This window comes from Spinacia oleracea, chromosome 5, assembly GCF_020520425.1.
Source record: "Spinacia oleracea cultivar Varoflay chromosome 5, BTI_SOV_V1, whole genome shotgun sequence".
Taxonomy (NCBI): domain Eukaryota; kingdom Viridiplantae; phylum Streptophyta; class Magnoliopsida; order Caryophyllales; family Amaranthaceae; genus Spinacia; species Spinacia oleracea.
This window is the reverse complement of record NC_079491.1, coordinates 43,745,537-43,817,625: the sequence shown is the minus strand read 5'-3', so window position 1 is coordinate 43,817,625 and position 72,089 is coordinate 43,745,537. Positions and strand designations below refer to the sequence as shown.

General features: G+C 36.4%; 2 protein-coding genes across 5 annotated transcripts; one reads left to right on the top strand and one right to left on the bottom strand.

The window, feature by feature from the left end:
* Positions 1-13,133: 13,133 nt before the first annotated feature.
* LOC110795939 (uncharacterized) lies at positions 13,134-22,630 on the bottom strand. 2 transcript variants are annotated; one of them, XM_022000976.2, is made up of 6 exons: positions 22,490-22,630; positions 21,678-21,756; positions 21,455-21,550; positions 15,504-15,607; positions 15,272-15,408; positions 13,134-13,453 (listed from the first exon to the last, which is right to left on the bottom strand). In XM_022000976.2, exons 2-6 carry the CDS (start codon positions 21,735-21,737, stop codon positions 13,371-13,373), a joined length of 480 nt encoding a protein of 159 aa, XP_021856668.1. In that variant the 5' UTR covers positions 21,738-21,756; positions 22,490-22,630; the 3' UTR covers positions 13,134-13,370. The 2 variants fall into 2 exon arrangements, with proteins under 2 accessions (XP_021856668.1, XP_021856670.1); XM_022000978.2 differs by having other exon boundaries at positions 22,434-22,573.
* A 21,044-nt stretch (positions 22,631-43,674) lies between these two features.
* On the top strand, positions 43,675-50,337 carry LOC110795938 (F-box protein At3g58530). Of its 3 annotated transcripts, none has more exons than XR_008921044.1 (12): positions 43,675-43,977; positions 44,076-44,135; positions 44,595-44,678; positions 45,366-45,496; positions 45,589-45,664; positions 46,190-46,260; positions 46,366-46,452; positions 46,544-46,616; positions 46,690-46,757; positions 46,846-46,914; positions 48,733-48,816; positions 49,393-49,498. XR_008921044.1 is itself a non-coding variant. In XM_022000974.2 (12 exons), the coding sequence occupies exons 1-12, from the start codon at positions 43,771-43,773 to the stop codon at positions 49,725-49,727; spliced, it is 1,098 nt and encodes a 365-aa protein (XP_021856666.2). In that variant the 5' UTR covers positions 43,685-43,770; the 3' UTR covers positions 49,728-50,337. The 3 variants fall into 3 exon arrangements, 2 of the variants coding, with proteins under 2 accessions (XP_056684509.1, XP_021856666.2); XM_022000974.2 differs by lacking the exon at positions 48,733-48,816 and adding an exon at positions 49,662-50,337 and having other exon boundaries at positions 43,685-43,977; XM_056828531.1 differs by lacking the exons at positions 48,733-48,816; positions 49,393-49,498 and adding an exon at positions 47,897-48,710.
* Positions 50,338-72,089: the final 21,752 nt, after the last annotated feature.

Sequence of the window (72,089 nt, the reverse complement as noted above, 5' to 3'; positions counted from 1 at the left end):
TACTTTATGATGAGCAACTCATCTAAAGTGGAGATTTTTAGAGAATAGAATCCGTGTCGGACACATTTATTATTAACTAGTTTCTTGGCGTTTGGATCTCAAGTACAATAATACAATTTCAATATCGTCATTTAAATGATATCATTTCAATATCGCACTTTCAATACCGCACTTTTAATACCGCATTTCAATACCACAATTTCAATATGCACTTTCAATATCGAAATTTAAATAACGCACTTTCAATATCGCACCTCTATTTTATATGCTTGCAATTTCAATTCCGCACTCTTTACTCACCTTTTTTAAGGTGATGTGGTTTTGTACGCATTTCAATAATTCCTACTATTTGTGATGATGATTTACATGTTTATTTCTTTCATCACCCACATGCTAAATACAACTATATACAAAGGTTACATCACGCTTAACAAAGATAATTTTTGGACAAACCGGCCTTAGGTTCCTTTAATTAACTTTAAAGCAAAGTGACCACGTACAAGTAACAAATATAATATTCTAAATGCATGATTCAACCCGCCTATGATTAGGATTCACGAAAATGATCCTTGTCTTGTGTTTCAAGTTTTCCAAAAATAAGCGGTTTGTTCCCGTACCCGAATCTCACCCGTCCGGTTTCAAGATTCAATGCCTTATCCAACAAGAGTCATACTAAGGTCTTTCCAAAGTAGACCCTTAAACATGTTTGGTGGCGACTCCTTCGAAATTTAAAATTTCAAAACCGTAGGGGCATCTACGGGAAAATACAAAAAGAAAACCCCCCTACAATCTTGCGACTCCACTGGGGATCTCAAATTTCAATTCGAGCATACGAGCATCTCATTAGAATTCTGCCACTGTTGCGCTCAAGTACTGAGTGCTAGCAGTAGCGCTGGGCGCAGCCCCTGCGTCTCGCGCTGCTGCCTGCAATCAGCACAGTGGCCTACAGTGGCTCACTACTCATTTTTCTCAAGTGCTTGAGTGGGAGTTTAAGCTCGGAAATTTTGAAATTCGAAGGGCACTTCCAAATTACGAGAACGAACGCCGAAGGGCTAACTTTTTAAGTACAATGTTCACATACGATTGTGTTTAGGCATATCATGCATATTTTCGTAAACATTTATCTGTGAAAAACGAATTTCTACCTTGCCCAACATGAATGTTCTACATTCGTCCTAGCCCCGGGGGTAACGAAATGGTCATTCTCCATACGGTTCCTAACCAAAGTGTTTGACCATTCCATCGCCTACCAAAACATGACATTTTCTTGACGTTCCTTACGTCAAGCATGGAGGTCGTCTGCCAACAAACACGTCCCTTAGGTGGATGTGAAACGGTTGTTGTCGGATCCGCCTCTTTGTAATCCCCCGTAAATTTAGAAACATTATTTATATATTTTAACGTATAGTTAATTATATTTAAATAAGAATTTATGAATTTTAGAAATAAATATATAATTAACGTATATTTATTTTATTACATTTTAAATATTTTTAATGATTTATGAAATCAAAAGTAATTTTAGAATTTTACGTTGAAAAGAAATCGAATTACGAAAACTGATTGAATTTAGAAAATGATCCTATTCGGTTTTGGATTCGAATCCTAAAACTAAATTCCTAAGTCTATCCCAATTGGGCAAAGACCAATATTATAAACCAATAACCCCAAACTACTCTACTCCCTTCTCTACCTCTATTTCACGTGAATCAAAAGAGTTCAAACAAACCCCCTTCACTATTCACGTAACAAGAAACAAGAACCCTCAAAACCTTGCCCCCCCTCACCCTTCGACGCTGCCCCTTGATGCTGCCCAGCCGCCGCCGCAACTCTACGTCGCCGGCCAGCTCTCCTCCCTTCTCCTCTACGTGGTTATTCTCGAACCCTAATTTAATTTAATTAAATGTTTTAATTACATATTATTAATATAAGTTATGTTTGATTTAATCAAATTTATGGTTTTTATAACTTATTCTTGAATTTTATATTTTAATATTGCATAATCGATTTATTAATTTTTCAGATTTTATAAATTGATTGAAACGAAAATTTGAATTAGTTAAAGCGAGAATTTTAAGTTTTAATAGTTAGAAAACCATAGTATGATGTTTATGAATTACTAAAGTTGTGATTTTTATGATTTTAAACATGTTAACTATGTTTTGGAGTAGTTTGAAATTAGTTATATTGCTGAAAATTTAAAGTACGATGTTTGCAAAGAGTTTTCAACGAATTTCAATCACTAATTCAATAATTATGATGCTAGGAAATCAAATATTCAAGTTTTGATATTGGGTAAGGTTCTAAATATGTTTATGATGTATTTAGAATGCTTTATTATGGTTGCGAATGATTAGAAATTGATTGGGAATATTTGTTGGTTGTTTTAGGCGGAGAATTCTCTTTAGGCGACTTTTGAAAATGTTAAAGTGGCCTATCAGTTTGTTTACACAAGGTACGTACATACCTGTGTGCTTGGAGATGTGTGTTATTTATTGAAACCATGTTGAAATTGTTGATGAACTTGGTTATGTTGAAAATTGCATGTTTAATGTTGTTGGATGAACATGTTGAACATATATTTCGTTATGAGAATTATAACATGTTAGTATGAATGATTGATGCAAGCATGTTGGTAGGAACACTAGATTATTCTATATATATTGATTCTGATCGATTGATCGTTGTTCCCTTTTAGCTTTTCACTACTTTATGAGGGCCGAGGACCTTGTTTAGTAAGTTGAAACCTTTTACCCATATAGAGGAGTTGATCAGTATTAAAGGAAAGGTTGAATTAATTGGAATAAGTCTTGATTGATACCTCTGTGATCACTTACTTAATTCCAAGATAAAAACAGTGGAGAATAATTGTTGATTATATGACTTATGTGATTTTTGAGTCATAACAGAGTTTTAATTTGTAAATCATGTAAAGTGAAACTGAGTAGCAATAGCTTTAGACTGTGCACGTCTAAAGTGACGGACAACCAGGAGTTGGGGTCAAGGGTCGCCTATGGCTTTCTCTGGGCCGGATTGATCACCGGTTCTATTTTAGTCAAAAGTTCCTCGATATTGCAGGTCATTGGGGTTACGGAGTCGCGCCCGTACCTCGTCTTCTTTAGTGAAGGCTTCCAGTAGACAACCCAGTCCATTGACTATTTTAATTAAGATAATGTTAATGATACAAGGGTCTAGTTCAGTCAAATATAGTCTTCAAGTCAATACGTTTTGTTTATCCTTACTTATGTTTTATTAGTATCATGTTAGGGTTGTTCGTTTAATAGAATCATGTTAGGAATATTATTGTTTTAGTATGTAGTACTCAGCTTTGCTGATTACGTGCTTTGTTTGTGTGTGTTGATCATGGCTATGCCTTATTGATCCTGTGATGACCCATTTTTGGTGAGCAGTCTTTAAGGATCAATAAGCGTTGCCCATCTACAGGTTTGAAGATGACGCATCATTGCGATCGGGATTAGAGAGCTTGTATTTATTTTGTTTTGCTAAGTAACTTGGGTTTGTTAATTTGAAATTTAAACTTGTCGTACTATTTATATTTCCTAAATTTCGTTTATTGGTTTTTGAGATTAAACCTGTAATCGATTATTTATAAACCTAAAGTTAGTTTTATGTTTTCCGCTGCAAAAATCTGAATAAGCCGTTATGTTTTCACACGGGCGATAATACTTTGATAATTCTCTATAGTTATATTTATAAAAAGGGTTGTTTTACAAAAAGGAGAATTGTCGGGTTGTTACACTCTTAGTCAAAAACCCTTTTGACACCCAAGCCGACCACTTGCATATACAAAACTTAGACCAACTTCAGGTTGAGAACTTTGCATGTCGCATTCATATCCATGTTAGTGTGACAACGTGCTTTTTGTGCATTGTGTGGGCGTCCTTGCACGCGTGAATTACTAACCTCGAGTTCTAGCTTTGCCAAAACCATTAGCCTCCAACTAGGAAACCTAACCCCTAGGAGCATCATCCAAACTTCATGTATCTAAAATCGCCGATATAGGGTCTTCTAGGAGTGCAACTCCATTTGATTCAAAACCCCTTAACACGCCTCACACACAAATGCTAAATTCAAGAATCCAATCCAACGACGTTATAATGCCGGATTTTCGAGTCAAAATTCCAAACTCAAATTCAAAAGTCCAATCCAACGGCGTTATAATGCCAGTTTTTCCAGTCAAAATTCCCAATTCAAGTTCAAAAGTCCAATCCAATGGCGTTACAATGCCGGATTTCCAAATCAAATCTCCAAACTCAAGCTTCAAAAATCCAATTCAATGGCGTCATGATTTTCACGTCAAACTTCCAAATCCAAGCCCTATGTGCAAGTTCCCAAGTTCAAATGTGGAAATAATTGTGGCGTAGCGTTCGATTTCTGCTATACGGCTTCCTCACCGACGCATTACTTGCACAGATTATTTCAATATTGTCCCCAATAGAGTCGCCACTGAGAGGGGGTCGAAAAACACGACGGGGCGCCTCTTAAGGAAGAGTGTACGGCCCGCACGACTTTTCCCCTCTGGATATGGCAAGCATATTAAGTAAACATGGACTAACTGTGGACGTTAGCCTCTTTTTACTAGTCTTTAGGAGTCGTCATTCAGTTTTAGAAAATTGACAAAACCCGGTTATCGTGATATGCCTGGAGTGCAAACATATGTGATTCACGACGGCCATAGATTCCCTTGTGATCTCTGGTGTGGAGATCCCTCAACATACGTCCAGCGGAGCAGAGATTGAGAATTCGGGGGACTTTACTAATACCGGGAGTGCCCAGCATTAGCCCACGCGGCGCGGTCCTTACTAGTTCAATTGTGACGATGATGGGACATGCGTTATGCTACATTACTACTCTTGATTGATTTTAATGCACAAACATTGATAAACAGATGTCAAAACGCTGATTTAGGTTGATTAAAGGAGCTTAATAATAAATCGGTTTGTCCAAGTATTATCTAATTTAGGCGTGAGATATATATCAGATTAAAGTTAGAAAATTTATATGGTGGGGAAAGCAATTAAAATATAGATTCACGTTACAACAAAGCGTAGGCTTTACTGTGTTTCTCGGGAACACCTACCAGTTGACTTTGCTAGCTTTCCGTTTGTTTTTAGAACTTTTCGATGACTGACTGACTATGGGACGGGATTCTTCCATAGTTTTGAGTATTTTAGGCTTAAGGACTGTGTTTAGGTTTCAGTTGCACTTCGACAGCATTCAGTGAGCAGGCGGTCGTGCGGGCAGGGTCTGCTTAACAGTTTGTTAAAACGGCAGACACACGAATACGGGACAGAGAAAAGCTTCGGTCAATACTCAAGCTTAAGGGTTTTGGGTTGGAATTGTGTGTTACTTTCCAGTTTTCAAAGGCCCTATTTATAGTAAAATAGACCAGAATAAGATGAATTTCGGAATGGGAATTTTCCAATTGAGATTTGCTGAGCGCTAGAAAATTCCGGCGCTTGGATCAGGAGCGCTGGTTATTTCTAACGCTTGACATTTGTGCGCCATAAATTATTCTGGTGATAGCTGGATCAATTGTATCTTTTGCGTGATTTTGTAAGACACAAACTGTAGCGCTGGATTGTAACACCGCACAGGTTTGGAGCGCGGGAAAATAGTAGCGCTTGGAATGCCAGCGCTAGAAAAGTTTTAGTCTACTTTTCCAGTCCTTGTCCGTTTTTTGCAGAGTCTTATCACGTTTTCTATCCTTTAGGAACACGAGTTGGAATGCAACTCTTAGTCCTTACCTAATGATGAATCGTGAGGAGATTCAAACACTTAGATATTTTATCTTACATGGTTGCTATTCTGGACAGCGCTCAAGCATAGCAGTTACTATAAATAGCAGTATATAAAAATGGAAATGTGGTTTACAGGATTATCAGTCAGTCATGGATCGTTCGTCGCATACTTAGGAAAGCTTAGTCAAGCGGTGTTTGGTTTCATCGTCGAACACACCGTGTCGAGCCTAGGGACAAACGTAGGCGTCTACACATGGCTCGTGGACTTGGGCGCCAAGTCTACTTGCGCGGCAAGTATCTTGGGCCACAAGCTATCCGTTTTCCCTATCCTACTTGGTTTAGAACTTTATGATAAATCCTAATAACTAAGTATATGGATGTTTCTAAAAGACTAAGTATTTGAGATTAACTTAAATCCTAATTCTAAGGGTTTTAGTAAATCTAATCCTAGTAGGATATAACTACTCTATTCCCCTATAAACAGATGATCCATGATCATAAATTTATATCATACGTCACAAGTTGAATTCAATAAATTCAATACTTTTGCCTATCACTTATTGTGAGTTCCCGAGTGCATAAAAACCTTAGATTATATCCTAGTTGGTTGAACCTAAGGCGGATCCGAACGTGTTGTGAACTATCTACGTAGGGGTGACATTTGGAGCTCTATACTTGTTCTTGTTCGGTTCGGGAGAAGCTAAGGAAGGCACACACCACATAGTATGTATCTAAATTATGCTGATTGATTATGTGGCAATTAATTTGGATTCTTGCATTATGGTTTTTCCTAATGAATTATATTATTCATAACCTAACATTACCATCTAGGAACTAAAATAGCACCTTGCTTTGGCCGAAACCTACTATCTTAGGCTCGAAGATTTCTGTAAGTGCTTGATTTGGAAGGCAATTATGAAACTCAATATTCTTTGGACCTAATTGTTTCTATGTTGGTTTGATTATTCAGTGAACTAAATCCTTAATCAAAACATACAAACAACATCCACATGCATAATATACATACACCAATATATAAAAGCATATGTAAATTTGGTGAACTAGTATGGCCCCAATTACTTGGTTTGAAGCATCCAATCTTCAATCTTCACCTTGTTAGCTTGGCACCGTCTTGAAAACCATTCAAAATGCTAACTTATAATTTTTAAATAAATAAACTACCTAGAATTACTTGAACTAATAATCTAATTATTACAACAAAAATTCATGGTAAGCAGACCACATTTAAAAACATTATATTCGAAGATAAAATAGTACGCATACCGTATTTAACTATCCTAGTTGGGACATACTAGTCACCTGCATAACCTACAATACATAATAATAAGCTATGCATTCACCCATTTGTATCCTAAAACGAATGGCCCAAGTAAGCTTACACATAATTACATGATTAATTAAAATCACGTTCATGTAAACGAGCTCTAAAAGATTAATCACCAAATTATTAATCCTTCATTATATTCCAATCAAATATTTATTAAACTAAAATGATTGTCCTACGAAAAATTAATTAAAATAATTAATCTCAATAATTTTATTAAAAAAGGTTCCCACTTAAACCAATACCGTATAAAATTTTAATTTTAAATATTTAAACTCGTGGCCCTGCCCAAGTTAAATAAAATAAACTATTGAAAAAATTCAATGTTAGCCTCTACGTGCAAAAATAAGCCGAAACCCCAAAAGTTGGGCCTTGAATTAAATCTGAAGCAAAAATTACAAAAATCAATGCAACGTGGGCTTTGCTTGCGCCCAACCCACCGCTGCCCAGTGCTATGGACTCTTCGCACAAGACGCAGGCCGCAAGGCCCTCACCTGCGCAACGCAGCAGCACACAGACACGCAACCACGCCCATGTGCACGAGCAGTGCTCGTCGCTGCCTCGCTGCTTCGTGCGCTTGGCCAGCGCGCGCTGGCACGCCAGCTCTCTCGCTGGTGTCGCGTCGCTGAGCCTTGCGTGCTGCGTGCACGAGGCTCGCCCGTAGGCTTAGCCCAGCCATTGCACACTGCCCCGCACATGCAGACGGCACGCCAAGCCCATGTTCATGCCAGTGCTGGCTCGCTGCCCCTGCCCTTGTCTCGCTGCATGCGCGCGCCACAACCATGGCACAAGGCCATGTTGTGCGCACCACACGCACATGGACAACAGCCATCGCCCTCGTGCGAGTGGCTTTCTCGTCCAATCGAACACCAAAATCCAATTCAATGTTACGAAACCTAATTTGGACGATTTAAACTTTTATAATTTTAACAATTCCAATTGTTTTTAATTACGAAAAATAATTAAAGTGGGTGATTATTCAAATTTTAAACAATCCAATTTATGAAATTTATAAATCTAGGTTAACATATTCAAATTTAACGAACGATTATCATCAACAAAAATTTAAATACATAAACCAATCCAAATATTTAAATCGTTCTGAACATTTAAATTTCATATTTTTATCAAATTTGGTTTAGGTGATAGATTAAAGATAATGAATCCAATCAAAATTTTAATCCTTGAATTTTTAAATGAATCATTTAAACATGAAATCATATTCCCCAATCCGCCTTAATAAATTTCCAGATCTAACCAACTGATAAAATTAATTTTCGATCTTAAAAATTATTAATTTAGGGTTTTCGGTATTAGTGTTTATATTAATATTTATGAACGAAATAAATACTGAAACCTAATAATAATCATAAAAAATCAGTAGGAAAAAATTCAATTAATTATAAGTCGAGTAGATATTATAATTAATTTTAAATTCGTTCAATTTCACGTTAATTCATTAAACACGAAAAACGCCGAAAAAATCATACTTCGGGGCTGAATTTCGTAGATCTGATCCCATGATTTCAACTTCAAACGTCGATTCCAATCGATTTACGCTCAGAAAATCAAAAATCCGATACTTTTTGAAAACAACAGTATTTTCATGTTTCACCACACAATCCGAAATTAAATATTCGAAAAGAAAAAAACATTAAAAAAAGAAAAGAAAATTCTACCAGATTCAAAACATGAAAAATTGCTAAAACAAATACTTAAAATACATGAAGCTCGTGATACCACTGTTAAGATTTACAGTCAATTTAATTAACATATTAGCGGAATAATCTTGAATCCAGGATCCATGTAAAAAGTATAGTTTAAGCAATACATACTTTTGTAGCGTGTACTCCCACTTGCCTCACGAACACGAACAAGAACTCCATGTATAGTTCCTCTGCAATGGTCCACTGACATGTTCAGATCCGCCTTGATTCCGATAGCTTAGATCTTTCACATGGTATTTTGGCTATTTGGGAAAAATCTCACTTTGGAGGCAAACTAAGAATTAGGGTTCTTAGTTTCCTCTTAGGGTTAGATAATGTGTTGTAGTATGGAAAACTGAATAGTGTTTCTTAATGAAATAACCTATTAGTTATATCACCAACCGGCCAAGGCACAAGGCCTATGATCGGCCAGCATGCATGCAGGCCCACCCAAGCAATCAAGCAAGCAAGCATACAAACCATGGGCCATGAGCCGCGCCCAGACCAGCGCGTTGCTGTTGTGTTGCTGCACAGCCCGCGCACACACAGCCGCAAGCCCGTGGGCCTACGCGTTGTTGTGCTGCCAGTGCTGCTGTGTTGTTGCGCCCATGGTCTTGGCACTTGCGCGCTTGAGCTCGTGTGCCAGCAACTTGCTCGTTTCCTTTTCGTCTTGCATCTAATGCATTAAGGATATTATTTATCGTATAGTACTTGACGATCCAATGTTGTACGATACGATTATTCGTTTCGCCTAGCTTACGAATATACGCAATACGATATACGATTCTGATCCAACGCCTTATCGCATATTTATGTTTTCCGAACTAAATTCCCGAATAGCCATTAAATGAATTTCCGATTCATTTAAATCGGCGACCTGTTTTATATCATTGGTGTGACCTCGTAGGTTCAGTCAAAAGTTAGCAGTGAACCTAATAAGGATTAGAACTCACTGATCGGAAGCAATGGTTCAGTCAAGAGTAAGCAGTGAGCCTAATAAGGATTAGAACTCACTAATAGGAAGCAATGTTCCAGCTACCTGTTCCGATCACTTGATCTCACTTAATTAATTATTTCGTAATTAATTTGAATCTTAGTATTGGACCAATACACCTTGGGTGAAGGACATATTTCCTACAGTCGGTTGGCCTATATTATTCCCAATAGGTTTATTCATTAAAATTAAGTTATTTTTCCATACTGCACACACAATCTAACCCTGAGAGGAAACTAAGAACCCTAAATCTTAGTTTGCCTCCAAAGTGAGATTTTTCCCAAATAGCCAAAATACCTTGTGGAAGATCTAAGCTATCGGAATCAAGGCGGATCTGAACATGTCGGTAGAGTATTGTAGAGGAACTACACATGGAGTTCTTGTTTGTGTTCGTGAAGCAAGTGGGAGTACACACATCAAACGTACGTATGATTAATCTATACTTTTACATGGATCCTGGTTTCATGATTGTTTCTGCTTTGTTAATTAGATTAACTGTAAATCCCAACATGAAATAGGTACCCAATCATATGCAACTTGTTGATCAACCACTACTCCCTTCTCATTGACAAAGTGGACCACAGATTGGAAGGTCTGGTCCAGGTTAACATCAACCAAAACCTTGGCAAACATCAGTTTGTCCCTTTTTAGTGTTACTTGGTCAACCTTGATAGGAACTCAAACCTGGCTAGCAATTATGAATAGACTCTTCTCTCCCAGTACTTGACATCAAGGCTAGGAGGCTTGATCCAGATTGGGAGGGTTTTGACCGGTTCTTTAGAAAAATTAATATCAAGGGACCATGGTTTCTGAATAAAGGGTTTTGAGTCAAAGAATTGAGCACCCCCTTGGAGAACCTTGCTGCAATTCTCCATAGTTAGGAAGCGTACCAGATAGATACATTTCCCAGTCATTGACAACTTATCCACCCCCATTTCCCCCAAATTCTGTGAGCAAACCCATCCATTACATGTTGAGGAGGACTGGCACCAATGACATAGCAAACAATGGCAGACTTCCAAAACACATTTTCATCCTCAATATCTTCTAAATCAATTTGAACTGTTGGTGGTGTTTCATTCAAATTACTGTCATTAATCACATCCGAGACTGATTTAGGAATAAGCATCATTCATAATCACATATGAACCCCCAACAACAGCATTCCCGCCAGAATTTTTAAAACAGGTACTAATATCTTTACCTTGGCTAAGACCATTGATCCAGGCATTAAAGTCATACCTCACGTTTGATCGGTGTTGCAATTCCCTCAATGAAGTTCTCGGAGTGAGAAACTGGTCCTCAGTTAGAAGATCATCATCTGGGTATGAACTCAATTTTTGAGATACGGTATCAATGGCTTCGTTTTCCACCATTGTTGAGGCGGTGAGGTCTTTAGCTTGTGCACGCGTATTAGGTTTCTTTTTAGGAACTTGTTTTGTGTTCTTTGTCTTCCCTTTAGCAGAATTCGAAGGTTGCTTTCGAGGCGTAGCCATGGTGTTGAGGAAGGGAGTTGATCGCCTCCTTGAACCCTCTCAGCAGGTCTTTTACGTTCGTACTGATATTTTTGTCCTTTAAACTTATCGACTCTTATCTTATCTCGTATGAAATTATCTTATAGAAGTATTATCTTACCTAAACTTACTGCCCCTTATTTTTCTAGGAAAAATTGTTTTTACCACTAAAAAAATCAAAACGTTGTTTTCTACCACTTTAAAATCTAAAAATTGTATTTTACCACCTAGAAAAAAAATTACACCCTTTGTCCCTTAATACTCGCACCGTTTTGACTTTTTGCGCTATTCACATAATTCACTTTGACCTATTTTATTTCTAGTATATGAAAACAAATGTTAGTATATAATATATTTTTGGCTTCATCTTAATATATATTTTCAGAATATTAATATTTTTATAAGTTTTTATTATATGTAGTTAAAGATTTTGATGGTCACAGTCGTGCATTGGCAAGCGTGTCCAATCAAAACAGTGCGAGTATTAAGGGACGGAGGGAGTAAAATTTATTTTTTAGCACCTGAAATGGAAAAATAGATGAAACTGCTATGTGGGGGGCACAATAACGATAATATTTCTGATAATTTCTCTTCTTCCACAATTTCACGTATTCAACTCCTTTTTCTCCCCCTGTTTCCTTCTCTTCCATGAATTCATTTAATTTTTCTTCTCATTATTCACAAAATTGACAAAGTTCAATTGCAATAAAAAGAGGAGGGTGAAGGAGTTAAAGAAAATAGCAGAGGCATATATAGACCGAAAATGAATAAGTGAACCCCACATAATAGTTTCATCCATTTTTCCATTTTCATGTGGTAAAAAACAAGTTTTAGTTTTTTGTAGGTGGTAAAACACAAATTTTAGTTTTGTAGGTAGTCAAAAACAAATTTTTGACTTTTGTAGGTGGTAAAAAATAATTTATAATGATACCTATCTTATCTTATCTTATCTGAAATAAGTGAAGAAAAGGTGAACATAACAGAGCCTTAGTTGAAGGACTTTATGATGAGTTTTTGAACTTGACTCATTGTCGGTTGTTAACGAAGTACTCCCTTTGTATTTAATTAAAATATACACTTCCCATAATCGGCCATATTTTATTGAAAAATACACTTCTCGTTTTTGGCATGTCATTGTCCATAATTTCAATTATATTAATTTTTATCTCCTTTTATGATCTCCACACTTACTCACATAATCGTTTTGTTACATTAAACAATTCACCCACTATTACTTAATACCCCACTTTATCTTATATTAATAAGTCCAACTCATCCCCCTAAAAATTATGTGGGTCAAACTGTATCTTATAGTTTTTGTTTTTATTTTGCTTTCAGGAATCATGGAAAACAACGATGTCGTGAATATATTATACTAATAAACAAATACTTCCTCTGATTTTTAATAGTCGCAACGTTTGAGATTTCTACACTATTCACATATTATACTTTGATCGTTGTTGGTGATTTATACATAAGATAAAACATAGTCGTGTGGAATCTTGTTAGATTCGTCTAAATGTGTATTTTCAAAATATTAACTTTTTATAATTTTTACTTAAAAAGAATTAAAGATATTAGTGATCAAAATTGTGCATAGACATGCATAAAAGTGACAAACGTTGCGAGTAAAAATGAACAGAGGAAGTATATTATACTGATAAACATGGTAATGATTCTGAGGTCAATAAGCCGGTTCCTTTAGGTTTCAGTTCACCACTTTCTCCGACAATACCATATAGGAGTAACAGAAAACAGAATAAAGCCTACACTAACATTTTTGTGAGAACTAAGCAAAACACACACAAGAGATCATTCTTCCAAAGAACAAATCACTCGCATGAACTTTTGAGTGTAAGCAAGATACCTTAGAATTATTAACCCAATTATCAATAAAAAAAATTTAAAAAAAAAGAATTATTAACCCAAAACATTCTAGAGAAACTACTGCATTAACATTATGAAAATAATGCCATGGAGCCAATCCCTTGGCCATCAGATACACCTAGCTGATCTAATAGTAGCATAAGTAAAAGATATTTGGCCCCCTTAAAGGTTCGGCATCCCCTCTCCGGTCTTAGAATTGTATGTCTTTTCCAGCACAAATTCCATCACGGTATCCTTAGGACCAGCTGCAGAAGAAAGAAATGGATAAGAGAACAAGTAGAGAAGCACAAGAAATGAGCTCCCCTAGAATTAGATATCACTAGTTCACAAGCACGAGGATAATGCTAAATTGTCTCAAGTATTACTTTTTATGACATTTCAGAAAAGTATGAAATACAACCCTTTAGTAGAGTAGACTCTAATACTCGATAAACACTAAATCAAGTAAGCACAACAACAAACCCAACGCAGAGACAAAAAGGAAAAACACATCCAAGTTTTAATATTTGAGGCTGACCCTTTATCAAGAACTCCCTTGGAGAAGGTTTTCTCATGCTTCTCAAGACTATCATAAGAACGTGCAAGCAAATAAACAAACCCTCCATATTAAGAGTTTAGGAAGTTATTTTCAATAATATCAGCCCGAGCACATGTTGATGTGAGGGCAGCATTAGAATGTTGCCAACATTGTTTTGCATCGCATTCCTCGTAACAGTTACATTTGAAGTTTTGGACAAGCTTGGCTAACTTGATATGTATCAAGTATTCTTTAACAAGGGAGTAGTGTGTTCTGTAGGTAACAATTGTTTGGACAAAATCACTCAAACTGATAGTAATTTGTGGACGCATGGGAATAGTGTTGTACTGTTATGTGCGGCTTTTATAGAACTTCCAATAATATTTGAAACCTTTCCAGAAATTTCTAGGGGAACACTTTTCTGATGAGCTTTTGTGTACCATTTCTCAGCTCATCAGAAAATTTTGAAAAATCTGCTTTAAATTTTTTATTTTTCATTTTTCCAGTCTTTGAAATAGCAAGAGTTATAAAAACAAACCTACTATATAGGATACAAGAGATAAAGGGCTGTTATAGTAGAACTGTAGAAGACAAATTGAAACTTGAGTTTTGAAGATTGCAAAACAAAAGGGAGACATTTTGGATACCGTCAAAAAAAAAAGTGAGACATTTTGGAAAAGGAAATGTCTAGTTTTCATAAATACAGAGATGTTTCGGCAAAGATTTTCTAGGGTCAAACAAATGTGCTGAGAACAGCATATACACAGAATTCTTCATCAGTTCTCTGTTGGAATTAGGTTTCATAAACAAAGAATTCACTACACAAATACCATATTGATGCTACTACAGGCGAAGTTGAGATTGGTCCTTTGCCTTAAAACTTAAGACTCGATATATTTGTTTCTGGCCCTTTTCACAAAATCTTCATCTCCCACATTTCCTATCATCTTTTGCAACTATAAACCCCAACAAGATCATCTTTAAAAACTATATGACCACGACTTGGCTCTAAGGCAGTGCTTTCTCCACCTGGAAGCCCTTGAAAATTCCAAAGTGAATCTACCTGAAATCACTAGTCCCAATCAGAGCGTACTAGCCCTTATATTTTATTTTTATTTTGTTTGTGTGTAAATTAAACTTATTAGTCCGAATTTGAACCTAATGGACCTGAAACTTTTTTTTAAAAAGAAGAAGAAAGAATACAGGCTAACTTGGCCAAACTATATGATACATTCTAAACAATCCCCGTATTAATCAAAGAAAAATCCAGCTTCACATGAAAACCCTTCTACTACCTATCTCATAATAATTGGCCACAATTGAGTTTTGTGGTCAACGTTGGTTAATTTTGGCTACTATTTATAAAGAGTTACATAGAATTTTAATGTGTGACGACCATTGCTGAACTTAAACAATAACTTTGCACATTTACAGCTTGTCTAGTGGTGTCAAAGCTAATTAAATTTGACCATAAAAGTCAAATGCTTCCTATGACTTAAAGATTCTGTGAATATCAAATGGAAGAAAGTAAGAATCAGATACATACGAGCAGCAGGCCTTGGTGTGGTCCTTATCTTCAAAATTTCAGGGCGAGGGATAATGGCCCCTGATGCTCCTATACCTCTCGCAACTCTGACCTTTCCGCCATCCTCTAGATATCGAATTCCTACCTTGCAAGGTTTTCTGCAGACAAGAACATGACCCGAACATTTCGTTGGAATCTATTATATACAGAATAACTAGTAAGTTAGTGGAGACAAATGAGAAGTTGACAATACCCAGTAACTGGATCAACAACTTGCACATTTGAGACATGTAGTGGCGCTTCAACTGTAAAAATGCCACCTTCGTGGCCTTGCCCTTGTTTAATATGTTTTTTGACCTGGTAAGTTACAAAAACAGAAGCCATGAGCAGTAGCCTATACCGGCTAGACTATCAAAGGAACCTGAATAAAACAGCAACCTACAACGTATACTTCAATTTCCATCACATACAATTGGTATGTTCAATCCTGCAATGCATTTGAGAAATTCAGGAATAGTTTAAATCCTACCAAATCAGCAACTGAATCAGTAAATCAATACATTCTACCAAAATGAAACCTGCTAACTGAAATGAATTCCATACTTCCTCCGTTTCTAAACACACGCAACGGTTGCTTGCCAATGCTTAACTTTGACCATCAACTATTAAGTGTGTATACTTCCTCTGTTCCACGAATATCGCACCATCTTGACTTTTACACTATTCACGTTGTGACTTTGACCATCTTTTGTAATGTATACGTAAGAAAATATTTAATCATGTAGGATCTTATTAGATTTGTATCAATATATAGTTATACTTTCTAAATATCAATTTTTTTAATTCTTACTTATGCATAATTCAAAAGATTAAGATTCAAAGTCATGTATTGGGAAGCGTAAAGTAAACATGGTGCAATATTAAGGAACTGGGGAAATAGTAAAAGTTAAAAAAAGTTGATAATTTGAAAATTATTATTGAGGCTAATCTAAACACAGTTTAAATATATCATTTATTCGATATACTCCTTCCGTTCCATAATGATGTTCCAATTCAGGTTTCTATTCGCAATTGAAGACAATCTTCTAAATTTTATCCAATATATTAGAAAAAACATAATCATGTGGGTCTTGTTTGATTCATCTCAATGAGTCCTTAAGAATATGAATTTTTTTAATTTTTATTATTGTGTAATTAGAGATAAAAATGATATAAAACGTGCATTGGAAAACGTGAAAAAGAAAATTGGAACATCATTATGGAACGGAGGGAGTAGTAGTTAAAATTTGAACTCAAACTTAGTATGTGAATATTGTAAAAGTCAAATTGTTGCATGTATTTAGAAACGAAGGATGTATATTTTAGAACTTTTAACTCTTCAGAACCAATACTAATAAGATTAAGAAACATTGTACACCAACTACAACATGAATACAACATAAGTTTCATTTATTTTACAGCATGAAGAATTCTAACACTAACTTACATGGAACAAAACAGAGAAATATACCAAGCAGGTTCTATAGACGTTAAAATAAATACTTATGTTGAAAAAAACTCAAAAATAAATTTAGTAAACAGCGTAAACCAACTAAAGCATTAACCCAACAGATCTAGAAGGCAGAAGGAATATTCTTCTTCTTCTGCCCTTCCTTGGAAACACTTGATGTCCAAATAGTGGCTCACTGAACACCCATATAAACTCACTGTGTCAACAGTGAAATATGTCAAGCAGGTTCTACAAAAGTTTTTGGGAAATTCTCATTGGTACCCTTCTGTTTCCGACTTTTCTCAATGGTAAACAAAATCAAATTGGATTATACCCTTATACTATTGACTTACTAACTACAATGCCTATAACATTAATAAACAGTATTAGATTGATAGATTAGTGAATGCTCAAGGTCAGTATGCTGTTTGACCAAGCTTCTGGAAGTGTTTCTCAACTTCAGAAACAGTTTCTTGGCCAAACGCGGGGTTTACAAGGAGGAGAATCAATTTTTCTAGAAGCCCAAAATAGCTTCTTGGAATGAATACAAATTGTTTCTTGAGGAGCTATTTTCTCCCTTTAGTGAAACTTTTTGTTGGACAACCATGCCCTAATCATTACAACAATGCCCCTCCATGTCCATCTAAAAACACTCTTTACACCTATTTTTCTCTCCTTTCATCAAACCCAGACTTTTGGACAATCATGCCCTAATCATTACAACAATGCCCCTCCATGTCCATCTAAAAACATTCTTTACACCTATTTCTCTCTCCTTTCATCAAACCCAGTATCATCCTCCTCTCAAACCCTCCATCATTACCGAACATTTTCCACCATAACTATTGACATCAATTTCTCGACGGAAAAATGAAACAATGAAATTCACCACCATCGTCATCACCTTCTCGTCCACTTAAAAAGATTACTAGTAATTTCAAAATATTTTGTCGAACTAAAATTCTTTGATATTTTATAGACCGATTCATTCCTTCTTAATCATAAAGGGTATGCTGCTTGATATATTTTTTATTGGAATATTTTGATTTTTGAGCAGTGCCTCCTTTTCCTGTTCTTTTAAAGATGTTGATTTACTCCGTAATTTTTCCCTTGAACGCACGGAAGTGTTTACTTTGCTTTACTGGAATTCATCAAAAAATCATGATTATTAACAATTGAGCTTGTTTATTTGCAACTTGACATTTTTATGTCATTTGACACTTGTCTAGTTGTTCATCTGAATGTTGGACATCTTCCTTCATCGCATTGCACGTGGATAGAGTAATTTTCCTTTCTTTTCAATTTTTTTCAATTCGTGGTGGTTTATTTACTAAAGCTAAAATATATTGCAAAAAGAATTTCTCACTATCAAAAAATGAGGAAAACAATATCAAACAAGTGCTTTTAAATTTTTGTGGTAAAACATTTCTATTTCTCGAAAGTGTTACCCTAGAAACTGTTCCTGAAAAACTTTTTCTAGAAGTTATTTTTATAGAAGCTTCATCAAACAGTGCCTAACATTTAATAATTGTTAGGTGCAGTGTGTAGTTGTTAAATCACTAGTATAAGGGTAACAGAGAGAAGCAAATTAGATATTGTGTACCATTGACAAAAGTCACATTTAGAAAGAAACCAATGAGAATTTTTCTAAAAAAAAAATTATGTTAATATTTTAAAACTTAAAACGGGATGTTTTGCATACCATGATGTCATGTGTCATCTCTTTGATTTTTTTTTTTTTTGTAAAACCATCATTTATATTCATCATTTCTACTTCTCTTCCTTAATTAGATGTTCTTTCAATTTCACTACACTCCAAATGCATCAAATTTTATTTTTTGAAAATTTTTATTATATAGACTATATAAACGAACTTTAAATTACATACACAGGGTATAAACTAATTCATCAAAAGAGAAAAGAACTCAAAATAAGGTTTGGAACCCTGTACACCAACTACAACATGAACCCAACAGATCTAGAATGCGCAAGGAACACTTTTTCTTGGCCAATTAACTAAATTGGTAAAAAAAGAAGTGATTGTTAGTGAAAATTTGGTAAAAAAGCTCTTCGGTGTCAATTTAGTACATTAAAATGAATCTGGTGACATTTGAGACATAAAATTGCCCGGAGTTTGTTTTATCATGTGGATGACACTTAAAAGTTACTTTTTCATTTCCCCTTCTTTACCTTTTATTTTCCTTGATTTGCTCCCATCTAATTTACAAAAATACTAAAAACATATTATTTGGTTTTTTCTTCCCTTTATCTTTACATGTTTTATACTTCAAATCCTTTTATAAAAAAAATACTTCTATGTTAATTTTTGTTTTATTTTTGTCCAATAAATACTTTGGGTTCTCTTTTTCTCTGCCCTACTCTAGCTTCTTCACCACATTTTCTAGACGTTCGCAATCCGATTCCCTGAAAAAATTAATCATTCTTGTTATTTTTTTTTATATCTAATAAATATCATTCTTTTTATCCTTTGAATTTTTGTAATTCCTACTAAAGAATATAGTTCATGAAAACTAAGAACAATACTACATGGGGAAGAAAATTAAAGAGGGAGAGAGTAAATAAAACTTATCATAGGGTTTTTCCAAAATAAGAAATGGGTTTTCGAAGAAGACAAAAAGAGTATATATAATAACAAAAAAATCTTTAAAAAAAACAAAGGATAACAAATTCCGTTCTAATTTATGGATCAAATCTCACAGGATTTATATTAATTTACCAAATTGTCGCCGGAGAGTTTCTATTTACGAAATTTTTGCCAACCATCACTTTTTTTTACCAGTTTGGTCAATTAACAAAATCTGAATATTGGCTCACTGGAGAATTTTTTTTTAGAAGACCATTCAATCGCGTGGTAAAAACTGTGTAAGTTAAATGTTGAACATGGTTAGAAAAGTAATATGGAGTTAAATTCAGCCATGCCCATAAAACCAGATCAACTTATTACTTGAGACTTTAATAAGCCAAGTTGATGAAGGCTAAATATCATGCCAACAAAGAGCTCCTGGAGGATACTTTTGGTAACCATCCGAATTTCATAGCAATTATTACTCAAAGATGGACGTACATGAGTATATGACTGGTTGGTGACATAACAGCTAAAAATTTGGACGAAAGTGTACTAATCGTGCATTGTCTTTTAGACAGGTAACTCCAGTTTGAAGAGGGGGGGAAAAGAGGCCAATGTTGGAACAATGAATCAATAAGGATAGCAATTGTTCAAACAAGCAAAATGCTACTCGTATGATGGTTTTGAAGTCTGATGATGTCTTGAAAATTCTGTTGTGTACTAATCACTCAGGCGTAGCATCGTTCTAAAATTGGGGTTCGGAAACCCTATTACTAAGTAATGGTGGCTCTTCATGTGTCACTTCTACGTTCTGGAAGAAAATATGGCAGCTTGATGAACCTCAAAAGTCTTAAGTCCTGTAGTGAAGTTTCAGTCTCCACATTTTCCTTGCACTGGTGGCATCTCAAGTCAACACTCTCGATGCATTTTGAACATTGGCCACTTGATGGAATGGCCTCTTCGCATGCCGATAGGGAATGCTCAATAGAATGAGCAATTGAATGAGTTATATTCAAGAAAGAATATGGTGAGTCAGGAAACGGATGAAATGATAGGTGATCACTATGGAAGACACAGAATAACGAAAGGCACAAGGAAACTAAGAGGGTAGGGATATTGCTAGGCCATTAGTTACTTGCAGTCTTTTAGTCTTACCATAAGACAAGATATACTTCGTAGGATGCAGCAGCGTTGCATCAGAAAAGATGGAATCCTCTCCCAAGCAGAGCTCATCTCTCTCTCTCTCTCTGAAAGTGAAAAGCCAATGGGGTTCTTCGCCTTTGACTTTTTCTAAGTGTACAATATTTTCAATTAATTAAGCTTATGTTTGTGATAGGGGCCTGAAAATCGAAAAGGGAAATGAAATGTACTGTAATTTGAATGATTATCCAAAAATCAACCAACTCAAGAGGTTGTTCTTCAATAAAAGATGCTCATAAGTCACAAGTCTCATAATGTGATCTTAGAGTAACAATAACTCCAATTGATCAATATACTTAGAAATTAGAATAGTACTCACATCGTGATCTTCGTATTAGTGAATGAAATGTCAGTTACTCTAACCTATCCCTAAAGAGTAGGATAAATTTTTAATATGGAGTTGTCCTAATATAATAGGCCAATGATAGCCCTTGGACTTTAACATGAGATTTTGAAGTGATGTGGTTCTTTGTCTCCATTAAAAATGTAATAGCATCTACCTCATCTCTGTTTTTTATCAAAAAACTTTCATGTTTTCTCTAAGAGGAGCACACCGAACCGGGAAAAAAAAAAGTTTCAAAAAAACAATTCAAACCACAACATCATGTCATCTACCTCTGCATGACCACATCCAAATGGATCAGCTGAGATGTAAACTAGTTTTGATGGCGATATTTAAAGCAATATAAAATAACCAATGACTTAAGAGTTAAAACACCATACTCTCTAGAATGAACAATAACTAATACTCCAATGAATTTCAATCACTCTACTAATTGTTATTAACAACATTACTTATGACATTATTTAATTAAGTATAAACGAACTACATGCACCATTTTAAGATCCTCTTGAGAAGCAACATTTACAAAAATCCATTTCCACCATAACATATGTATTATTTTCTTAGAGAAAGAAAGAATCTTACAAGGTTTTTTCCCTCAACAATAACACGATTCTGAGATCGAACCACACGCTTAACAGTGCCGGTTTCACCTTTATCTTTGCCCCTAATTATCATCACCTATGCAAAAACAATAAAAAATGAAACCCCACCAGCAAAAAAAGAAAAACAATCAACGACATAATTATGAGATTTCACAAAAAAGAAAGCAAGGGTTTAAGAAAATTTTCAATTTGGGGGAACTTACATTATCCCCTCTCAGAATCTTCCAATTCCTAATAAGTTTTTGAGCCGCCTTCCATCCCATCCTTAATCAAACAGAAACCCTGGTACAAATTAAAAAGAACTCAGCATTAAACAGACGAAATACAAATAACTAAGGTAGTGTTTGGAAACAATCATTTCATTTGAAATGATTCATTTCAAATCTGTAATTCAAATACAGGAATTAAATTCCAAATACTATGTTTGGGTAAAACTAGGAATTTCAAATTAAGCATTTCACATTCATATGGGCCGTGGAGGATGGAGCAAATAAGCAATACAGAGAGCAAAAGATTCAACCCGCTGCGAGGACCCCAGCCCGTTGATAATCCAACCCACTGCTTGTAGCTTGTTTATCATTCTCCAATTCAATTCCAATCAATTATCATCGTTTTCTATTTTGATTCATTTAACAGGGGAGAAAGGATTATAACTGAAGAATGGAGTGATTGCTCCGATCCGACGTAATTGTTTACAAGTGTAATCATAAAAACAAATGACATATATGTACAATGCTAGATGAGCATTGTTAGTCAAATAAATTAAAATTGGCAAGAGAATAGATCGATAAAATAGATGGTGATTTAGAGATTCTGATTACAGCTGGAACAAAAAGATTTGTCATTATCAAATTAATTCAATTCTTCCTATTTTTATCAGAAATTGATTGAAAAAATCAATTGGTAGTCATTGATGAACTCTCATGTGAAGAACAGGAGAGAGAAATTGAAGAAATTACTAGAAGGATATGCCATAGAATATGTCGACAGTCGTGAGGGTGGAAGCGGCTCTTACGAAAATCGATGGGGTCAACGTGAGGCGGCAGTGGAGGTGGTCGTTGCGAAGGCGGTGATGGAGCAGTTCGTTGTGAAGGTGGTGGTTGATTGCAAGAGAAGAGAAAGAGAGGTGGAGAGGTGGTGGCTGAGGAGTGAGGACCTTGATGGAGGCGGTGGTGGTTTGGGAGAGGAGAGAGAAAATGTTATTAGGATTGGGTAATCTGACAATTGGACAAGGAGGAGAGAGAATATCGCTAACTGCTGTATCCGGGTACAGCCAGCTCTGGCTGTACCCAAAAACGACGCGCTCATATTGTTTGTTCATACTTGTCGACTGTTTGTTCTTTTTTATTGTACTGTTTGTTCATTCTTATTGTACTGTTTGTTCTTTCTTGTTGTACTGTTTGTTCATTCTTGTTGTACTGTTTGTTCTTTCATGTTGTTTTTTAAATTCATCATCAAATTGTCATAATTATTGTATTTTTTGTTCTTTCTTCTGGAATTTTATGTTCTTTTTTATATTGTTTGTTCTTTCTTGTTTATTTGTTTGTTTATAACAATCATATGGTTAATGTTCATAATTAAACTCTTTATTAATCTTTTATTCTTTCTTTTTGTATTGTTTGTTCTTTCTTGTTGTACTGTTTGTTCTTTCTTGTATTCATCAAACTTATTGTTGTATTGTTTGTTCTTTCATGTTGGCTTTAAAATTCATCATAAAATTGTTCATAATTGTTGTATTGTTTGTTCTTTTTTCTAGAATTTTATGTTCTTTTTTATATTGTTTGTTCTTTTTTGTTGAATTATTTGTTCTTTCTTGTTTATTTGTTTGTTCATAATAATGATTCTGCTTTATTGTTTGTTCTTTCTTGTTGTATTGTTTGTTCTTTCATGTTGGCTTTAAAATTCATAATGAAATTGTTCACTTCATTGGTCTTTTATGTTTTTACAAGCGCCTATATTGTTTATTTCCAAATAAATAAATAAATGTTCATTTCCAAAATAGTAAATGTTCATTCCAAATGAATAAATAAATGTTCATTTCCAAAATAGTAAATGTTTATTCCAAATAAATAAATAAATGTTCATTTCCGAAATAGTGAATGTTCATTTTTGTAGTTTATTTCCAAATAAATAAATAAATGTTCATTTCCAAAATAGTAAATGTTCATTCCAAATAAATAAATAAATGTTCATTTCCGTAATAGTAAATGTTCATTTTTGTACCAGTATTTGTTCTTTCTTGTTGTATTGTTTGTTCTTTCATGTTGGCTTTAAAATTCATCATAAAATTGTTCATAATTGTTGTATTAGTTGTTTTTTTTTTCTGGAATTTTATGTTCTTTTTTATATTGTTTGTTCTTTTTTGTTGAATTATTTATTCTTTCTTGTTTATTTGTTTGTTCACAATAAATATATGGTTAATATTCATAATGAAATTGTTCACTTCATTGGTCTTTTATGTTTTTACAAGAGCCTATATTGTTTATTTCCAAATAAATAAAAAAATGTTCATTTTCGAAATAGTAAATGTTCATTTTTGTAGTTTATTTCCAAATAAATAAATAAATGTTCATTTCCAAAATAGTAAATGTTCATTCCAAATAAATAAATAAATGTTCATTTCCGAAATAGTAAATGTTCATTTTTGTACCAGTATATTAATGTTCATTTTAAACAACACAAACGACATCATTTTGGATGGGGGTACAGCCAAAGCGGCTGTACCCGGGTATAGCCAAAAATTTGCGGGAGAGAGAGGTGATGCCAGTAACATGAAGCCCAAAGAATTGAAATTACAACATTTTACTTTGGAATTTCAAATTCTTAAAAATAGACTTACTTCTTCAAAGGGTAGAATTTGTCCCAAATCCAAATCCAAATCCAAATCCAAATCCAAATCCAAATCCAAAGTACTTCTAAACAAGTAAATTGAGCCAAATCTATAATTTCAAATGAAATTTCATTTCCCAAACAGGCCATAATTGGACTTCAAATACAAATAAAATCAACAGTAAAAATCAATCCAAAAAAAAATCGATACAAAATAGATAAGCGAAGAAAGTGCAAACCGTGAATTGAAGCGGCAGAGAAGGAGAGGTAGTTGGCAGAGGGGCCGCCGACTATAGGTGGTGATACAGCTACAAGATGGTGGTTTTGTAGGAGGGTTTTAAGACGAGGAGGAGGAGGGAGACAAGACCAGCTGTGAGTTGGAGTTTGAGGAGAAAAGTTATTTTTTTTATAATAACACAACATAAGACCAGAAATTACATAAGCGAAGAGGTGAGGTTATTTTAGTAAATCTACTTTTGGTGTCTATATTGGATTACTAAAAATCTAAAATACCCTCCACGCTTATAGAATAGAGAATATAATTATAACTTAACTAATAGGAAAAGCCCAAAAAAACATTTTAATCAATTTAGCCCCTTAAATAAATTCTTATCATTTAATCAATCTGTTTATATGCATTCGCCTCTATCTAACTTATATGTTTCTTATATTCGCACGCATCGCATTTATATTATATTTTTTACATGTTATTTCAGGTTTAAATGTAATAACACAAATTTGTTTCTTATATTCGCACGCATCGCGTGCATATAAGACTAGAAGATATTGCCGGAAACGGAAATATGGTTCGTTTCGGAAAATATTAATGGAAATAAAAATATAGCGGAATTGGATATATAGCCGAAAACGAAAATATTGTCGGAATCGAAAATATTGTCGGAATCAGAAAATATTGTCGGAATCGGAAATATTATCGGAACCGATAATATTGTTCGAATCGGAAATAAATTTCGGAATCAGAAAAGGAAGCGGAAGCACGACGAGCAATTGCTCGACGAGCAAACCCGCAAGGCCCAGCGCCCAGCAGGCTTGCGCGCACAAGCAGCAACGAAGGGTTAGTAATGCCTAGCATGGGCTGCAAGGGTAGCGTGGGCGACAAGCAGCAGCAGCGTAGGCTTGGCGCCACGCGTAGCCCAGCCTCGTGCACTTGTTGGCTTGGGCGCCAACTCTACTTACGCGGAAAGTAGCTTAGGCCTCAAGCTAACCGTTTGCTTAATCCTACGCAAACTAGAATTTTAGGATAAATCTAATACTAATAGTGTTTGATTATTTCTAAAATACTAAGAGTTTAAGATTAACTAGAATCCTAATTCTAATGGATTTAGTAAATCCAATCTTAGTAGGATATGACTACTCTATTTCCTCCCCTATATATATGTGATCCGTGATCACAAATGTATAACATACTACACACATTAAAGTCAACCAAATTTAATAATTTGCCTATCATTTATTGTGAGTTCCCGAGTGCACATAAAACCTTAGATTATATCCTAGTTGGTTGAACTTAAGGCGGATCCTAACGTGTTGTGGAATATCTATGGAGGGGAGACTTTGGAGCTATATATTTATTCTTGTTTGGTTCGGGAACATCTAGGGAAGGCACGCATCACATAGTATATATATACTAAATTATGCTAATTGATTATGTGGCAATTAATTTGGATTCCTAGCTTTATGGTTTTTCCGCATGAATTATATTGTTCATAACCTTACACTTACCAAGCTTATAGACAATGTCGGAATGCCATTTAGAACCTTGCCATACTTTGTGGCAATCATAAAAAGGGGGTCCCGAGGAGCCAATAACCTTGCCTGTTAACGGATAGCTTAAGTACACACAAATTAACTAAAGAAGCAACAAAATAATAATAACCTCGAATAAATTAGCAAAAATCTGGAGAAATAAAAATCCTTCTACTCCTGCCAACGGAATCCTTCTCTCTACAGACCTTAGTGTACAATAACGAGGCCATCCTTACATATTCGGTACTCACACATTGGTTTATCATCATTATGTGATAATAGTCGCGTTGATCTGCATCTACCTCATCATATCTAATCAAAACTTCACCGGGGCTGTAAAAAAAATCACATCAAGTCATTTTTACATGAATTGCAAATTGTCATGTAAACTATACTACATCTGTTCAACTCAACCATACTTGTTCGGCTCTTTAAGGCTACGCCAACCTCGAATAAATGTGTCAAGTCGCAATTCCATCTCAGGTTGTCTTCCCCTCATCGTAGACAACACGAACACTTCTTGGGACAAACTGGAAGTTGGTCTAATCATCCTCTTACATCAAGATCCACCACCTTCACTTTTACCAGCACTAATAATGCTCTGCTCCTCCTCCTCCTCCTCCTCCCGGGTTTTCAATACATCATTCCCTTTTCTATCAAATGTGTTTGAAACAACACCCTCATTCTTTCCCGCTTTTTCAGAACTACTAGTAGGAACAACCTCTTCGGAAAATACAATTGCACCCTTTTGCAATCCCAACTCATTCAAACATGATTCGGCAACATCATTAATCTTGTTTACCACGGGAACACTTTCATTATTGACTTCAACCACATCAGCGTTGTCCCTAAAAAAAGTCTTCATCCTTCCATTATGCGAGTTTTTTGGGGTATCAACATAACTATTTTCACCCGAAATAGTACGCTTCTGAAGGGATGCACTATCCAAATCGACAAAAGCACCATTTCCTCCTCGGTCACCAACTCTTCCTCCCCAGCCAGAACCCAACCACCAGCACCACCACCAGGATATGTTCCCCAAGAACCACCACCCCCTGCACCAACATGTGCTCCCCACCCACCACCCCAACCGCCCCACTAAGACCAGATTTGCACCCCACCCATCTCCCCCACCACCTTGTATTCCCCCACACTGAACCACCAGCACCAACAACTTCTCCCAACTAGCTTTTCCAGGTGCACCGAAAGCACCAACAACACCAGCAGGTCCACCTCCAACTACACTAAATGCATTACCACTCCCACCACTACCAGCGCCTTAAACTGCATTGATAATCATCCTCTCCAGCTGGAGTTTAAACACTTGTAAAACCTACAAACAACACATGAAACATATAAATACCTATTATTGAGGAAACAAAGTTGATAGACAACCTACTCCGAATCAGTATAACAAACTACTAATAACGAATCAATCATGCTAAAATAATACCCACCCTGAATAATCCACGCATAATCTACAACTAAACTTTTAAACACCTAAACTATATCCACAGAAACTTGTACTCCCCTTATAATTTCAACTCACTCCACAAAATCTTACCAAATAATTTAAGTGAAAATTAACAATCACATAATATTTGCACAGCCAAATCAGATACCATCCTTTCATTGAAAGTACCATGACTCCTAGGATCACCTTCTCCTGTTGTAATACCTACTCCACCTTTCTGTTGTTGGTGTTGGTGTTGTTGTTGTTTTTGTTGTTGTTGTTGTTGTTGTTGTTGTTGTTGTTGTTGTTGTTGTTGTTGTTGTTGTTGTTGTTGTTGTTGTTGTTGTTGTTGTTGTTGTTGTTGTTATTGTTTGCACAACCAAATCAATTTACCATAGTCTTCTTTCCTTCTCTTGTCCTCTGCCATTGCCTTCTCCAATTATTTTTTACCCCATACCTTTATTCTAGGGAAAACATCCAACTGAAGGAAAGGTTCGCGACGCAGCCCATGCACGCTGCACTCCGCAGCTTAGCGCAGCAACGCGAGGCAGCGAGCAAGCGAGCTGGGCGTGCCAGCGCGCGCTGGCCACAACATCGAGCAAGACAGCAGCAGTGCCTTGGCGCAGCGATGAAGCAGCGAGTAAGCAAGGCAGCAGCGCTGGCCTTGGCTTGCGAGCAGCAACGAGCAAAGCAGCAGCAACAGCGTAGATGCGGGTTGTGCGCTGTGCTATGCGGGGGAGGGGCGCTGCTCCTCGAGGCCTCGTGTGGCACGCAATTCACAGGGCGGCATTGGGCTGGGTGCAAGCCTAGCCCATGTTGCACAAATTGGCTATTTTGCTTCGTTTGGGCTTTGAATGTAATTTTATATGAAACGGCTAACAGTGGATTTTTTATTTATTTTACTTTATTTAACTTGGGCTAGGCCGTAAGTTTAAATATTTAAAATTAAATTATTCAAATTAAAATATTGGTTTAAGTGGGAGCCATTTAATGAAATTAAATGAAATAATTAATTTTAATTATTTTCGTAGGGCACCATTATTTTAATCAAATTAAATTTTGATTAGAATAATTCTAAGGATTAATAATTCGGAATTGATTACTCTTTTAGAACGCGTTTTATGTGAACGTGATTTTTAAATAAATCATGTAAATACTTGCATATTTATTTGGGGCATTCGTTTTAGGACACGAATGGATGAATGCATAGAAAATATTTTATGTATTGCAGGTATTCAAGGTGACTAGTATGGCCAATCTAGGATAGTTAAATACGGTCTGCGTACCGTTTTATCTTTGAATGTAAAGTTTTAAATATGGTATGCGTACCATTGAAATTCTGATGTAATTATTTAATTATTTCAAGTATTTCTAGGAAATTTAGAACTTTAAGTTAGCTTTTGAATGAAGTTCAAGACGATGCCAAGCTAACAAGGTGAAGAAGATTAGATACTACTACAAAATATGGTATTTCTAGACGCCAACAGCTCGACGCTGCCAATGAAGCGCTGGGGGAAATTCGGAATCCCGTGTTTTGTGTTTTTTTCCGTAGTAGGGCAGTGAGGCCTGAAGCTTTGTTAACAGTTCGGAATTGATTTATTGACTAATTCTATTCAGTAGATCATATTGTGACTTATACCCTTTTCGACAGAAGGTGTAAATTAGTAAACTACTACATTTTCAATCTATTTACATTAATAATGTCATAGTCCTGGGATTAACTACTCACCAGTAGCTTTCACGTGTATTTATTTAGAGTGATAAACCATTTTCATGTTGATTTATATTTAGTGAAGAAAATAGACAGGCATAAGTCTCTCTTCTGATTGTAAAATTCTAAAAGTTATCTAATTGTCTTTCGGGCAGAAATCTGAAGCATTTATTTACTTAATGCAGAGGCAGAGGCAGAGGATAAATTACATGGAAGAGATGAAACTGGAAATTGAACGCCTCCGCTTAAATCTTTCTGGTGCTGAGCGAGATAGGGCTCTATTGGCAGTTGGCACAGATCCTGCTTCTATAAATCCGAATCTGTTGCTGGATGATATGCAGATGATAAGATTGTGCAGGATCACAACTAGTCTTGCAATGGTGGGACAAGCAGATCTTGAAGACAAAATTACTAAATCAATTGGCCTTGAGAAAAATGACGATGATGTCATTGATTTCTGGAATGTTTCTGGTTTTATACAGAGTTGTGTTGGCGGTGTGTGTGAGGTACATGCTGAAAATGGGGAGGCGGTGCATATATCTACCGTGAAATCGTCAGCAGATTCCTCAAGGTCTTTGTTGTGTTCTCATTGTGGGAGAAACGTTTGTCAAATATGTTGTGCTGGAAGGGGAGCATCTCTGCTTGCAAGTTATAGTACAAGGGGTTCTTTAAACTCTAATGGTGGACAAGGGCACAATGGCTCAAGCCATGGAAGCCAAGCTGACATCTATACTAATAACAACTATGTCACGTCAAATGGGGTCATCTGTAAACAGTGCTGCAGTGATGTTGTGCCGAATGCATTAGTACCGGATTATGCCAGGGCCTTGTTAAGCTCTAGAAGAACCACTCGTGTTGATAAAGTCCTTGAATTTTCCTTGAATGCTGAAACTAGTAAAAGGTGTATACCTTAGCTGAATTCCCATTTGCCAGCCTTTTGTACTCGGTCAATTATTTTTTCTATTTTGATCACTCCCAAATGATGTTTTATTTAAGTGTCTTTAACTACACTTCATTAAATGATATGCTTTACGCGGTACGTTAATGTTTTATTATGTATATATATATATATTATATATATGTGATACATGAATAGGTATGTGGAATAAAAAGAGCTTGTATGCGATACACAAATACATGGAGAAAAAAAGCTTATACAAACAAATGTGGACGCTTTTTGGAGTCGTGTTATAAAGCTCATTTAGATTAAAATTCACGACAACACAATTTTTTTGGACGCTTATAAACATAGACAACCCAAATTTCTCGACGCTTTTAGGCGTCGAAAAATTAAATAGTTAAAAGGTGGGCATAGCGGGAAATAAAGTTTGTCGACGCCAATATCAAAAGTCTAGACGCATAAAAGCGTCGAGGTTCTCAACGCCATACAAAAATGAGGTCTGCAAAAAGCGTCGTCATTCTCGACGATCAAAGGCGTCGAGAAAATTCTCGACTTCAATTTTCTCGACGCTTTAGGGCTAAATTCTCGATGCTTAAAAGAGTCGTAAAACGGTCTAAAAAGCGTCTTTAAAAGGCGGGATTTGTAGTAGTGAGATGCTTCGAGATAAAGTTTTGGGCCATACTAGTTCACCAAAATTAAATTTATGCACTATATATTGTGAATGAATGTTGTTTGTATGTTCGATTAGATTTAGTTCACTAAATAATCAAACCGACATAGAAACAACTAGGTCCAAAGTAATATTGAGTTTATAATTGCCTTCCAAATCAAGCACTTACAAAAATCTAAGGATCTAATTAAGGTAGTAGGTTTCCACCAAAGCGAGGTGCTATTTTAGTAGACTTAGATGGTAAGGCATCCCAAAGGAGCACGTTGATTGTGGTTTTAACTCAAACAATATTGGCATATATTGTGGCAATGGGATAAATTATGGTATTAATTTATTAACCAAGAGTAATTTGGAGATTACTAGCAATTGGTTTTGCTTATCTAGAATCTTAAAAGACTTAAGACGTGTCAAAGCTGCTTAAGAATTTAGGACTTTTAGGGTCTTGGAATCGTTTCATTCATTATGGACCATATTTTATTTTTTGCATGAATGAAATGTTTAATAGCTTTAATGATTGCGTGAATGCTTTTATCAAGTTATTAAAGTATGATAAATGTTTTCTTTGCTAGTTCATTTTGTAGAATTGTAAATCTTCAACTTTATTGCGTTCGGAATAATAAAACTGCGATATTTCCTCGATTGATTGGTAACTAATTTTGAGAGCGATTCTCAAAGAAACAGAGAATGAGAGCGTATCTTGAATGCTATTTTCTTATAGTGATCTTCATGGTTGTTTTCAAACTAAAATTTGAATGGTAGACCAATTGGACCTCATATATTCAGAATACTAGGTAGTTTTGGAATAATGAAGTATTGAGTTAAAGGCTTATGTATAACCAATGGTTAACAACCAATTTTATTTTAATTCAATAATGAACTATACTCATTCGATGTGGTCATTCAAAGTGAATAAAAGAAAGGGACTTTGTAAACGTAACAAAGTAAAGAGATCAAGCAAAGAGTAAAATCTTTTGGACTATAAAAAAAATGTAATCCCCCGTAATTTTATACATTTTATTAATATATTTTAACGTATAGTTAATTATATTTAAATAGAATTTACGAATTTTAGAAAAAAATATGTAATTAACGAATATTTATTTTTATACGTTTTAAATATTTCAATGATTTATGAAATTAAAATAATTTTAGAATTTGATGTTGAAAAGAATTTGAATTACAAAAACACGATTGAATTTAGAAAACAATCTTAAGCGGTGTTGAATTTAAATACCAAACTTAATTCTAATCCTAGGCCAAGTTAGCAAAGCCCAAAATAAGTAAACCGACATCCCCTACCCATATTTCAATTTCACGTAAAACTCTCAATCCTCTCCTCTCCTTCACGTGAAAAGCAAAACAGAAAAACCCTCAAACCCTCTTCAAGCATTCACGTGAACTCACACACCTTAGTGCTCTCCTTGTCGCCGCCGTCCAGCCACCCACGTCGGACCACCATCGCTGCAGGCCCTCGCCACCACCGGCATCGCCGTCCGGTAAACTTCCCCTCCCTTCTCACCTTCTTTCTCTCTTTCGTTTTCCTTGATCTCCTCCTCACTGACTTTCTATTTTGCGAAGCACCACCTGTGCACGCAGCCACCAACACCTTGCCGCTCTGCCGCCTTGTTCCAGCCACCACCTACTCGCGCCGCCGGTCCTTCCCCCTGCCCGGTAATCACTCCTCCTTTCTTTCCTCTTTCGTTCTTCTTTTTCTTATTTCTTATTTCGTTTCTCCTCCTAACTCCTTGCGTTTTTCCTACCCTCGAACCAGCAATCACCGCGTCGCGCGCCCATCCGTCGCACCACCAGTCGCGCCGCCCACTCGCTGTCGCGCCTGCACTAACGCAGGCCAGCACCTCCTCCTTCTTCTTTTTTTTTGGTTATTTCTCCCCCTTCAATTTATTTAAATTATTATTTATCTTTTAATAAATTAATGTTAATTTTCATGATTTAAATTATTAGTTTTGATGATGTATTTAGAATTCAGATTATATGTTGATATTATAAATTAGTTTATTTCAGATTTATTAATCATGTTTAAGTTAGGATTTTAATTATGTTTTCTCAATTTAAATTACGTATTCTTGAAGTAAATTTATAGTTTTATGGTTTAATTATAGATTTCAAATTATATGTACTACATAATAGAGTTATTAATTTTCAGATTATATAATTTTGTTAAATGAGGATTTAAATTAATTAAAGAATGAATTTCAATGCTTTAATAGTTAGAAAATCATAGTTAGATGTTTATGAATTATTAAAGTTATTGTTTTTATGATTTTAAGCATTTTAATTATGGTTTGGTGAAGTTTTAAACTATTTTATATTGCTGGAATTTTAAAAAGGGATGCTTTATTGAGGTTTATGATAATTGGTGATCATTATTGTTGTAATCACTATGCTAGGAGGTTTAGTAGCTAAGTGTTGTCATTGGGGAATGTTCTAATTATGTTTAGGAAGGGTTTGAAGCACCCTAATGTTGCTGAAAATTTAGTGTGAGTTGGTATGAATCTATATTGGTTGTTTTTAGGTGGAGAATTTTTTGTAGGCGACCCTTGAGATTTTTATAGTAGCCTATCAATTTGTTTACACAAGGTACGTACATACCTGTGTGCTTGGAGATGTGCGTTATTATTGAAACCATGTTGGATTTGTCGATGAACTTGATTGTGTTGAAATTTGCATGTTTAATATTGTTGGATGAACATGTTGAACATATATTTCGTTATGAGAATTAAATTATAACATGTTAGTATGGATGATTGATGCAAACATGTTGGTTGGGAACACTAGATTATTTTATATATATTGGTTTAGATCAATTGATCGTTGTTCCCTTTTAGCTTTTCACTACTTTATGAGGGTCGAGGACCTTGTTTAGTAAGTTGAAACCTTATACCCATATAGAGGGGTTGATCATTGTTAAAGGAAAGGTTGAATTAATTGGAATGAGTTCTTGATTTATACCTTTGTGATCACTTACTTGATTCCAAGATAAAAACAGTTGTGATTAATTGTTGATTGTATGACTTATGTGATTGTTGAGTCATAACAAAGTATTAATCTGTAAATCATGTAAAGTGAAACTGAGTAGCAATAGCTTTAGACTATGCACGTCTGAAGTGACAGAAAATCAGGAGTTGGGGTCATAGGTCGCCTATGGCTTTTTCCGGGGCCGGATTGATCACCGGTTCTATTTCAGTCAAAAGTTTCTCGATATCGCAGGTCATTGGGGTTACGGAGTCGCCCCCGTACCTCGTCTTCCTTAGTGAAGACTTCTAGTAGCAACTCGGTCCATTGACTATTTCAATTAAAATAATGTTAATGATACAAAGGTTTAGTTCGGTCAAATATACTCTTCAAGTCAATATGTTTTGGTTATCCTTACTTATGTTTTATTAGTATCATGTTATGGTTGTTCGTTTAATAGAATCATGTTAGGATTATTATTGTTTTAGTATGTAGTACTCAGCTTTGCTGATTACGTGTTTTGTTTGTGTGTGTTGATCATGGCTATGCCTTATTGATCCTGTGATGACCCATTTTGGTGAGGAGTCTCTAAGGATCAATAAGCGTTGTCCATCTACAGGTTTGAAGATGATGCATCATTGGGATCGAGATTAGAGAGCTTGTATGTATTTTGTTTTGCTAAGTGACTTGGGTTTGTTAAATTGGACTTTAAACTTGTCGTACTATTTACATTTCCTTATTTTCGTTGATTAGTTTTTTGGGATTAATTCTGTAATTGATTATTTATAAACTTAAAGTTAGTTTTATGTTTTCCGCTGCAAAATTCTGAATAAGCCGTTACGTTTTCACATGGGCGATAATACTTTGATAATTCTCTATAGTTATATTTATAAAAAGGGTTATTTTAGAAAAAGGAGAATTGTCGGGGTATTACAAAGTGGTATCTAGAAGCTTATGGTTTTACTTCAATAAATTTTATGCGCCTAAACTAGCTAGTTTCCTAAAACGAATTTCCTAGAATTGAGCTCCTACTCATTATGTCATTCAAAAATGCGTACTTTTTTTTGGGGGACCAAATTCATTTTATTTTGTTTGAAAGTATATTAATATTTCTTATTTAAGTTCGAAATTAACTTATTCAGTCGAAACTTTTCGTTATGTAAATTCAGTATGTTTTTTTTCGAATTTAAATTAAATATATTTGAAATTTTTTATAAAAAAAATCTTATTCTATTATTCGTTTATTATTTATTCGTTTAATAAAAATTTCTTTCTTATTAGTCGTTCTTGTTTATTCTAAGTGTTTCAATGTTTTACTTATGTTGATTTATTACGAGAGATGGGTAATATAGGAAAGGGCATATAGGATAGAATTATATGTGCATTAGTAGTTAATTGCTAGCATAACAAGTTAATTGTTACGTGCATGTGTTAAATGTTTAAGTGTTGCATTTAAATGTGCATAGAAATTGTTTGATTCCACCAAACTTGTTGTTTTATTGAATTCTGATTATGCTTTGGTTGGGAAATCTTTAGTAAGACCTTAAGTTGTCTCTTTCAAGAATAAAATGTTTCTTTCCAAGTACACCAATATAGGATCCCTTGAGAAGATCGACGAAGAAACACCTCGTCTATTTGTAAAGAAAGTCGTGTTTGGATGTGAATATTTTGCTAGGATACAAAACCAACCCATCTTAATGAGGGAAGACACCATAGCATCCACTATCGTTCATTTCTTACCTAACAAAATTCCATACCTATAGCTCAAAGATAAGTTTAAAGACATGCATTTTGAGGATGGAACACCAAATTTGGCCAAGTATGGGACTAGGGATGGTAGGTGGAGATACGACCCAGAGATTATGGCCACCATTATTGAGGCACTAAAAAGTGGTTTCAAGGAGGGTAAAGACATAGGGAGTCATGTAGTAGTTGAGGCAGAAAACCCTAACCCAGAGGCCCATGAGCCTACCATTGAGATTTCTAGTGATTCGGATGTGAAGCCTGAAGCTGATGGTGAAATGACAAGTGAGCCTCATCAAGATGAAGGCATGGAAGAGGACTCAGACCCGGAGGAAGAGTTCGATGAATACTGAAGAACAAGTTTCCAAGGAAAGAACGATAGGCAAGATGCCTTAAACATTTGAAGTTGTAATAGTTAGTTAGTTATTTTATATTTTAAAGAATAAGTAGCAAAGCTACATCAGTTTAAAGTTAAAGCAATAGAAGTTTGATTATTCATTATTCTTTTCAGGATGTACTAAACCTTTATAGAGTTAGCAATAAAAGTTAAAGTATTCGTTTCCAGTTTGAGAATTCCATAATTCGCCAACAATAGTTTATGTTTATATCATAGAACCTTTATGTTATTTTGAGGACAAGTGTATAGGTTTAGAAATTATTATTAACACTCTTTGAGGAATAAAAGTTAGATTGTTGATTGTTTAAAGGATCAAGAGTTCATTTTGGGACGCGAAGGGGAATGTTTTTCTTTCTTCTTTTGTTCTACCTTATTATTCGTGATGATTAAATTTTGTTTCTTGTTCCTCAATTGAATGTCCTTTATGTGAATATCATTCGTGAATGATCAAGGGGATTACCTTCGTAAATAATTGTTGCGCATTCGTAAATGGTTGTTTCGTTTTATGTGAATTCTGGTTGTTGGTGTGATATTACGTTGCTAGGACACTATTAAGTGATGTTTCGAACCTAAAGTAGAGCATATTAATTTCAGGCCGCGCTCTAGGATGACCACAATAATGACCTAGTTGTTGATATTCGCCTCTTGGTGGAAAAACCTAACCAGGAAAGAACTGAGCTCCCTGATTCTGCAGGAGACATGTTTGAAAGGCTTGCGAAGGTTAAGCCCCCATACTTAAAGGGGCAAGCAGATCTGACCTTCCTAGAAAACTGGATTAGGGAGTTCGAAAAAATATTTAGGGCGGTAAACTGTCCTGAAAACATGAAAGTAGGTCAAGCTGTCCTTTACCTAAAAGAAGAGGCCGATCTGTGGTGGAAAGAGAATGGAACTAGGCTAAGTGTTGTTGAAGGATTTAATTGGGACTCATTTGTTGTTTCATAGAGGGAAACGTTTTATCCTCCTTTTATAACAAAACGAAAAGCACAGGAATTCATAAACATTGGGATGGGGAGTATGACCATCGCTGAATATTATAGCAAATTTATAGCGCTGTCGAGGTTTTCACCCGAGGTTGTAGCCACAGAGGAGATAAAGGCTCAGAGGTTTGATCAAGGGTTGACCGATGAGATCCAGTTGGGATTAGGTGGAGAAACCTTTACATCTTTAGATAATGTGTATGAGAGAACTGCTCATATTTATGGTTTGCAGTCCAGAAGGGACAAGAAAAATGTTGTTGGGGAGAAAAGAAAAGAGTTTAATGCTGGGGGAAGTCAAGGGAACTTCAAAAGGAATAGGAATGGAAATGGGTATGGACATGGACATGGGAATTTTCAGGGGAGAAACAACCAGGGGAATAACTACAACAGTAGAAACCAATATGAGAGAGCGTACCACTGCAAGAGGTGCAACAATAACCACCCTGGGAAGGACTGTAAGGGGGAATTGGTGAATTGCCACTACTGTCAGAAAAAGGGGCATAGAGAGTTTGAGTGCTTCACTAAGCATAAGAGGGAGAAAAAATGGTAGTGAGAGTGGTAACCAAGGGAAACCAGGGTTTAACCAATCCGGAAATCAGAGTTCGAAGCCTATAGGGTCGCAAAACACTCAGGAAAACCACAATAAGTCTGCCAATGAGAACAACAACCGGAATAAGGCTCCAGGCAAACTGTTCGTGATGAGTAGGAATGAAGCTGAACATTCTGCAGACTTAGTTCATGGTACTTTTTCTATTAACTTCGTGCGAGTTAAAACACTGTTTGATTCGAGAGCAACTTATTCTTTCGTTTTGTCATCTGTTATTAAGATTTTGAAGTTAGTAGATTTTGAATGATTGATTTACCTGTTATTATGCCTACTGGTGTAACCATAAGGTGTATAAGATTATTTAAGAACTTGCCTTTGAAGATAAAATATTGCGTTTTCCTTCTAATTTGATAGAGTTTAATCTGGGAAACCCAGATGTAATTCTGGGAATGAACTGGCTAAGTTTGTACAAGGCTAAGGTAGATTGTGAAATTCAGAAAGTAAGTTTAAGGAACCCTATTGGAAGGTTGACCTCATATAGATGTTTTGAGAAGTCCAAGAACCTTTAGTTATTTCCGTAATGCAAGTGAGGAAATTGATGAATAGGGAGTGTGAACTATTTTTCTGTAGTGTGTTAGAGGTGAGTAAAGAAGTTGGAGTGAAAATCGAGGATGTTGCCATTGTGAGTGGATTCATTGATGTGTTTTCGAGTAAAATTGCAAGTATGTTACCTGTTAGAGCTCTTGAGTTCACTATAGAGTTAAATCCTGAAACGACACGTATATCTAAAACACCGTATAACATGACACCTCCTAAAATGGGAGAATTAAGACACGGTTGCAAGAGTTGTTTGTTAAGAAGAAATATAAGAGTATGGAATTGTCCGAAATAACTTCATCTTAAAGAATCAAATAACTTCATCTTAAAGAATCAAATAACTTCACTATATAAAATGGTTTTAGGCCATTTTATCCGAAATAACTTCATCTTAAAGAATCAAATCTACGATTTGATTGATTTGCATAAAGGGTCCACTCCCATTGGTTGCAAACATGTTTTCTAAACATATAATATTGATTTGCATAAGGGGTTCACTCCCATTCGTTGCAAATATGTTTTCAAAACATACAAAGATGATATTGTATACACATACAAAAGAAAAGCTAGATTGGTGGTTAAAGATTATAAACAACTTCACGGCATTGATAATGTTGAAATTTTTTCACCAAGTCGGAATGCTTGAACTATTTTGGATAAATCTGGCAATCATTGCATATGGCAATATGGAAATTGGAAAATGAAACACCTTCCTCAATTGGACTTGTAGAAAGGAATTGTGTGTATCACACAATGTAAAAGTTTTGGATGCTAGATAAAAGATCAAGCTTAAGTATTTATTCGTAGATTAAAGCATGCACGTGGGAATTGGACCATATTTTCAACAAGGCTATTGAGCAATCATAGCTTTATGAAATATGGATCATCTTGTGGATGAGGAGTTTAGTGGGATTCAAGTCAAGTTTATTGGTTCTATATGAGATACATATCTCTCTATTGAAAATTGACATTCAAATTCTAAATGCTTAGATTTAAAAGTATTTGTCAATATTAGAACCATGGCGGAACTTAGAACATACTGGGTTAAAGATCTATTGGATAAGATCTAAAGCGTTGTTTGGATTCTGTAAAAGTAATTACTAAATCAAACACAATTGAGAGACTCAAAAGAGACTCTCAACCCATATGAGTAAGTTTAAGTAATGAATGCTTTAACTAAGTATAAAGCTAGGCTGTTATTACTAAAGTTAAACAAGAAAGACCTTGAAGAGGTGCCTTCACCTTATATCACATGGCAATGCCAAGATTTTAGCAAGATTCAGTATCTCTTGAAACAGAATAAAGCTAAAAGTTACATGGATAGATTTTAAAAAGCGAATGGTTTTTGCATTACAATCAATCATGTATGATGTAATATATAGATCGCCAAGATAACTCGTGAACATTGGATCGTGACGCGTTTATACCAATCTCTATTGATCTTGATCAAAGATCATTAGAATAATATCAAGAACATCCAATACATTTGAACATGTAGGATGAGCACTTGATAAGAGGAAGTGAAGATGAACTAAAGTTTTGATGCTACGGGCAATTAGGCGTCGTGATGCTACGGGAAATTAGGCATTTGCCTAAGAAAAAGATGAATCTTGTTGTTAGGCAAACCACAAACATACACGGGCAATTAGGCGTCGTGATTAAAGGTGGTAACATAGGTTCTTAACCATATGTGATGCATGGGAAACTGAATCAATGATTAGTTTCCAAGTTCTCAGTTGAAAGATGTATCTCCCACATCTTTGTGAACTGGTTGGAGTATTCCAAAAGAATAACATCATTTGCAATTCTACATAATTGAAATGAATTCATTATTGCCTAAGAAGCGATGAAAGGGAATTATTTTTAGTGGGAGTTCTTCAATGAACTCAGGTTGAACACAAGTTTACTATCTGGATGATTTTCTATTTTAAATATGATTATCATTCTAAACAGCAATGAAATACTAGATGATTCTATAAACATATTCAAAGATCTTTTCATCTTACATCGAAAGACTTTCGATAGAAAAGATGCTAATAATAGCAACGTATGATAAACTAAACCTCTGCATCGAATGAGATACAACACTCATATGTAGAAATGGAATCAAGTTTGAGTTCCATGAATGTTTTAAGTATTGGGTGAAAGGCCTATATCTATAAAACATTAAATGCTTGATTTTGGGTTAGAGGCCCACAAATTGGTAAGCATTTGGTTTAAACATTTATCATTTATGAAATTGTATTTCATATTCATTTAATCTTGGTTTAGTATTAAATGAGAAAGTCCAAGTGATTCAAACCATTCAAATGGGATGTCAGGATGGATTCTTTGACAAAGAAACACCCATAAGTGAACTTGAATATTGAATCACAAAAGGATCCCTAATCCAGGTCATTGAAAGGTTGGAAGACCAATGACTAATGAAGATTAGATTGCAAGTTGATTTATAGTTCTGTTTCTTGAACTAGATGGACTGGATGTCAGAAATAATTTGCATAGATACTTATTGGATGTTGTATTGGATTGACCATGAGAACACTTTAAGAGATTAAAGTCATGTCATAAGTAGTTCTCATTGATGGTGATCGGAACCTATTCCTCAGAACCTGAGTAGTTATGGCTGCTTGTTTGAGAATTAGTTCGCTTTGATGCTCACTAAACGTCACACCGTAAAATGAGACTATAAAAGCAGTTATTGGGCGTACTATGAATCAAAGTAAGTTGTTCATAAGTTACAATAAGGGATTGTCCTCCTATCTTTGATAGTATATGGTGTTGTTGTTGTACAAGGCCTCTCGAAGAGTTAGATACTGTGAAAATGCATGGTCGTGCTCAGAATGGTTAAGGTTTAACCTTCTGTAAAAGTTTAACAGTTGAACTCAATAATTCGAGAAACACTTCTAGACATAATAAGGATGGCTTGGATCTTACCTTATGTCCAGTAAGTAACACCAAGAGACAAAGGAATCAGAATGCACACTTATCTGAATGACAAGTGGGAGACTGAAGGAAATATGTCCTTCACCCAAGGTGCATTAGTCTAATACCAAGGTTCAGATTGATTACGAACAATTAATTCAGTGATATCAAGTGATCGGAACAGCTAGCTAGAGCAATGCTTCCGATCAGTGAGTTCTAATCTATATTAGGCTCACAGCTTACTCTTGACTGGACCTATAAGGTAACACCATTGGCATGTAATAGATCATCGGATTAAATGAATCGGAAATTCATTTAATAGCTTTTCGGAAATTAGTTCGGAAAAACATAAATATACGATAAGACGTTGGATCAGAATCGTATATCGTATTGCGAATATTTGTAAGCTAGGCGAAACGAATAATCGTATCGTATGACGGTGATTCGTCAAGTACTATAAGATAAATAATAGCCGTAAGGCATTGGACGCGGATACGAGCAAGGCAAGGCTGTCGGCCCATCGAGCTAAGCGCGCAAGGCCCAACAAGCGCAGCAGCTCGCCAGCGCGAGAGAAAAGCCCGTAGGCTTGCGGTTGGGCGCGCGCGGGACAGCAGCAGTGGCAGCAAGCAACAGTGAGGCCCAAGGCCCATGGCCGCGTTGCTGTGCGCGCTGCTCGGGGCTTTGTGCTAGAGCTGGCTGGTTGAGGCCTTGTGCCTTGGCCGGTCATGTTATTACCCTTAGGGTTATAACACCTCCCTCATTATTATTGTTTTTCCACAATCTAAGTACGTACATCAGTTTAACCAAAATCAAAAGAGAAACCCTAATCTCTTTTGAGCCTCCGTTCAAACTGTTCTTCCCTAAAAGCTAAAATATCTTGAGTGACGTCTAAGCTACGAATCTCAAGACGTATCTGAACGTGTCGGTGAACCAAGTAGAGGAACGACATTTGGAGTTCTTGTTCGTGTTCGTGATTCGTTGAACTAGGGAAAACACGCTACGAACGTAAGTCTGCTTGATCTGTATTTTATACATGGTTCCTGGCTTTGGGGATTATTCCGCTGCGTTAATATGTATTTAAGTGTATTCCTCTACACAAGAGACTTCACCGGCTCTCCGTTGGTCATCTTACTCTTACGCTTCAAAACCGGGAACAAAAAAAATAACATCATCATCTTCAGATTCTAAATAAATAATATTAGATTTGTGTTTAAAAGTACATATTCAATAGTACTACCTTTTGCCTTTTACGCTTCACTAACTTCTTCTTTCCCTTCCCTTTTTTCCGGTTTTTCCTTCTGTCTTCCTCATCGAAGTCATCATCATCATCCGTTTCATAAACTTCATCATTTGTTTCCTCCATCTTAGCCTTCCCCTTTTTCTTCTATTTCCTTATTTCTTCACAATCGGATGAATCACTTGATTGAGATGAGTAAGAAGAGGCGGTTTATTCAAATGCAGAATCTTCCTCACTACTCTCTCCGTTGCACTCATCATCTATCTTGTATGACCTCTTTCTCTTCCCACCATTCTTCCTCACTCTTGCAGGCTCACTAGGTTTCTTCCCGAGAATCACACCAAGTATTGTGTGGATGGTACTCTGATTTTTTAACAGGCAATAGTCAAACACCCAACAATATTAAACACTAAGTAAGTTACCTAGCTAATATGATCTTACCCCCCTTGTTCTTTGCAACTCCAACAACTTTATTCGTATTTTCAGCATTTTTCTTACTTGCAACTCTCTTTACGTTGCCCCCCATTCTGCAAGTTCATTGATCATTATCATTTAATTTGGAATTTTAATCAACTATCACGTACCATTCACCAATAATCAACATTCTACTATGATTGACAAGTTCAAGTTGCATCCACACTATACTATGTGTTGTACTCAATTTAACAATCAAATTAATATCAACAAGGTACTTCAAGGCTAATCACAAATTTTAATTCACAAAGGCCATCAACAAACAAAGCTAACCGGTACAACAATCGTACAAATTATCATTCCTACTATACTCCAAAACCTAACCATTTTCCCATAATTTTCAAAATATTAGGTATTTTACATTGCCTAATTCAACCAATATTACTCAATTTAACAATTAAAATGAAGCAATGTATTTCAAAATAATTTCAAAACCCTAAAAAATCATGTGGATTTTTTGCATTTCTTGTCCACAAATCCAAAAAACCTAAAATCAAGGTCCAAATTCAATTCCAAAATCCAAATCCATACATCCAAAATTAATATCAAACATAAGTAAACATAATTTCAACAGAAACAAATACTCCTTTCACATATTTCAACACCAAATATTAAAATCAACAATTCAAAGTTTCGGTGAATTAGAGTTTACTCACCTCGAGATAAACACGTGAAAAACAACACAACTGAAACCACACCTTCACCTCTAAGACTCGATGACAACGAAATTGTTGAAAATTGTGCCCAAAACCTCGAATTTTTGAGGTAGATTGAAGGAGATTGATGAGTGAGGGGAGAGAGAGAAGGACAAAAAGAAAAGAGCTCGAGGAGAGAGAGAGAACGACGGAGGAGAAGTGAGTTAGAAGACCAACTCCACGTACACCCGTAACGAGGTTACACTATCAACGGAATTGACTTTTCAAGATTTTTAAATTTGAGGGGAAAAGATGACGCTGCCCTTGTTATGTGTGAGCAAACAGCTCACAGTATGCCGCCTCACCGCGCTCGAACAAACCGTCCCATCAGACAAATATAACCTATCAAAGTCTCTCTGGTTTATCTAGCTGTTAAAAAAAAAAAAAACTATCAAAGAAAGAAATGGAGCAGAACTCCAATGGCGGGGAAGGAGAATCACATTCAGTCATGACAGAAGAAGAGCTAGTTCAACTTCAATGGAGGAGAGAGACTGTGCCTAGGGTTTTGACATTCGTGAGCTCGAAGCTTCCTCAGCGCGACCTCGTCTCTCTCTTACTCGTCAGCCCTTGGCTTTATCGTACTCTCTCCTTTAATCCTCCCCTCTGGCAGGTTCTGTCTCGCTCTCTATGTTGCTCTCAATTCTCCAGGAATCTTTTTGATGACTTAGCAGTGAGAATGGCTTGTTTTGTGATTGTTTTACTAAGCAGATTCTTGATTTTCACGAGGTGAACAATGCTGGATATCGGCTCTTAGCTGCTCTTTCTCTGGTTAGTTTATTCTGCTCGAATTCGTGGGATTTCATTTCGAATTTGTCATTCAATTTGATGCTGTGATTGTGCATTTTTATGATTTTAAGCATTGCAAATTCGAGTATTGTTGTATGTTACTGAGTTTGGTCTTAACTGTAATTTATCTGGTTAGTCTATGTACTCAATTTCTATTCAATTTTTCCATTCAATTTTGATGCTGTAGTTGCGAACTTGAGTTTAGGAAATGCAAATTTGAGTACTGTTGTGTGTTTATTGAGTGTGATCTTTAGCTGTCCTTTATCTGGTTGGTTTATTTGATCAATTTTGTGCGATTTCAGTTCAACTTTTCATTCAATTTGATGCTGTGATGGTTAATTTATATGATTTCAAGGAGCGAATTTGAGTTATTGTTACTAGGGGCGTGATTGCGTGAATTTGGCCAGCCGTTTAGATGTTGCTGAAATTAATTTGTTGCAGCCTAGGTATAAGGATGTGAAGCAAATAAACCTTGAATTTGCACAGGACATTGAGGACAAGCATCTTGAACTCCTCAAAAATAAGGTAAGGAACTGAATATCGGAGCTTCATGGCTGACACTTCGTATGATTGTTTTAAAGTTGAGTAAATTTGGTAACCCTAATATATAGCTCGGGCACTTTCTATCTAGTATCATAATGCGAAAGACTATTGGAATATCCCATAACAAAGCTTTCTAAGAATAGGGCACCTAAGGGGGTAAGGAAGGGGGTTAGCGGTATTGGTATTTTGGTAGAAGAAGATGGTCACCATTTTTTTCAGATGCCGTTTTAGCAGCACTGGTTTCAACCAATAAAGGCTATTTTTTTCTCTAACATGGATGGTTTTTCCTTGTAGGATCACACATTAGACTACAGATGATCACTAATCTAAAGTATTAAACATTACGTTAATTAGTGATCCATGGAGATCAGGAGATGTTTGTATCTCTTATGTCTGAGATTCTAAAGTCCCATTTTGCTGTGAGCTGATAAGGATTCAAGAATCTACATTGCTTTAGGTTTATCCTTTATGTTTAATAGCATAATGGGATAGGAATCTGCTACAAAATGACTTTGGTGGGTGGCCAAGGGTCAAGCCAGTCCCCCCCCCCCCCCCCCCCCCCTTTTAATTTTGATTTGGATAAATTTGTAAAAGATTTCATTATAAAGCATCTGCATCTACATATTTTACTCTACCTTTCTGTTGCAACTTAATCCTATGATTGGGCAGTGCTCCAGCGCTCTTCGGAACCTAGAGATCCTGAACTTAAATGGATGCCAAAAGATATCGGATAAAGGAGTTGAAGCCATTACTTATGTGTGTTCAAGTCTGAGAGTCTTTTCAATATATTGGAACGTGAGGTAATGTTTCTGATGCATTCCATTAGCAATCCAAATTACTAATCTGGAATGCCATATATGTTCTGGCTGACAACTTTGTTTCCTTGTTATAGGGTAACAGATGTAGGCACTCAGCATCTAGTTAAGAATTGCATACATGTTATCGATGTGAATTTCAGTGGCTGTAAGGTAGACAATTACCTTAGACCCGACTCTTGTTTATCACGAGGCATATCCTTTTTCTTTGTTTTGATAACCAATAACAGTTGCATATTTTTTGGGTACGTGCTACCCATAAATTGATTATCTTTAGAAATCTTGATTCTTGCATTTGATTTGAAAGTGTAATCTCATGAACTTGATATCCATGGTAATTCCTCATTTTGCTGCGAGTTTGTGGCCATGGGTAGATCTTGCAAAACATCAGCAAAATAGTTTACAAGCTAAAATTTGAGTTGGATATATGTGTTGCATGCTTTAAACTTTATTCTGAAGAGTCCTTTTTATAATTCATGTGAAGACAGGGAGAACTTCACAACACCCATCACTGAACAACCTTAGATGGTCTTGATTGTATGAATTTTGTATTCTTATGGCTTCTGACCAGTTCCGTTGGTCGAAACCTAAAGTGATATGCTGGGGTTGCTCCTTTGTGTTTCCATTTGTCACTTCTTCTTTGCCATTTCTGATGGATAATTCAATAACGTGATCCAGAATATCTCTGACAAAAGTATGCAACTTGTTGCTGACGCTTATGAAGAATTGGAGTCATTGAACATTACAAGGTAGTTGTTATAGGATCTCTACAAGTTTCAGACTAATAAAGGGTGTTCCTTTTGTGATTCTAGTGTTGAGGAGCCTAATTCCTATGTTACTGCCTTTGACAATAGATGCATCAAGCTGAGTGACAGTGGCTTGCAGTACATATTGCAAAAGTGTTCATCTCTTAAGAGCCTCAATTTGTATGCCTTGTCTAGGTGATAGATGATCTCATATCTGATTATTCGTTCAATCCTTTTAATGCCTAATGCTATTTTTGTTTGCTGACAATTCTGTTTATTTATCCAGCTTTACAGATGATGTTTACAAGAATATGTCGCATCTTGCTCAACTTAGGTTCTTAGATCTCTGTGGAGCTCAGGTAGATTATTTTCTCCAAAATTACGATAAGACAATTGTTGAAACTTTTCTCTTATAGGTTTTTCTTTTTGCAGAATCTGTCTGATCATGGACTAATGTGCATTGCCAAATGTAACTATTTGGTATACCTTAATCTATCTTGGTAAGGGAAGCTAGAGTCCTCCAAAGATCTTTGCTAAATAACATAAGGATGTATATACTCATCTCCTTGTGATCTTTGCTTTCAACAGGTGTGTGCGTGTTACTGATGCCGGAGTCACAGCCATAGCGGAAGGATGCACATGTCTTGAGCTACTTAGGTAATGTATAACACAATATAAATTCAGTATGTTAGCAACTTGAAGCCCTAATTTGTTTCTAAGAATCATAACAGCAAACTTTTGCAATGTGTTTTTGTTTCCCTTTCTTTGTTTTTCATGGCTTTTGGACTACTTTTTGTATTTTAAAGTTCAGTTTGCAAGAAGGCCAAATGACACGTGAAGTACAAGCTATGTTGGGTTTTAGAGGAAGCCAATGCAACGTGTAGTATGTTATATGATGCTTGGAATCAGCATAAAGTTCATGAACATCTGATGTCTTGCCTGTATCACATGACAAGAACTGGAAGGGGGTTGACCGGTTGAGGAGATAGATTCAACTGTGAATTCACAATATTAATCAGATCTACCTTCTCCCCTCTCTACAAAGATTAAGCACTCCTGTGAACGTCCATCCATTTTTAGCTGGACAGAAAGGCCTATTCTTTTAAGATATGGGGTTATTTCTCTAAAACTTCAGACCTGAAATTTTAGCCACCAATGTGCAACACACTAGCAACCTCAACAGAATTATAAGACAGACACAGTAAAATTATGTTACTTCGACACTTTGGTTGACAGAGGGTGTCGGATCCTGTGACACTTTGACACGACATGACACCCAAATATATAGTGGCCTTGTTTGAAATATATTACATCTAGAGTGTCGGATCCTCTAATCCCTTGTCGGTAATAAGAGTCTGAGCAACATAGCAGCAAAATAAGAGTAGAATAGGATTGATTTGATAGAAATTGCTCAAGAGTAAGGTTACAAAAGTAGTAGCTTGAGGCTACAAATCTCCAAGTCAGTAGGCTACGTGTCTCTATGCTTAACACAAAATACAATGCCCTCCTCTTTCCTCTCTTTCTCTATTTAAGTACTAGGCTAAGCTACTAGTACAATTCGTTCATAAATGCAGCTGCTGCTCTTCCTTGTCTTCTAGTGGCTAACAGCCTTGCTTTTCCAACTCTGCTCCTGCTGCAGGTGCTTGTGCCCTATGTGCATGTGCTAGCCCTTTCTTGTGGTCCATTACACAATGACGAGAAAAGGCTTTCCATCCTTGGATAGAGGCAACATACTTTCAGTAATGGTCCCAGAAAACAGTTCTCTTGGGGCCAAAGGAAAGAAAATAAAACTAGAAGAGGGTTAATTTTAGGGTATCCATTTCTTTAAAGTTTGAATCCTCTATCCGAATCCAAGTTTAAGGCTCTGTTTTGTTCAATTTTTTTTTTACTTAATAGTTAATTGAGACAAAATAAGTTAATAAGTTCATATAAGATAAAATAAGTTCATATCAGTTCAAATAAGATAAGATAAGTTCATAGTAGTTCAAATAAGATAAGATAACTCCAGAAAAAATAAGTTTCTTTTATACATTTGTACACACAATTAAGTTTTTGTCAGAATTCAGATAAAATAAGATAAGTTTAGATAAATCATGGTAAGTTCAGTTAAGATAAGATAAGTTTAGATAAGATAAAAAAAAAGTTCAGATTAGTTCGGATAATATAAGTTAAGACAAAATAAGTCGAATAGAACAAAGCCTAAATCTACATGAAATGTGGATAAAGTGTGCCTAAGTTTGTGAGTACTTCGGAGAAAAGAAAAGGAGTGCTCGGTCATCTTTATAATATTTTGTGTATATATTTCTTCCTTTGCTTCACTTATATTTCATCAAGGTTAGATAACTAACCACTAGCCACCTAAACCCTAAAAAAGTAATCCAAAAGTCAAACCATGTCTCTCTTCTGTCACTCTACTTTGATATGTATTTCACTATTAGGTTAGTGATTGTTTTGCTTTTGAACTGACATGTTCAGGTGTCATATGACCATATCCTTATAGTCTATATACTCCCTCCGTACCAACTTACTCGTCCCACTTTGACCGACACAAGATTTTAGGTAAGTATGACTATATATTTTATTATGGGGTCGTTGCTTTTTTAAGATGTGAGTAGGTTTCTTTTATTAAAAAAATGTTTTTGTAGGAAGTAGTAAGTAAAGTGGTCCCAAAATAAAGGAGAAATAATAATTAAATAGTGAGTTCATGCCTTTTATAGAAGTGGTGCAAATAATTTGGGACGGCTTTATAAGGAAAGTGGTGCAAGTAAATTGGGGCGGAGGGAGTACTTGTTAAGTTTTAACTAGTGTGTTTATTACTCTATTCTCATATTCTCAAGTTAAAAGGTTCCCATATCAAACTCTTGAATCAATATCAAAAGTCCCAAATGCAGCATCTATATCCATTAGCCAAGGACCAAGCCCGAACATCATAGAACCCAGTGCTTTTTTTGTTTCCTCGTGTTGACATTATCTACCATGGCTATTGCAGTGGTCTAATTTTGAACAATAATTTCCAAGACATTATACATTATGGTTATTTTGAATTGTGAATTTTATTTGCATCTCAGTGGTTTCTGCATTGATACGTAAACCATAACTTTGGCATCAATCTGATGTTGTGAAGTAATATTCCAGCTTGTTTGGACTTCTTGGGGTGACTGATAAGAGTGTCGAAGCACTCTCAAGGTCATGTTCTGGCACTCTTACAACACTTGATGTGAATGGCTGCATTAACGTTAAGGTACTTATCTATTCTACAATTCTAAGGGGTGCTTTGTCAAGTTCATTGAAGGACTTAAATAAAACAAGTACGTCTTGTTTCGGTTGTCTGTCAGAAATTCTGTAGTCTTTTCTTGCTTCTGCTGAATGACTTTTGTCTCAATCGACTTTTCTTGTATCTGTAGCGAAGAACCCGTGAAGAGCTGCTTCAATTGTTCCCACTTCTGAAGTGTTTTAAAGTGCACAGCTGACGCAATGTTTGTTGGTACATGCTGATCGCAATTTAATCTGCGTCTAGGTTGAAAGTTTCTGCTCTCAACTTATGAAAACGTGTAAACGGATACTTAAGAGCACAATCTCACTTTCCAGGGAATCACCCAGAAAATTCTGACCAATTACAACGGTGATTAAAATCAAGTAGAGGGCACTGAAACGGTGATTGAAATTGAAACTCGAGTTTTACATCAACTTTTTAGGTTCATTTTCTGGTTTCGCTCCCATAACCTTGCTTTTTATTAGATGTATTTTGTGTCAGTAGGGTAGTAGACTACTTGAGTGCAAATGTCGAAGGGATAGTCTTGATACATCAGGTTACGTACTAGTGTGAACTGGAGGTCTATCGTAGGTTTACTACTTCCTCGCATTTTTAGTCGAGCAGTTCTGAATTTAGCTTCTAGGCTACACGCCTACACCTCTTTAAAATTTTATTGCATCACTTGTTATGCGAAAATTCTTGGTTGTACCCATGTTACTCTGGTTGTGCACTTCTACCCCCTCAAAACTACGTCGCTTATGTTGTTTAGAATGAACATTAGTATACTGATATGGAAATGGACATTTATCTATTGATTTGAAAATAAATATTTATCTACTCATCTAAATATGAACGTCTATCAAATTATTTGGGAATGATAATTTATCCATTGATTTACAAATGAACATTTATCTACTGATTGAAAAAGAGAGTGGGGGATAACTCAGTTGGTTAGAGTTTCACTCCCGATTCTAGGTGATCCTGTGATTGATTCTTATCCCCGCTTTTATGGCTCATTAGCACCTAAAAAAAAATCTACTGATTGAAAAATGAGTATTTACTAATTTTAAAATGAACATAGCTATTATATTATGAAGCTATTACTTTGAACATTTACATATAATGTGCAATTAAAACAAGTCAAATAGCATATTTTACCAAAAAATTGAACATTTTAGGCATTGCTTATGTAAAATTGCACTTAAATTCAAGATTTTGTTACAACTAGTGTGCCTTGACCGCGCGCGATTTTCCAAGGCGAAAAAATAATGTAAAAACATAAGAAATTTACTATAGTTTAAGTATGTAATGATGATTGGAAAAGTCGTTGTATTAATAAATTGAAGCAACCCACCTACAAAAGATGGTTAGCTGTTTCAACTCAAAAAAAAAAAAAAAAAAAAATTGAAGGAAAAACTAATGCATTCAATGATTCACATCATTGTTAGGTATTGATTTGAAGGAAAATTTAATGCATTCAATGATTCACATTATCAAAATCGTGATTCTACTTTAAATCGGAAAGGGTAGAAAGAATTAGATCATAAAATCAAATGGTAAAGTTCTATGAATTTTGCGGCAATGAGATTCTATATTCAAATGTCTAAATTGTTTACCAATTTTTTCAAATAGACAACGACAAAATTAAACTATTTAGTCAATAGCTCGTCCATAGGCGACAAATTATTACATAACTTTGTAACTATATTTATTGAAGGAAATAACATATGTAAATGAAAAATAATAACGATAGAATGTAGTCCATCAATAAACACTACAATAAGAATGTCATAAATTAACAAGAATAAGCACACAAATTACAATACAACTAGTGTGTGGTCCGGGCGATGCCCCGGTTGTTACTTTAAATAATTGAATATAGATATTCTTCTCAATTCACCTCAATATTTGACCAAAGTATGTGTAGTCCATAAAAGTCAAAAGATTCATTAAGTTGATCAACTACAGATGTACATTGCGTCATTTATCATGTCAATTAATTTTTCAATTAGATCATCTTAAAATTCATTTAATGTATTTTCTAATGTAACTAAGTGCTTCAAATTAATAAACACAAAATTAGATATATGCAGGACATTTTATAGTTGGTACTTATGAGACTTATGATAAGACATCATGTTTAATTCATGGTTTTCCTAATGCTTTAATTTGTTATTTTTATTCCAATCTATATATTATACTAAAAGAGAGGAAATCAATGTGGAGCTGACAAATGTCGCTCTCTGATTTGCCTCTCTTTTAATACAAAAAAAAAATTAAATATATTAGTCAAAATTTGTTTGTTTTATTTTAGGAAAAATATGCACAAAGAAAATATTATTAATTGTCATTATAAATTTTTAGATTCTGTTGATAATATAAACATCCTAAAAATATAACGTAAAAATGTAACTTATCAAGATTTTCATTTTAAAGATTCTTATATGTTATATCTTCCTCAAACTACATACAAATCTGATTACGTGGTTCTGAAAAGTGTCGTTTTTTTATTTGATTATCTTATACTATAAAAATCTATCTATCTATCTATATAATATACTAAAATAGAGGAAATCAATGTGGTGATGACAAATGTCACTCCATGATTTGCCTCTCTTTTAATTTAAATATTATATTTTTTAAATTCATCTTTATTACTCCGTATAAAGAAGGTTAATTATAATAATTTGATCCCAAGTATAATAATGGTAACTATAATTAATGAATATAAAAGATATATATTTATGTTTGATAGTCAACGATATTAGTATCAAATTTATGTAATTATGCACGTAGTTACATTATATATTTGACAACAAAATCTCCCAACCACATGACATTTGTTAAGAAGGTGTATACATGTTAACTTTATTAATTAACACAATTCTATTACAACTTTCATCTAATATCACGCCTAACATAATTCTATCTAACATATTTGTATATTAAATATAAATTAATTAATAGATAAATTATGGTCATATTTAGCTGATTGTATTTCATGATAACAATGACTTATAAAATCTGGCAATGAAATATATTTTTCCCCCCTCCCTCCGCCACTGTGGGTGATGTGATCAAGAATATATTTTCCGTGGGTGACAAGGGAGGATGAATTTTAAATTGGATTTGTCTCCCTCGCTTATCCTTCATCTAATTGATACTCCTTCCGCATTTAAATAGGAGATACACTTGACCTGACACGGATATTAAAGAAGAATAGTTGAATTAAATAAAATAATAAAGCAAGTAGGGTTAGGGTAAATATTTTAATCAAGTAAAATAAAAGGGGATCATTAAATTTTTGATGGGTGTGGGGTGGAGGTGTATAAAATTAATTGTTTGATGTCGTAGTTGGTCATAAGGTAAATTAGATATATTATTTAATTAGATGCTGGGGTTGAAAATTTACTAAAAATGGCAAGTGTATCTCCTATTTAAATACGACCGAAAATGATAAGTGTATCTCCTACTTAAATACGGAGTGAGTAATAAATATATCAAGATTTTTTTCTTACTACTAACCTACATATTATAATATTTTGTTTATTTACTTAATTACTCTAATAGACAATTTAATTGCCAAAGACTCTATAATTGAGTTTTAAAATTCATAACTCTTTTACCAAAAAAAAGTTTTGAGTCTAGAGGTAGATTTGAGGTGGGTGTTAATACACGGAGGGTTGATGGAGTGGGAATTGAAAGGGGTGGGTATCGTCCCTAACATTAGTGTTGGGGATGGAGATGAGAATTTTAGGCGGGTACGGGTTGGAGACTCTGCCTCGCCTCAAAGCTATCTCTAACTGAGAATAATGGTGGGGGGAGGTGTTAAGTGATCAGGAAATGAGGTAGATGAAACGAGTATTAAGTGACTATCAAAGTGAAGGGTGGATGAATATTTTTATGTTTGATACAAGTGCTTTTTAGGGATGAAAATAATTTTGTATATGTACCCTTATTTGTTAGCAAAATTTGTTAATATTAATCCAACCTTTGACCGATTTTATTTTATTAAGCCCACCTATGACATATTTTCAATAATCTCACATTTACTACCAACTACTTTTATTGTGCCTAACTGACCTACTGATAAAAATTCAACTTTTCTAATTTATTTATTTTTAATTTACTTACTTTTCTTTTTTAGGGTTTAGAGAAGAGAGAGAAAGAGTACTGACACGTAAGGATATATTACCGTCTACAAAAGGTTTATGACATGTTAGGTCCAATAAAAATAGTATGGTTGTAAAGGTGTGATTATTAAAAAAATATGTCATAGATGGACTTAATAAATGAAAATCGGCCAAAGATTGGAATAATATTAACAATTTTCCTTTTTTTTTATAAATAAGAAATCAAATGGAGTTACAACATGTCCATCATCGATTTTAATTACGAGAGTATCCATAAGCTATATTTTGATGATAATTTTATACAATTGTAGTTCAAATTTCATATAAACTTATATTTATATTGTACACGGTGCATAAAATTCCCGAGTATATAGATATATTTGTTTCAATATTAATTTTATGTCAATATGCTCGGAAGTGGGTTTATACACTTATATAAATTGGTATGTAGATAGTGGAGAAAATAACAAAACGGATTATGATTATAGTGGTAGATATGATGAAGGAATGATGTGATAATTGAATTGTATACCTAACAAAGGCAATGGGAGGAAAATGAGAATGGAAATAACTCTTTATCTTGTACTTTCTTTGTTTCTTTTTTAAATTGTAAAATAGATACATGACATACAATTAAAAGAGGTTAAAAAATGATAAATTAATCATTTAAAAGTTAAGCAGAATAAGAAGTAGTTGGGTGATTTAGGTTTAATTTAATTAAATTGTCCTTAAAGTGTTAAGTGATCAGGTAATGAGGTAAATGAGACGAGTATTGAGTGAGTATGACTATCAAAGTGAAGGGTGGATGAATAATTTTATGCTTGATACAAGTGCTTTTCAGGGATGAAAGTAATTTTGTATATGTACCCTTATTTGTTTTAATAAATAAGAAATCGAATGGAGTTATAACATGTCCATCATTGATTTTAATTACGAACTAGAGTATCTATAAGCTATATTTTGATGATAATTTTATACCATTGTAGTTCAGATTTCATATAAATTTATATTGATATTATACACCGTGTATAAAATTCCCGAGTACATAGATATTGTTGTTTAAATCTTAATTTTATGTCAATATGCTCAAAAGTGGGTTTATACACTTATATAAATTGGTATGTAGGTAGTGGAGCAGATAACAAAACGAGTTATGATTGTAGTGATATATATGATGATGGAATGATGTGATAATTGAATTTTATACCTAACAAAGGCAACGGGAGACAAATGAGAATGTGAATAACTATTTATCTTGTATTTTCTTCGTTTCTTTTTTAAATTGTAAAATAGATACATGACACACAATTGAAAGAGGTTAAAAAAGGATAAATTAATCATTTAAAAGTTAAACACAAATAAGAAGTAGTTGTGTGATTTAGGTTTAATTTAATTAAATTGTCCTTTAAACTTCTTTATAGCCCTCCTTAAGTTGTGTTTCACAAAACAATGTTGCAAATAAAAAAAAGTACCTTAAAAGAGATCGAAAAAGAAATAAAGGAAATTTCATGTAGTGCATTCCTTTTTAAATTTCTTTTTGGTTGTAAAACATAAATTGTTAAAAAAGACATAACCGTTCTTGATATGACCGATTATCCATATAATTTTTTTTGAAACCCCTATTTTGAAAAAAGTTTAATTGAAGAAAAAACAAAAAAGACCCTACATGAATACATTGAGTAGTACTATGTATATATTATCAGTATTTTAGTATATTTCATTCAAAAGGTCTTGCGCGCACTAGGTGCACAATAAATTTATTGTACACCAAAATAACTTTTACCCATTTTTTTGTAACTTTAACATAGTTTGGATTAACTTTTATATTCATAAAAAAACACGTTGATAGATAAACATTTTAAATAGTTAAATGATTAATTTTATACATTATTAATGATTTTGAAGAAATAAGTTTTATTAAAATGAAAAAATTTATCACTAAAAAATGGATAACTTTTACATATATAAGCTTAACTTTTAAACATTTTGAGTTAATTTTTACTCTGGTGTACAATATTTATTGTACAACCCTTGTAAACAAGAATTTGTGTATTTCATTTGGGTTGGAACCATTGAAGATTCCAAACAGATAGTGCAAACACTTAGAATCGGAGGGAGTACGTGTATGTGTAGAAGATTCGACTTCTCTTCATGACATAAGCCATGTAAGGCGTTGGGATAAAATATGAGAAACATGGAGAAGAAAACCTAGCTTATTTGAAACACATATCTAACTATATTCATGTATTCACCACTAAACCTACATACGTAACAAAATGCAATATTTTGAGAGTCCGTATTTAATTGGTAATTAATATTACAAAAATAATGATTAATATGTTAATGTAGAGATGTCCTATCCTACTCATTAAATTATACTCCATATGTAGTTTAAATCTATGTAAAACTATTATTATAATTAGTAAATCGTGCATCGCACGGGTGCTATACTAGTATAGTCTATAAGAAAAAAAAGGTAACATAAAGGTTTAAATGTTTTAGACTTCATGTTAACACGTATTTATAAATTAATGTGCATGGGTAAACAACAATTAGTGGTTGGTTAAGATGGTAATGAGAGTTATTCTCTAAACTTGAGGTCTTGTGTTCAAACCTTGTTGCATTGCTGTTTTTTTTTCCACAACGCCTTTTAATATATTAGTATAGATGTCACAAATTATTAATTTCTTATTATCAATTATTGTATCTGAAGCTCCCATCATTGACACCATCGCTTCCTGAGGTAGTTCCTGTTACACGAACATATAAAAATCAAAAGCAAAGGAAATAATTAGACTATTAAACTAATTTAGAGAACGTAGTGAGAAAATATACAATTACACGAACATAGTCAATTAAACTACTCCCTCCATTTCTTTTTGATGTATCCATTTGGAATCTGGTGTGGTTTTAAGAAAATTGGAATATTGGTTTGTATGGGTATAAGTGTAATGATTGGGTGTAAGAGATTATAATAAATAAAGGAGTGAGAAAATAATAAAGAAATAAGGTAAGAGAGAGAAGTGATAATGATGGGTGATAGAGAGTGGGTATATGGGGAAGGGAAAAGAATTAAATATTATGGGTGGGAAAAATTAGGTGGGAATATGGGTAGAATCTTTAGGTATTTTGGTAATTAGATAGAAATGTAAAGGTATTTTAGAATAAAATGTATGTCCAAAAATAGAATAGATTCTAAATGGATACAACAATATGAAACGCTTAAAATGGAAACGGATACAACAAAAAGAAACGGAGGGAGTATTAGTTTATCACACACAAACTTCTCTCTCAATTAAACAGGAAAATTAAAAGTATCGCATGAATTGATAGTTGATACTAATTTAATGAGTGTCAGCAAGTTGCATATTTTCCATTTAATTATCGGCAGTCAATTCATCTTTACTAATTAGAAAAGCTTCAAAATGAAGAAGCAATCAACAACAAATCAACGACAAACATATATTTAAGCAATTTTTTTAACTAACCCGAAATGGCAGCAAACAACAACAATTCAGCAAATGATCCGGATTTTGATGAACAAATAAATGATTTTTCTGATTGAGATAACGACTTTCTGAGAAAAATAGGAAATCGTTAAAAGAGTAAAAGAAAGTCTGTGAATGTGAAGAGAGTAAAAATGCCTGCTGAACAGTTCTTTCCTCTACCCCATATCCCCAACTCAAGTAAGTCAGATATCTCATAAGCATCTTTAATGTTTCTGTTTTACCGATGCCACTCTCTCCACTAACCATAATAGCTCATCTCCAATACACAGGGATGAAAATTTAATCCGAGTCCAATCTTAATCCGACCCGATTAGAAGAAAAAAGTCTGATCCAAGTCCGAACAAAATATTCCGACTTCGAACCCGATCAAAAGAATCCAACTCCGAATAGGAGTTGGATCGGATTCAGACCCTGCACTGGGTCCGATAGATTCTACCCGAGTCCAAATCCAACCCATTGTGAAAACGTTGCCTTCTTTATAAACATTTTTCGGTGCATATAAAGGGTCATACCCTTTGTTTTCATACGGAGTACTCTTTCACGCTGCTCTTTTTTTTTTTTTTATATATATACTCTTTTCTCCACTACACTACTACATTTGTTTCTCTCTCTCTCTTCTTCTTCAAAGGATCTTTCCGTTTTTTGTCCTATATTACATACCTCCACTTAACATTTAACACGTCCCATGTCCTTTATACTCTCATCACCCCATGCCTAAGCACGGAGACCGAGAGAAATTGTTTTCATAAGTTTCTGGGATCAAGGTTTGGTTGTTTACGTTGCGATGAGGTTTAACCTTCAATGGCTAATTATTAGGCTAAAGTCGTATCACCTAATCACAGATAAACCTAAATTTACTAACTGAATATCTAGGGAAGTCAGGATCAAATCCACAAGGAAATAACGTTTTTTCCACGACTAAAATAAAGGTCTAGACTATTGGGAAATAAGAATATGGTTTGGTTTGAGTATTAAACTACGACAATAATTAAACATGGGGAAATCAAATAATAAAAGGCCTAGGGTATAGGTTCACCAATGAACAATGATCCAGGATGATAAACAATCCCTAACAGTCAATAAAACAATTAATCAGACTAGCATGCTCTCTTGAATCGATACTAATCATAGAATTTGAATTAATAGGATCTCGCAATTTATTAAAGCCAATCCTACCTATTGAAACTAGCCTAAAAATCAAATTGCATGTCTCGAATTTTAACTTGACGTTGCTTGAAATAACAATTAAACTTGCGCAAATCTAATCGCATAGTAATGAAATCAATCAATAGGAAACTAATCAATAATACCAACAATCAACAATAATCAATCATCCCTTCATAATAGCTCATGGATTCCCAAAACCCTAGATTAAAACTTCACGCATAATTAAAGTAAATAATGCAAACATATTATTTGAAAACATAATTAATCTAGAATAATAAGATAGGGAATGAATTAACACCGAAATTATGAGCGGCGAATTGAGTGAAAGCTTCGAAATTTGATTAAAAGATTAAAGTATTTGACAAGGGTTTGAGAGAAATAACTAAGTGCAAATAAAACTAATTGCTGAAAATTAGATGATTGCAAATAACTTAGGGCTTAGTATTTATAGTCTTTCCCCCCAAAACAAATAAAAACGAAAATCATTAAGTAAAACTCGCGCTCCAGGTTGTCGTAGCCCGATCGGGCCATTGGGCCGCCCGATCGGGCATGCAGCTCGACATAATCTCTTCTTTATATGTAGCAGCGCAGGCGCACGATGGGCACCGGTCAATGGGCGCCCGATCGGGTGCGTGCCGAATTGTTAATTATCGCCCGATGGGCATCCAGCTGCCTTGGAGAAGTTGACAAGCCCAGCGCCCGCTGGGCACCGGGCTAATGGCGCCCGATCGGGCGCGTGCTGACATGAGCTTTTCTCTTTTTGCTCGCACGGTTGATCTCCCTTCGCCCACATATCTCAGGGCGGCCGGCTTAATTGGCACGTCATTCTTCCTCCCAATCACCGAGTCTAACTCTTGGTGCTCAAATATTAACATCCTATGCTCCCAAGAGTTGACAATGATCATCCCGAACATACCCGGGATTGTGTAGTGGTCCATAATATCATGACACGAGCCTAAAAAGTCCAATTTCTCTTCAAACAACCTGAAAACTCAAGACACACTACACAACGCATATTAGTACTAAAAATGGCTCCTAAGAGCTCATTTAACACAGAAAAGTACTAAGGGACGGGGGTAAAAACACTATAGAATATGCATATATCAAACTCCCCCAAGCTAAACCTTTGCTTCTCCCTAAGAAAAGAGCATGAATGAGAGATAGACAATTAATTCACCCCAAGTTCAATGGAAACGATAGACGAAGAAACAAAGATCAAATCAAGGTAAGCATATATCATGATCGAATTCTCTAGTCTTCATGGTCACACATCAACCTGTGCAAAGTTCACACAAGGATTACAAGGGATACGCATAGAATCAAGATTGGGTCTCATCAAGTGACTCACTCCTCTCATTATGTAGCGGGCTAAGCGAACCGAATGTGTCCCGTTCACTCACCTTCCCATTATGAACATGCATACTATCAAATGAGTAGTAGCCCCTCCCAACTTACAACACTCTTGTGTTTGAAGGTTCTCCTAAACACTCAACCTACGCCGGAGTCGACTCGAAATGCACATATACTCTTTAATCCTTGACAAACGACTATTTTCAACCTATTTTTGTACACACATTGCACGATGATAAAAAAAAGGGTTTTTAGCAAGCTTGTAAATAAACAAGGGGTAAGGAAGAATTTGGATATGTGAGAGCATAATCTAACTTGGGGAGCAAAAATAACCGATAAAACCATTGGCTTAGAATGCCAGTCATCATCCCCCACACAACTTACATACTCAACAATTTCCAACTTTCAACCATAAGGGGAGAAGTACCAAAAATATGAAATAATAATCTAATTCTACCCTTTTTACTTGCTTCTCTAACTACGGAAATAAATAACATATTGTTTTTTGATTTTTTTTTCTTTCTTTTTTTTCTTTCTTTTTTTTCCTTTTTGATTTTTTTGTTTGAACTAAAATATCGCCGAAAATGAAAAACTAAATATGTACAAACTAGAATACCCATAACTATTACAAGCTTTAGGTGTCAACTAGAAATTACACCTCTTCCTTATTGTCAAACTTCCATAATGCAACCTTCAACAAAACATGGCCTAGTGTCCAAATATCCAACTAAAACAACCATAACCAACAAAAGAAAGCTCCCCCATGCTAAATTTGGGACAAGTAACCAATGGGGCTAAATGGGTTATTTTTTTGGAGTTAACAAGAGAAACGGTCAAGACTAAGCATGGGAATAAAAAAGCATGAACAAATGTATCTAAATTCATCTGGAGGCTTCCTAATGAACGACTTTTCATCATGCGCAAAGTACAAGTGTGTTAAGCAGTAGAAAACCAAAGACTCAGATCAAAGTAACATCAGGAATTAAGTACTCAGAAGAATTAAGGCTCAAAACCTCATAGCTAACCGCAATCCAGAAATATGCATATAATAAGTAGAACAAAGTTGACCTTCATCAAGGGTCAATGCAACCATAATTCATATAAAAAATAACCAATCAATGATGCTCACCTGTCTTATCACCTTGAATCATCAAAAATATTTTTGGAACCAAAGGGGCACAGGGAATTAATTGTCTTAATCTCATCAATAAGCACGTATTTTTGGATCTTTTAATTTTTTTCAACCCGATAAATCTATCCTAGAAAGAAAATAAGCACATCAAACCAATAAATAGAGTATAGATATGGAGGAGAAAGAAAACATACCTAATATATACATGGAACAATAATTCTTTCCACTATAAAGAAAACATACCTAATTTAGGTTTATGGGAATTGAATATGATGTTAAGAAGTTGTTTTATGGTGTTGGTATGAAAAGCATGTATAGTATGTTTAGGTTGACATTTAGGAGGTTAACTCTTGAATTTCTAAGCTCTTTTGAAGTAAGAAGGAATGGTCATAATGACATAGTTAGAGTGAGTTTTAGACTCATGAATCAGGATGTTGATACGTCCATTAAAGACTTTGGAAGATTTTTTGGTTTATCTATTGAGCATAGTAGGTTTCCTGGGAACGCGCATAATAATTGTACAATGTGGGGAAAGATGACCGGGAATTATGTGCCCGCTAGCATGCAACATTTTCATGCTTCTAATGTGCAACACCCCGTCCCCATTGTTTTCTTTAGATTCTTGGGATTCACCATTTTTGGTAGGGACGAGCCTCAAAATGTGAGGAGTACTGAGTTGGAAATTACTGGTGGTTATGTGTATGGGGGAGAAGATAGTTATAAGATGAACCTAGCCCACCACTTAGCTGACCACTTCAAGTTCGTGGCAATCCACCGGTATACCACGCGCATTACTCTTGGGGGGTTGATAACCCATATTGCCATTGCCACTATTGAGGGGAACCATGTGTCGGTCCCGGGGTCTACTTTACTTGACTTAACATATTTTGCGTCATTACTCCGATTATACGCTGAGCATCAATTGCTTCATCCCGGTCTTATGTCTTGGGTGTTTTAGAGGAACCCGCTTTTCAGCTTGCCCGACACAGAAGGACGCACCAGGTTCCCACCCGGCCAAGACCACTACGTGTTTGTTGGTGACAAAATTCCCCCTCTACCCAAGCCACAACAGAAGCCGCATCCTGAGCCCGAGCCTCGCACCTAATTCCCTAGGGGAGGACGTTGGAAGAGGGAGAGAGAGGCTAGAGCCGCTGCTAGCCCGACTCCACAGGAGGAGCTTGGCTCTTTGGAGCAGCGTATGGACCGGCTAGAGATTCGTTTTGATCATTTCGAGAGTGATGACCAGAGGGCCATGTTCCCTATTTATGATCACTTTGCTAGGCAGGGAGTTGTGCCTCAGGAGGCCTAGCACCCTTCTTGGTTTGGCTATTCCCTAGAGGGATATGGAGTTTCGGGAGCTGTGGGTACCTTCATACCCACTAGCTATGGGCATACTGATGATCCGAGGTACGGAGAGGTTCCTAGCGGTCATGGTGGCCATTATGGAGTTGATATGGATGATGGTGGCCCAAGCCACCGAGGATGAGTTGGAGATGGAACAATGAACACCCCCCAAGCTAAATCAGACAATGTCCTCCATGTCTTAGAGAGGCATGGAACCATCTCCAACTCATCCTTGGTGGCTCGGGCCACCATCATCCATATCAAATCCATAATGGCCACCATGACCGCTAGGACCCTCTCCGCACCCCGTAAAATTAGTATGCCCATAGTAGCTAGTGGGTGTGAAGGTACCCATAGCTCCCGGTACTCCATATCCTTCCGGGGGATAGCCAAACCAAGAAGGGTGCTAGGCCTCCTGAGGCACAACTCCTTGCCTAGAAAAGTGATCATAAATTGGGAACATGGCCCTCTGGTCATCACTCTCGAAATGATCAAAACGGATTTCTAGCCGGTCCATACGCTGCTCTTGTTAGGTTATGATACATATAAATAAATATAAATCATGCGGAAAAACCATAAAAGCCAGGATTCCAAATTAATTGCCACATAATAATTAGCATAATTTAGGATGCATACTCTTTGTAGCGTGCCCTCCCTTGCTGCGCCTGAACCGAACAAGAACAAGTCTTTAGGACTCCAAATGTCGTCCCTCCGTAGAAAGTCCACAGCACGTCCGGATCCACCTTAGGTTTAATTAACTAGAATTGCCCCAAAGGTACTACATGTTTTCGATTTTTATGCAGCAAAAATAACTGAATTTTATGCCTAAAACTCGTATGAATACTTTTAAAACTCGTTATAAATTGTGAACTATGATCACCTATTTATAGGGTATGGAAACGGGTTTTAGAATCCTACTAGCAAACGAATTAACTAATCTGAATTTAACTTAAATTCAATTAATTAATTATCTAGCTAGGTTCATCTAGGAATTTAATCTTTAAACGAATCCTAATCGATCAAGGTTTCGTACACAAGCACAAACACACACGAGCATGACCCGCATGCGAGCAGGCCATGCCCGCGCATACGCAAAGCCCGCAGCAGGCCATGAAGCCCACGCGTGCTCGCTGCCATGTGCTCGCAGCCTTGGCGCGCTGGGCCTGGCGTGGCCTTGGGCTGCTGTGACGCGCGCTGGGCTTGCTGGACGTGGGCCTGGCTTCGCGCTGGGCCTTCGTCTAGCAAGCTCGTCCGATGCTTATTCGTACGACGCGCTTACGATTAATTTTCCGATTCTGGAATTCATTTCCGATACGAACAATATTTAACATTTCCGATTCCGGAATTAATTTTCGTTTCGAACAAATATTTAATATTTCCGTTTCCGGAACTATTTTCCGATTCCGATAATATTTCCGATTCTGACAATATTTCCGTTTCCGGCAATATTTCCGATTCCGACAATGTTTCCATTTCCGATACGTACCATGTTTCCGTTTCCGGTAACATCTACGACTTGGATAATATTTATATTTCCGATACGATCCATATTTCCGTTTCCGGCAATATCATGGTTTCCGGAGTATTCATTATTTTCCTTTGACGATCTCAGCTCCCACTGGAACCAAGATCCGTCGATTCCGAATATCCATAGATGGAGTATTTAATGCTATTTAATACTTGATCCGTTTACGTACTATTTGTGTGACCCTACGGGTTCAGTCAAGAGTAAGTTGTGGATTAATGTCATTAATCCACTTGAATTGAAGCGGCCTCTAGCTAGGCATACAATTTAATTGATCTCACTGAATTATTAACTTGTATAATGAACACTGAACCGCATTTATTAGACTTACCTTTAAATGCATACTTGGACCAAGGGCATTATTTCCTTCAGCTCTAGAGAGACAAGCTCCTCCCGTGGAGCCGAGCTAGCAGCGACTCTAGCCTCTTTCTCCCTCCCCCGACGTCCTCCCCTAGGAAGTAGGTGCGAGGCTCAGGCTCAGGCTGCGGCTTCTTCTGTGGATGGGGTAGAGGGGGAATGTTGTCACCAACAAACACGTAGTGGTCTTGGCTGGGTGGGAACATGGTGCGTCCTTCTGTGTCGGGCAAGCTGAAAAGCGGGTTCCTCTAAAACACCCAAGACATAATATCGGGATGAAGCAATTGATGCTCAGCGTATAATCGGAGTAATGACGCAAAATATGTCAAGTCAAGTAGAGTAAGCCCCAGGACCGACACAGATTTTGCACACAAATTTTGCTACCCAAGGCCTAAAGGTACTGCTGCTTTGATTTCATGAAATACGTACTTGTATTTGTTACCAACTTTGAAATTGGAAAAGGTATGTTGAAACACTTCAACTCTTGCTCTAATATGCACCAATCAATTTCACAATATAAACATTAGACCAGGATAATTTGCAACTTTTTAAACTCCTGTGTGTTTCGTGATCATCATTTATCTGTTATCATCCACTTTTCCCGTCATTATTTAGTGGTGTTTCAATGATAGTTTCTAGCATATATAGGGCAAGGTGTGAGGGGGTCGAAAAAGCACGAGGCTAATGCGTGATCTCGTCCCTCGTGGGCGTGACGTCGTTAGATCCAGTGTAATTGGATTTCCTGTGAGTTTACACCCAATCGACTAGTAATATAGGAGTCACAATTCAGTTTTTAACGACAATGAGAAAAACTGACAAAACCCGGTTATCGTGACATAAAGGGAGTGCAATTATGTTCGACCACAACGGCCATAGGTTCCCTTGTGATCCCTGGTGTGGGGATCGCTCAACGTACACCCGCAGGGCAGAGATTGAGAGTTCGGGGGACTGTAGCTACCGAGAGGAGCGCTCATCGATAATACTCCAGAGGCAGGTTATCCTTACTAGCTCAGCATAAATAATTGAAGGGACATGCGTTAAACTATTAAACTATTCTGAATTGATTTTAGCAATATGCAACACATAACACTAAATCGATCGTGATTATCTTATTTAGATTGATTTAAGGTACCTAGCATGATAATTCAATTGTCCAAGGTATTATCTTATTAGGCGTGATAAATCAATAAAGTTAATAGTTTGACAATTTTATAAAAGGGTGATGAAAGCGATTAAATCATACGAGGGACACATTACAACGCACCCTTGAGAGGTGCGTTGTGGGTCTCAGAAAACTAACCACTTGGCTTTGCTATTTCTCCTTTTATTTAACGAATCTCGGGTTTCTAAGCAATGTTCCAGTATTTAGGCTTAATTCATCAAGCTACAAGGGCAGGATGCATTCTGTTCGACTTTTGGGTCGATTGCGACAGAACGCCGGATCAATTTCGCAACGTGAGGCTTAGGCTTAAGGCTAGAGTCAATACTCAGGTTTATGGAATTGTTTGTTCTTTTTCTTGTCGGTTTTAGGCTGTATTTATAGGAAAAGGGTGTGTGGAAAGATAGATTTTAAGATACGAATCCAAGAAGAAACCGGAGGTAAAACGGCCCCAGGCATTTTCAGCGCCCAGATCCAGGCGTTGAAAATGGGATCTGGGCCGAGTTCTTTGTCAGATTTGGACTCATAGAATACAAAGCTTTTGAGATTTATCCGAGTCTTTTAGTGCGTATTAATTTTATGACGGAATGCGTCTGGGCCCGTTACGAACTCTAGGTTCGTTAGGAATTTAATTAATACGTAACTCTTATTTTCGAATTATACCAGGAATGTAAATTCTATCTCTTTTAGGATTTATGTTGGAGTGCAACACCTAATTCTGACAGGTTTCTATCTTTTATGACTTTGCCACTTTTAACAACTACCTTTTACGGCGGTTACTATTCTTAGCAGGTTTCTATAAATAGCATCTTTGGCTGAAATGAAAGGGTGATTGAGATCCGTTATTTTATAGGAGACGCGTTGCCAAGTGGAGATTTTATGTTCTCATCATCGAACCTTCCCTTTCTGGAATGGGGACAAAAGTAGGTGTCTACAGTTAGCCCCCACTTTTGATGAGTCTCGAGATGAGACGATGGTCAAAGTACTAGACGGAGTGCGTCATACAAGCCATGGTGTATGTGACCTGTTTTGCGAGGGTCTCGTGATCCCCTGAGTGATAACATTTGACTTAAGGGTCATCACTTGAAGTGTTAACACATTCCTCACGTGTCATTGGAATTTGTTAACTGATAGTATAGAAACTCCCTCACTTTGTCATTGGAAGTATCTAAGGTTTTTTCGAAATCAAAGATATAAAGTGTAACTAGGCCTGGCCAAGCCCAATCACGAGATAAAATGTTTTAAAGATCTCATTTTCAGGGTTAGCTAAACGAGAAAACCCCCTTGTTTTTATAGGACGTAAAACGAAGGAAAATCCAGCACATCGCTCTTTTTTGGAAAAACGGAAAACCAATCCTTTGATTTTTGGAAAAGGGAAACTATCCTTTGATTTTTGGAAAAGGGAAACCATCCTTTGATTTTTGGAAAAGGGAAACCATCTTTTGATTTTTGGAAAAAGATAAACCATCCTTTGATTTTTGGAAAAGGGAAACCATCCTTTGATTTTTGGAAAAGGAAAACCATCTTTTGATTTTTTGGAAAAAGATAAACCATCTTTTGATTTTTGGAAAAAGATAAACCATCTTTTGATTTTTTGAAAAAGATAAACCAGGAAAAGTTATCGCTGCCGCGATTAAGGACCTGCGTGGTTAGTGACGCAGACCCCGCCCTCTGAAGGTGGGAGAGCCTGTCCGTTGAGGGTGGACGCCCCGTCCGATAGAAGTGGACAAATCTGTTTTGATGTTTTTGAAAATAAGGACCTACACGGTTTGTGACGTAGACCCCGCCGGCTGAAGATGGCGAGCCTGTTTTTTTTGTTTTTGAAGAATTTATTTTCTTTTCATTTTGCCTATATATATATATTTATTATTATTATTTTTTTAATAAAAGGATTTTATGATTACAACCTGTTGGTGGGTCGCAATATTTTCCAATTGGTCGTGTCCTATAAGTGGGTCCACACTGTGTATGTCTCTCGTTAATAAGTAACGAGATTTTTGGAATACCGTTGTTTTTCCGCGGGAAAGGAATATTAAGACAACAAATATTCTCACAAAAGAAAACTCACGCATGCCCCAACAGTGAATATTCGCTGTCTGGGGAAGCACTTTCAGCGCCCAGCGCTGGGCGCGAGAATTTCTAACGCCCAGAGTGGGGCGTTGAGAATGCAAGGGGAGACTGGTCTTTAAAAGACGCGACCCGTCTCCCTCTTCCCCATTCTTTCGCCATTTTCGTTCGAGCTTTCTACTCAACTTCCTCATTTTTCACTCGTTTCCTTCATTTTTCTTCACAAATTCCACTCCAAGTCACTTCCTAATCCTCCCAATGTAAGTAATTTTCAGTAATTTTAAGCTTTTTGTCAAATTTGAGTATTTTTTGTTGAGTGTTCTTGAGCTTGAAATTGATTTGGGGGTTTTTGATTTTGTGCCCCTTTCTTTCAATTAGATAGTTGAAAATGTTCTATATGACATGTTAATTAGTTTGTGCATGTCAATTTTCGCAAGTATGTTGGTTTTTGTTGAATTTGGACATATTTATACTAGCCCCCAAGTGCACCTACGATTCTAGTATTTTCTTGCAATGTAGGTGTTCTTGGTATACTGCTTGCGTTCTTCATAATTCATGAGTGACAAATTATGAAAGAATTTTGATTTTGTTGGAGTTAATTTTGTTTAGGGAGGTTTTTGCTCAATTTGAACTTAGTACCATGTTTTTGGGGAACAAAATTGTATGACTCCATTTTATGAGCGGAATGCACTCTTTTTAGAGATGGTAAGTGCCATCTTGTTAAAGGTATAATGCCTTATTGTTGTGTCGTTGGCCAGCATGTCTTGCGAGTCGTCGCCGTCTTCTGGCGACCACGCGGAGTGCGGTATGACACGTCAGTCTACCGGTGCGGGACCCCTATGGGTGGGTCCTATGTATTACGACGGTCGGGACTTACATTACGACCTGGAGCACCACGTGACTACCCGTCTTCACGCGAGGAGGGATACTACGGTCCGTGGTTACGGTGCGGCGATGAGCGAGACAGTTTTTGGCTTCCTGAGTTCGGACGCCCAGGCTTTGGTGAGGGCGAGTTCGCTGTTCCCGGTAGTTGAGACTTTCTGGGAGATACTGCGACTCAACATCTCCCTATCTTTCTTACGGTCATTTATGAGGTGGTGGTGGGACACTACCAACACCTTCCATTTTCCTTGGGGTGAGATGACGATTACTCCTGAGGACTACACCGCTTTGACGGGCTTGACCTTTACCGGGATTCCCGTTCGACTGAGGTCTGGTGGCCCGCCGCCGACCGTTGTTGAGGGTACCAGGCTCATGGGCTCGTGGCTGGGTCGGAGATTGCCCTCGTACCAGGCCCGTGGGATACCCTATGCTGATTTGATGTGGGGCCTGGAGCATGAGGTGGAGGAGTCGCCTTTGAGACTGGCCCGGTTGTTTTACCTCCACTTCGTCACTTCCACTTTTCTGTCGGGTCCTACTGACACCTTTGACCCGAGGTGGATAGACCTGGTGGAGCACGTGTCTTCGCTAGGCGCATACCGCTGGGGCGACTTGGGCTATGCGACGCTCGTAGGCCAGATGAGCTTGGCGGTGCGATACTCGGATCCCCGTAGACATCATTTCGTCATTGCCTTGGCGGGGGTGGTTGATTGAGGTATGTGCCCCGCTCCTTCTTTTGCTTTCTTGCCTTATTGGGATTTTTGATGTACATTTTGTTTTACTACCCATTTTCTTTCTTTTATAGCTTTGGGCCTTTGAGCATTTACCTTGGCTAGCTCCCCGAAAGGGGCAAAGGCCATTGGAGTACCCTGCTGGTCGTCGTTGGGGCTGGAAGAAGAAGCTGACGGCGCATCCGCCGCCTGATACCGTGTGGGATCTCATTCGGGACGGGAACCCCGAGCATGTAAAGCACCTTTTCCTTATCTCGTTTCTTATTATTTATTTGTTTTTTTTTTGTGTGCGAGATCTGATTGTGTCTGTATTCACAAATAGGTGGTCTGGACCCCATGGATCTCTTTTAGGGGTGCCTACGCTTCGGTCAGGGATAGTTATGCCCTGAGCCAGATGCGGGTTTTATTCATCGGTCGCCGTGACCCCGTCTGGTATCTAGGGGAGCGGGTACGTATGCAGACCGTTGGAGTATTTTCAGTGCCTCATCCTCCACCTGCGACCATGTTGGCCACCCGTTCGATAGGCGAGGCCTGGAGGGTCCATTCGAGGGAGGGCGTCCCGGCGACTGAGTTGGTGATAGCGGGAGCTAGTTATCATCAGTTCATCCTGGATTCTCTTCGTCTCCCGGAGCCTGGCGCTGTAAGTCGCTCTTTTTTATTTTTATTTCTTGCTGCATTCCTATGCTCGTACCCATATATTCATGTTATCGTGTTTCGTGCAGGAGCATCCTGATCCTGCGTTAGGGGGGTGGGTGCCTCCCGATGCTCGGATCTCATATATTGGGGAGGGTGGACCCGAGTTTGTGGAGATTATCCCGGAGGGCCGGGTTTTCCATGCTCCGCTCCCTGAGGGAGTACAGGCGGTATGCACCTTTCATTTATGCATCTTTCTTATTCTTTTTTGTTTTCTTTTGTTACTGACGTTCCCATTTCAGGTCCCGGCCCGTACGGCCAATGCGATGCTGGGGGTGACCAACCGGTTGAAGTCCGCGTTGGTTCGGGCCTGATCCGCACTTTCTTGCAGGAGCCTCCGCTCTACTCAGGTAATGTGCCTGCTTTTTGAGGTTTTTTTTTGAGATGTACATTTTCTTTGGTTTTCTGTCACTCACTTTTCTTTTTGTTTCTACAGATGGAGACAGGACGAGCCGGGGCCGATGACGCAGGGCCGTCGGGGTTCGGGGGACGCGGCCCGAGGAGAGAGAACGGGAACGACACTCGCCCCTACGGTATCGCCGTTCTGACGTGGGGACGAGTACTTCCGGGGAACGACCTGAGCGGGAGCATGGGCGGCGTTCCATGTCAGTGGCTCGTGAGTCTAGCCCCGAGCTGCAGTCGCAGCCTCAGCATTGGGGAGGTTCAACCCGGGGATCCTCGCACCATGGGGGGTGGACGGGATGGACCGGTGAGGCTTGGAGGGGTGAAGCCGAGGACGAGTCTTAGGCTTACTTCCACCTTTGTATTTTATTCATTCTCGTATTTCGCATGTATATATGATTTATTATTTTTTTTGCGAATCTTTGGTGCGAGAATGTTTGAGCCTTCATTGGGCTTGCTAGGTTGCCTTTATCAAATGAGGTTTCAACACGTAGCATTATGACGGTGCTAAACTTTCAAACCAACGACAATTTTTGAAAGAAAAAAAAGAAGAAAGGATTCCTTATATTGTATTAAAAAAGAGTGAGTTTTTTACAAGAGTGCACATGACTAGCCGACTACTTGGGGGGTATTACATATGTATACTTTCTTATGTCTACATTTGGGGTTTTCGTCCTTGTCAACTCGTGCCATACTCCTTTGTTGGGCTTGCACCTTCATAAATTCCTGTGGCTACCTTTTGTTTTATTTGGACTTTTAGCCTTACTCGTGCATGGGTCGGGGTATAGTACCCTTGTAGTGTCTTTTCTTCTTGATGTGTTCTATGACTTTATTAATATTATTTTTTTATCGGACCGAATCCTTGATAAGGATTGCCTACGTATCTTCGTCAGAATCAGGTCGTGCGTAGTTCTAATTATATATTTTTTGAAAAGGGTGTTTATTACACGTCTGCTCCCTAAGTGTTCGTGATTCTTTTGATAATTCGAGAAAGAAGTACGAACACTTGCAGAAGCGGGAGGACTTGTGGCAGAAGAGAATGACGCCCAGGTATGGGCGTTGGAAAAGATCGGCGCCCAGGTCTGGGCGTGAAAAATAATGGCGCCTAGCCCTGGGCGTTGAAACTGAGTTCTTTGCGAGCTTTTTCGTTTTTTTTATTTTAGTGAGTCTTATGCCGTTTTGTTAGAGTAGTGTGAAGAATGCTTGCTTATGAATTTAATGCGTATTATTAAATGCCTTAACTCCGGGCTGAACTTTATTAAATATAATACTTTTTCAATTGTTCTAAATTCGTGAGGTTAGCAAATTCCGCTCCATCTATGTCAGCAAGTTGGACTGCACCGCCTGGTAGGACGGTTTTTACAAAGTATGGTCTGGTCCAATTAGGCCGAAATTTGCGGCCTGTAGGGAGAGGATTTATGATGTTTGACATGATATTTTTCGAGTAGGTCTTGGACTTCGGCCCTAAAGTGGGAACCTTGGTCGCTTATGATTTCATGAGGAACCCCGTACCGACAGAATATGTTCTTTTCGAGAAAGCGAGCTACATGCTTGGCCGTTAATTTCGCGTAGGAGACTGCCTCTACCCATTTAGTGAAGTAATCAATTGCGACTAAAACGTACTCGTGTCCCCCTACACCTGTGGGTGTTACTTTGCCAATTGTGTCTATACCCCAGGTAGAAAAGGGCCATGGGGAAGCGAATGTGTATAGTTCTGAGGGAGATAAGTGGTTTAGGTTACTGAAAATTTGGCATTTTGGGCAGGTTTTCACAAAGTGATGGCAATCGGTTTCCATGGTGGTCCAATAATATCCTGAGCGGGATATTTTTCGGGATAGCATTTTACTGTTCATATGAGGTCCACACACGCCGTTATGGTATTCTTCCATTAGTCTTTGGGCTTGGTTTTGGTGAACACAAAGTAACTTGATTTTATTCGGCGTGTATTTGTACAATTCTCCCAAGATTATGCTATATTGTGACGCGAGGAGGCTTAGGGCCTTTTGTGCTAGCGGGGAGGTGTTTGGGGGGAATTCCCCACTTGTTTTATAACGAAGTATGTCCGTATACCATGGTTCTTCTTCGGTATTTTCAAGTTCGGAGTCTATGGCACAGCAATAAGCCGGCTCTT

What these genes read in the sequence shown, in the direction of transcription:
- LOC110795939 (XM_022000976.2), bottom strand. Translation starts at nt 21,737, where the DNA reads ATGGGATGGAAGGCGGCTCAAAAACTTATTAGGAATTGGAAGATTCTG. An exon ending in AGATTCTGAGAGGGGATAAT is followed by an intron (nt 21,551 to 21,677) that starts GTAAGTTCCCCC and finishes GTTTTTGCATAG; the next exon opens with GTGATGATAATTAGGGGCAA. An exon ending in GTTGTTGATCCAGTTACTGG is followed by an intron (nt 15,409 to 15,503) that starts GTATTGTCAACT and finishes TCTTGTCTGCAG; the next exon opens with AAAACCTTGCAAGGTAGGAA.
- LOC110795938 (XM_022000974.2), top strand. Translation starts at nt 43,771, where the DNA reads ATGGAGCAGAACTCCAATGGCGGGGAAGGAGAATCACATTCAGTCATG. An exon ending in TTGAACTCCTCAAAAATAAG is followed by an intron (nt 44,679 to 45,365) that starts GTAAGGAACTGA and finishes ATGATTGGGCAG; the next exon opens with TGCTCCAGCGCTCTTCGGAA. An exon ending in AATTTGTATGCCTTGTCTAG is followed by an intron (nt 46,453 to 46,543) that starts GTGATAGATGAT and finishes TTATTTATCCAG; the next exon opens with CTTTACAGATGATGTTTACA.